The following is a 72,089-nucleotide window of genomic DNA, read 5'->3' on the forward strand; positions in this document are numbered from 1 at the left end:
GACCGACAATGATGGGGAACGCGTCCCCCCTCCTTGTTGATGTAGGAGACCACCGCTGTGTTGTCTGTGCGAAGCAGGACTCTGTGGTCTCGAACATCGGGTCGAAATCTTGAAAGTGTTAGGTGCACTCCTTTCAGCTTGAGCCAGTTGATATGGTGGTCCCAAACCCACTGCAAGGGCCATATACCTTGGGCTTGTTTGTCCAATAGATGTGCTCCCCACCCTTAGAGGAAGGCGTCTGTTACCAGAGTCATAGCTGTGACGAGTGGGTAAAAGGAGGTTGGTCAGTGACAATCACTAAGAGAGGGTTTTCTTTGCTCGGTCCGGGCCCAATACTCGCCTGTTTAGTACCCGTAGGTGAGCTTGGTGTTCCAATAACAAGTGCTGGACCGGGCGGCTGCGTAGTGCTGCCTGGGAAACTACCCTTTGAATGGAGGTCATCATTCCGATGAGCCGCATTAGTTCTCGGAGGGACACTGAAGGAATGCTGACTAGGCGTTCTGCTAGGTTGCTTAGCGCTAGGCAACGCGCTTGAGATAGGCGAACAAGGCCTACTTCTGTGTCGAACTCAGAAACACCTACTGTTGAGTCGGGTCGGGATTGGACTTTTTCTGATTGACTAGAATGCCCAACTGGTGAAGTAAATCCTGTGTAAGGCTTACATGTCTGGCTAATAACCCCTTGTCTGGGTTGTGTATCTACTAGTCGTCTAGGTATGGATTGATGTGTACCGACATTCATCACTCTGGTGAACACATAGGGTTCTGTAGATAACCTGAAGGGGAGTACCTGAAATTTGAATACTTGGCCGGGATGGGCAAATTGAAGGAGAGGGCAACTCGCTGGGTGCATCGGTATGTGCAGGTATGTGTCGCATAAGTCTAAAGAGGCTAGCCAGTCGAGCTGGTGGATGGAGAGTAGGACACTGGATGGTGTCACCATGCGGAACCAATCGAGAAGCACATACTGGTTTAGTCTGCTTAGGTCCAGAACCGGACGCCAGCTGCCTGTAGATTTTGGTACTACGAATACATTTGAGTATAAGCCCGGACGTAGTGCAGGCTGAACTATTCTGTGTATGGCGCCCTTTTTTAGCAAACTACTTCTACGTCTACTTCCTGTCTGATTGCTTCCGCCTTGCGAGGATCCCCTGGCAGTACCTCCGGGGGGGGGGCACTGACAGGGGCGGTGGTATTCTGTAACCGCTTGTGACTACCTGGAGCGTCCAGGGATCGGTTACCTGCTGCCTCCAAGCCGGATTGCACCGGCGCAATCTGCGTGCGACAGGGATCTGTGGCCATGGGTTCGGCGGTTGCAAGAGGGGGGTTCTCTACTGAGAGGTGAGCCTCTCCGGTGATCACTGGGGTTACTAAGCTGTAGCCTGATCGCTTGCTGAACGCAGGCCCACCCAAAATCCCCCCCCACACACACCCCGTCGCAGAGATAAGCATCAAACATGCTTACCCTGCTGCCGGGGTTGATGACCACCCGAGGAGAAGCCACCACCTGGTCCTCTCTTTCCCGGAGGTGCGCCACTACCCTTCCATCCCACGGATGGGTACGAGCGTTTGCCTCCTGGCTGACTCTGTTTAGCGGAGCTAGTCCTAGGGCATTTGCTTTCTGTGCTTGGGGCGCCCTCTGTTTACCCTTGGCAGCGGCCAACTGGCGAGCGGATTTGACTTGGACTATTTGTTTTTTTACACCCCAAAGCTCTGTGACTACACCCGCTATCTCCCCATCAAAGAGGGTGGAGGATGTCCAGTCTGCGTAACTGAGGCGGTGGCATACCCCCTGACTCTGTTCGCCGGCAAAAGCACACGCATTGGAAACCGCGTCCCGCTGCACAGTAGTAAGCCATATGACACTGGAGGATATCGCACATAGCCGTGCGGTGGCCTACCATTAACTGTGTCGCTTGGTCTAGGAGGCGAGTGCATTCTGCGTCTGAGGTCTCAGAGTCCTGGGCCCACACAAGAATGCGCTCCAGTGTGGCGTCCACGAATTCAAGGAAATCGATGGGTCGCAACTCTGCCCTCAAGTCATGTTGGATAGTCTCAGAATGGGTTGATGAGAATGGCCATGGAACGCGGTCGTCCCTCTTCACCCAGTTAGCAAAACAGAAGTTTGTGGTACCGGGGTACGGGAAAGGAGCCTTGGGATCCGGTCGGGGTCTTCTGGTTTTGTCCGAATCCGAGATTGCCCCGATGGGATAGCGTTTAGTCCAGTGAAAGGAGTTATGCAAAAGATTACCCCAGCCCAGGGCTTTCGCCGTTACCTCCTCCGCAGCTGACCAACGACCGCCCCTCAACATCATCTGCACGACATTCCCCACGCTCAGCGCTCGGCTGGACCAGGGGAGACGTGTGGATGGGGTCAATCTGGATCCCATCAGCGTAGAAGCGGCCGTAAGCAGCTGCTTTAGGATCGAGGGTGGGGGAATATACATAGCGTCACCTGGACTGATAATATTCCGCATCACCTCAACAGCATGGCTCACCAAGTCATTATGCAATGTGGACCGCCCGAGGTACCCACTGTATCCGACGCGAGCGAACTGCCACCTCTCAGCCTAAATATGTGAGCGAGAGCGTGTTCGAGAGTGCATCTCATGACAGGGTTGGTTCCCCCTGGGAATGCCTGTGGGTCAGCGAGAAGGGAGTCGAAACCCATAGCTGAGCTTGGACTTAAAGGTAAATTAATCAGCCCGGTACGGCGCGGTGAACCCTGGCTGGTTGAGAGCGGTGCGTGTCTGTGTGTGTGTGTGTTTACAATGTATGTCCTGACCCGAACGCTCTGCCATGAAAACAGAGTCTTGGCTACCAGCGTCCCCGTTGGTGTTGCCTGTTGCCACTAGCCTGAGCCTCCCCCTGAAGAGACATGTTTAGAATGCGAACGATGCTTTCTGTCTTGGCTATTTTGACATACTGCTGGAAAGACTCCCAGGCTTCAGAACTCAAGTGATTACAAATATTCTCTGGGCAGACACCCATACCCCGAAGGCACGTGAAACAACGGTAGCATTTTGTATGCGGGTTCCATTCCTGCAATTTCTGTGTACACTGAGTACAGATTCGCCTCATAAACTGAAGAGATAATATTGGCGGTGAGCCTCTGGCGTTGCCAGTTCATCTATCCATTTCTAAATACATTAAAAATAAACGACGACATGCATGAGGGAAACGAATTACAGTTGTAAAAGGTGCCGCCATGAAACCAACATGTGGTTAGGTAGTGGCGCCGGGTTTTAATTTCTTTGTTGTGGAAAAGCATAACACACAAAGGGGAAAACGACACAAGGGTAAAAAAACAAGAAAAACTTATCCTACAAGCTAGAATGTCGGATGCTGCGGCTGCGGCGACAATCCATGTTAGAAACCCAGACAGGAAAAAGCAACAGAGGCAAGCAGAGCCGCTAAGAATCATTCCCCGATGAGGCGGAGAAAAATGAAGAGTGATGGACGGCTACCTATGGCGCTGCCATGTGGCCTCGGTCACATAGGTTCGTGACAAAAGGAATAAAAGAATCTTGAGGTCGTGGGGCTTCCCCTGAGCTAGATTCTATCTCTCCGTCACCGGCAGAATCGCTGATTAATGCCTACAGTTCAAAATAGTCATTTTGACTGACCGGAGTCTATGGTGGGTAATTGAACGTAGTGAATTTAAACAGAAACCTTCATTGCATTCAAGATAAAGTAGCATGGATACCATGGAAAACAAGATGGGCACCAGTCGGCCATATTTGTTTGAATCACGAAAAAAAAAAAGACATGCACCTACAACCCAACATGTATGATCATCGTACCAGCTTTGATCGAAATCGGCCAATTCATCTCCGAGAAACTACTGTAAACACGTTTAGGTATCAGAAATTTTACATCCAAAATGGCCACCAGTCGGCCATTTTTTGCTCCAATCATAAAGTAACTTGATGCGCAAGACATTATGTATTGTCGTTATGTAAAGTTTGAATGAAATCCGTCAATGGGTGTCCAAGATATAGCCCCAGGCGTATGTATGGATGAACAGACGGACGGAACAAACCCAAATTAATAGTCCTCGTTTTCGGATTTCATCCGAACGGGGACTAATGAACATGCATTGTCATAATTGATTTCAAATACAAACAAGTTTTGGTTTTGAAACAACAGTGTGAAAGCAGTCTACATAATGTCCTTGATAGATGTATCTTACAAAAACATTGGTGCCTAATTTTTTTTATTATTTTAAGGAACATAATTTCCAGCTCTATTTTAGTATAAAAACAAATGCCTCATCTCAGAAAAAAAATGCTACATTTAGATGTGAATAAATTCATAAAACATGCAAGATAACAGAAAATCTTAGCTGGCTTTTGTCCAAGTATTTTGTACAGGCGTCTGTCAAAAATTTATGATCCGCTGAGACAAATATGAACTGCCTTATTATATTAATTTTTTGACTACTGTATTTTTTGAAAAGTAAAAAAAAAAAACACCCTCTAGGAGTAGCTATCATGTTGCAAGCTCTGCTTAGTTGGTGTCCAGTGGCGAGAGAAGTCAACAGTACTGTTGCCTCCTGAGAATCTACATCTTCAAACACAATCAACACAAGTGTGTTTTTAAATTAGTATTATAAAAAGCTCTATCATTCTGTTCTAATAGCTGAAACAAATTCCTGTGAACTTTCATTTGTCGAATGAACTGTTTGTCAATTACAGAATACATATTTTTGAGTACAATTTTCTTTTCAAAATGTGGATGCAACGTTTTGCTTTTTATGTATTTTTTATGTATTGTTTTTGATTAGATAACTTTAGACTAAAAAGATTTTCTATTAGCTTCTGATCTTGATCAAAATTTGGCACCCAATTCATAGGAATGCTTATATTGATTTTCTGACATCTTGTTTTTTGTAAAGATTTTATTGGTTTGCAAATGTGTATCAGACTGTGCAAAACTCTCTCCATGAGCTGGTTTTGAAACCCAGTCTAGTATTCACATGGGATTTGGGAGATACATTACCAATGATAATATTACAAGATAAATGGTTTGCTTCATTGAACACGTACAGCAATGCATATTTCCACTGAGATCAGTGCCCTTTGAATGTGTATCATCAGTAATCAGTCAAGTAGAAAGATTCAAAATATAGTATCAGATTTTCCCAATTTTTGCACAATATTTTCATACAGGACATCTGTCGCTCATACTCAGGAAAGACTTCATACTGATGAATAAGGTGATCAAGTTTGATAAAGTTTGGAATAGGATTAGTAAAGTAATTGTGCACACATTGACAATTATTAACGACAAAGACGGCAACAGCAGCGACGACAACAATGTCGGACAGACAATTTTTCTTTAATATACCTTTCCCTTCCATTTTTGATGGTACAGGCAAGGTCAAAATACTGTGGAATACTTTATTTTCGCTTGGAATTAATTTTCGCTATTTTCACTGAAGGAGTGATTCAGTGAAAATAAAATTCAGCAAATATACCTTTTGTAAATTAATTAAACTTGCCAAAAATCAGTGAAAATAAATTACATACAACACACCTAAAAAGTCTATTCAGCGAAAATTAATTCCGGTAAAAATAAAGTATTTTACAGTAGTTGGCTATTTTTGTTCAAACCACAAAAAAGTATGAGATGCACATATAACCAGAATATGCATGATCATGATACTAATAATAACATCCACGCTCATTTAGAGAAATGGTTACGGACATGGTATTAGACTTATTAGACATGGTCGTATTAAAACATATCGGTCGAAGCATGTCTGAGATATGGCTCTTGACCCATAGACACACACACAAAGATATGGAATGAGATTACCACCAAAATTACCTGTCTAAATTGTTTTTACATTATTTTTTGATTGTTTATTTATTTTGAAATTATTTGTATAATATTGAATGTTTATTTGAACTTTATTGTTACATTATTGTCACATTATTCAATCATTATTTCTTAAATATTTGATTATTTTGTTACTGTAGATACATTTAATTTCGCGTGTGTTTAACTTTGTGGTTTTGAGCTGTCCAAAGATTTCACGGTGTTTAAATTTCGCGGATTTTTGAAAAATAAAACAAAGAATCACACCACATGAAGCAGTCATTCAGTGTCTTGCTGATTTCCAACACGTACAGCTTCCAACAGAACAGTTATTTCCGGCACGCCTACCAGTATTACACAACAACTATTGCAGTCTGACACCTAATTACTGTATCCTTTATTTGGATAATTGCATTTTAATTAAGTTTAATTAAACAAGAGTTGAATATCCCGTGACTGGACATAGAAATGTTTGCAAAGCTTAGGTTTAGTATCGGGGGAAGGTATGGTACAATTATATAAATATTAATATAACCTGAACCATGCCTTCCCCTGATACTACATGTAAACCTAAGCTACGCAAAACGTATTAATAATCGAATTAACTATTAATATAAATTATGTTTTCCGAGGACTATGAAAAAGGTCCTCGGAAGGTGTGTATGTCCTCGGAAGTTGCTACCGGTATATATCGGTATTTTTGTCCTCGCAACATATAGCAATCCAAGTACACCCCCACACACACACAGACATACTAACTGCAAAGACTCCCATTAAGTGCTTCGCACATGGGAGTAAAAAATGAGTCAAAAATGTGAGAAAACTATAACACTACTCCCTTCTTTTTTTATACTCAAAATGAAAACAACATGAGCATCAGTTCATTATAATTATACATGTACTTATCTACCTGACTGATCTTGGAAAGCATATTACTAAGATTTTGTTTCTCATTATTACATATGTAGCGGTATAAATGTATTAATTCTCTCTACCTTTTTTCTACATTTAGCAAATACAGCATTAAGTCGAATTCTGCACCATATCTTGAAAATTTCACTTTTACCAAAACTGAATTTGGTTGATTGTGACGCATATACCATTCTCTAACTTGAGTATGATCATATACAAAATTGTATTGTAACCACCAATAAAAAATGTAAGTATATTTTAACCAATATCCTAAAAAAATATACATAGAACACGGACCAATCTTGAAATTGGCCGAGATTTTGTTTTGTTTAGGTTGTATGTTTCCCGTAACTCAAAGTTCGGTTAACTGTTAATTAAAGATTGAGTTGCAAAATGTGAATGTTCAACAAAAACAAAAAAAATGTATGTTACCCGTAACTCTATTTTCTGTTACCTGTTAATTTAACATAAAGTAACAATTGGGACTTAGTTCTGCAAACGTCGTGTGTGTGGTTTCTAAAATACGGGAGTGGTAATTTTTGTAACTATGTTTTTGTAACTCGATGTTCGTGAGTTGAGCAATTCATCATCTCCATTTAGAAAGCAAAAAAAAAGTCTAAAGAAATATGCCTGATACCCCTCTCTTGCATGAACAGGAATGAAAATATATTTATTGGTTACACAAGATATATTTCAAATATGCATACTAGCATACATGTACACCAATTTGTTGTTGAGCTATAACATTATACATTTACCTTGAAAACTCAAGATGTGAAAGCAAGGATGTCAACTTAAAGCGAGGGAGTCGGCAGCAAGTAGCCACAGGCACGTTGTTTTTTTTACAAAGTTCACCCCTGAGCCTCTGCGTTTTAGCCTGTGTTGTTATGTCGCTTGTGATTCAATTGCGCAGATGTCAACCCTAGACTGGCAAAGTGGGGACTTTGTTATGTTTTACAAACAAAAATATGATTTAGCTTTCTTTAACGTGATCACAAAAACTAGTGTGACTGCGAAAGAAATCCTGACTGGATGCATCTGCAAGCGACCCTTTTCTAGTTGTTGACTAGCATTGACAACGAATCAGAATGCAGCTCTATATGTCATATATTATCTATGTTAATTTACGTGACCTTTCACTTCTGAGGTCCCGGCGATTTTGAAAAAATACTTATATACATTGGACATTTAAATCTACTTGTTTTCAGTAAACATGGATGAAAGTATCGCCTTTGCACTTAGAAAGTTAAAGTATTCATCTCTGGGATCGAATCGAATCAACATTTAAAAGGTCATGTTTACTTTCACAAACCCACTCATAAATAATCAATGACATCATGAATAATTAATAGTCAAATGCTCGCAGGTGCGTCCAGTCGGAATTTCTTTAGCGGTCAGGTCAGTTTTCGCGATCACGATAAAAGGACTAAAAGAACAATTAATTTTTTCTTTTTGTAAAACAAAAAATAAGTCCCAACTTTGCCAGTCTAGTGATGACCCGTGCGCTCTAAAATATGCAAATCACGGCCCCACAACCAGACAACTCAGATTTGAAGACTTGCATTGTTTTATGACAATCTGCATTTCGTCAATGGACTGCAAAGTTCCGTCAACACGATCGAAGATGCTTCAAGTTTCGAATAATATGATACAATATGACTACTGTATAACTTAGAAATGTGGACAGTATACTAACAACTTAAAATATGAATGAAGTTGAACAATTATACTCACCCATGCAAAGAGACCCAAGCCATATTCCAGTCAGCAAGCCTCACATGAAGTAGAACAAAATGGAAGCTTTAACAACAACGCCCTCTGTAAGCCAATTATATTAATAACTTCGTTTTGTTTTAAAGTTTGCATAGACCACTTTCCCGGGCGTTGAAGATACGGCGTAGCGTAACGTTAACTTGCACGCGTGTGTTTCTACGTCTACCAATCGTCGTCATAAAACTAAAATTTCTTTTTATCGACATTGTATTTACCGTTATGACAAAGCCGGATTTTCTGTACACCAGTCTCGCTACTTCCGTGAAATTAGTCTATTTGTGTAAACTCTGACTCAAGTTTTTTTCTTACAAACCGTGCCTGGAAAATGTATGGTGACATTAAATGCCATTGGTGTATTGTATATATACGCATTGTTTATGTGAGAAACAATCATAATATTACTTTACACTCATTGTAACCATCATTGTAGGCTACGCTGAGTTGTAGTTTCGCTCCACTCATTGCCAGACAAATGTGGAAAAAACACGCGATAAAACTGACTATAGCGGGATTAGAACAAAATCGAATAATACATTTCTATGAATATTAGTGTAAATCACAATACTTTGTACCATCGTATCTCACAATTTATTATTATTACAAAGGACGGGACGTTATGTAAACAATAATGTACTCCCCGTTTGGCTCATGAGCCACCGGAGAGTACATTATTGTTATTATTTTGTTGCATTGGCAATGCCAGTAGATTTTCTCACGTTAAAACTAAGATAATTTGGAAAAAAAGACCGAAAACAATCAACAGAATCGCGTCTACATTATATAGGCCTTGTAGTCTGTATACTAGTACTGTTTATAATGTCAACGGGTTCACGCAACGATTCCCATTCACATACACAAGCACAATACAGTGTGCAGCCACAGTCAGCTGGCCCAACTGGCGCACACATGATAATAAAATAAATACGATATTTACTATATGGGGCTGCCATCTTGAATGCAGCATAAAACTAAATAAAAGACAAGTTGTGAAACGCTTTTTTCAGATTTCTACAAATCAGGACACAAATACCAATCTTTCACAAAAATCAATCTTACAAAATCAAAAATCAATGTTACATCTAGTTTCACATGGTACACTTCAGTTATACATACGCGATTTACCAATTTATTCCCAAGTTAGTCAGCTTTACCTAATTTAAAATCAAATAAGTTCTCTAATATAGTTAGTTTATACTGAATTTATTGATGCTATGTGACACAGTGTAAGCAATGAATTGGTATTGATGCAAGCACGTGACACTGATTCCGATAATATATGCTAGATCATAATCAGATAAAAATGGTTTGTTCAAAACGCAGTCCCGCAATTATTACCGGGCAGCACGAGAAATTAGTTTGAAAGCATTACCTGCTATGCAAACAAAGATGTTTAAATCCTTAGAATCCAGTTACATCATCTACTCTCAGAAACTAAATTTGATCTCACGAGCACTCCATTTGGCGACTGTGAATGTTGTATGTAAATTTAAAACCTTGTTGTCTTTTGGTCTGCAGTTTATTTTTCGACCTAAACGACTTTAGTCTAAAACAGAAATTCTAAATAATATTAACTGACCTCAAATACAAATAATTACCTATTAAGTGTCGGTGGAGTTAGCTAGTCAGTATATTACAATAATCAAAATGGGTATTTAGAAACATTGTTACTGTCCTATGTGGGAAACCACAAAACCATAACATATAAATATATATAATATACATAATTTATAAATCTCAAAACGATCGAGCATATTAATGGAAATAAAGCCTACTGTAATTGGTTTGTCAAAATTTTGTACCTTATTTATTGACGACTTTACGGATACATTCCAATACAAATGGAAATTTGCCAGTATGCCGTAATTATTAGCATCACATGCAAATATACAAATATATTTTCAATTAACAAGGCAATAAACAATATATTTTAATATTAAATGAACGATAAGTTCAGATAATATTTATCATATAACCTGTTTATATTTTGTCCTCATACAAAAATTCAAAAATATGAATTCCGGAACTTAAACAAGTTGCATATGACGTAGCTCATGTGTGTTGTAATTCGTAATAACACCTTATGTTGAAGCTATTAATATTTCATCTAAAATTGTCTGTGTGCTAAAAGCCAGAAATAATCAAGACCAATAACTGTACTGTCCTTGAAGTAAATGAGAAAGCTACTTTCAGTTGGAAATCATTATGCAGAATATCAGTCCAGGAATAATAACCTTAAGCGTATTTATTCATGCATCACTTTACATGTGGCAAGACATGTGTTTATGTTATGAGTTATCTGGTTATGTAGTATCATCACCCAAAAGTAAGAATGAAGTTACTGTCATGAATTGGTTTTTGCGTATCTGTTGACCGACTACATTAGCTGATTATTAGCTGAATGGCTGTGTTATGTCTGTCATCGTTTAGGCCTATTTGAAGTTTTGAACGGAACTTGGCTCAGTGATTTGGAACTAATTTCGAGATAACCGTCGCTATTCTGACTACGATTTCTGACAGTTAGCATCCGTAATTATTAATGTAGTGAACGATTAATCAAAAGATATGACGTATTCAGTACTTAGTGTGATTGGCTTTATGATTGAAGGTTACGCCCTAGAGTCTTTTTTCTGCTTTGTAATTGGTTAAGGTTTTGAAAATGAATAAAAAGAGTTTTAGTTGGTCTTGGCGAGTACACCAGGACAAGTGCAGTTCTGGAGAGACTTGGGGCGAGCCTTGACGCAGTCTAAAAGAGTCTTGGGTCAGCCTTGCGATAGTCCTGGGGATTTTTCCCCAGGGCGCTGTGTCTTATAGAGTGCTCGACAGATCGACTAAGACGAGAGTTAAACCGTATTTCGTTGTGTGTGTTTATTTGACTGTAAAGTATAAGAGACTTTCCCGATCCCGTACCTCAAGGGGGCGTGACAAAGAGACAAGACGAGATTCCCCCCTGGCTCGTGTGGAGAACCCCAGATAGAAGATTTTCCCCTGATATTACCAAATACACAAAGCAAATACATGAATAATTGTTTCCATTTATCTAACATATATTTGTTATTTCAGTAACCAAGAACTGTGTACTATACATTGTTTAAATATAACAACCAGGCACTGTATTTTGAGTCATTCTGATATTAATTGTTGTGTAGTGTCTTTCTGAAATACATCTGCAAGATGCAAAGGTGAACTTGAAGTTGACAGGCTTCTTAACAATTTTATTATGGATATGTTAAGAGTTGCTAGTGGGTTACAAGGGACACACAGTAAATGTTAAAGCATATATCAGCATGTAATGTACGTGTATAATAGATATATGGGAATTAGTGATGCACATAATCAATGAGCTCGCACAAGACTAATGTGTACCTAATTAGTTTTATGTATGTGCACAATATGCATATGTGCAAAACCAATTTGCATACGACCTTACTATACTAATAAATATAGAATAGCTGAGATTATATTACAGATGGAAATACACACACATATACTAATATATAATTTCATACAACCATATTTCACATTTTTTTTGAGTGATTGGCAATTTAGAGAATGAGAAGAATAAAAAATATATACTCATTTAAACAAACATATAATGACAATGATGTTTTATCTTATATTGCAATAATGTATTTTGTCAATCGATCAAAAATTTCACAACTCTCCTGGAATTACAAAAAGATAAAAATACAATACAATATACTATATTGTCATATTGTGTATATTATTTTCAATGTTGACAAAATCAGCCCGTGTAACACTGTTTCCATATTGTATAGCGTCATGAAACCTTGTATATTTATATTTAAACAAATACAACATTTGTGTTGTCTTGGGTTCTATAATACTTGAACAAATAAATATATTTGCAGAATCAGCAATAAATGTATTTAAAAGTATTGAACAATTATACATACTTACTAAATATTATTCATAGGTCTCATAACACGTTGGAACTAATGACATTGTCATATTTATGCAGTCTTGAACCCCACAGATTGAAACACTGCGTGTAAATGATATTACAAGGATACGCCCTGCTCGAGTTTCAAAAAATACATATACCTTGCTGTCAAATAATAGCTCGAGTTAACTAACCTTTTATCATAGTTTCGAATTCGTGATGGTAAAACCATGAATGAAAAGTAATTATTCCAGGTACAATACAGCATGTTTTTTTTTAATCTAGCTATCTGGTTGAAACAGGTAGTGTATCTGACACTAGAAACCTGTAATTCTGCTTTAATATTGCATACTTCTTTTTGTCAATTTAGTTCGATCTAACGGTTCCTTTTATCATAGTTGCGAATCGTGACAGTACAAATCATGAATGTAAATATTCACAAAACGAGCGCCATGATTGTCATTGTTGGAGAAAACAATGCTGAATACGATTTTGAAGTAGATGTAATTGCGAAAACAATAAATAATACAGAGAAGAACCATGCTTGTATTTACTGAAAGTGAGAGCCAACAACAGAATAAGAGGAAAAACTTAGCTGTGCTCACCTACCTGCTGGTAACAATAACATCAAATACCAATTTAATCACTGGTATTTTATTCAGTTCTTATATGTCGTACCGTTTCCTCGTCTACAAGTATGGTTTATTGAATGGATTAACTAATTTGCAGTGGTGAATTGATCATGCATATCTGTGAGTGACTGATATGTTCTTTCAGGCTTAGTAACTGATGCATTTTACTTTCACATTATTTATTGCATTTCGACAAAAATTATCAGAAAAAAAGTAATATTTGTTTCGAAGTATCGACTTATTGTTTTGCATTGTATTTACGTTAGTTTGTATATAAGTCATCTATAGACACATGTCGTGGCATGCAGGTTTGTTATAAAATCATTGTATTTTGTAAATACCGTTAAAAGGATAGTAGTAACCCACAGGGCAAATCTGTATCATAGTTTCCACGTTGGATGCATGCATGGACGATGTTACTCTCTGTGTTTTAGGGTACTTGCTCAAGGCTTTACCACATCAAAACTAACCGAAATCATTTGCTTTTGTGTACTAGTATTGATATTCGAGTACAAAATCAAGAACATGCACTACGTGGTCGTTGAATTATAACGCCTACAATGTGTAAATGTCAGGTTATGCAAATAAAAATCTACATACATAGTTACAATAAAACTAAAAAAATTGTGAAAATATTTTTATAATTATCACACAGTATCTTATCTGCATCCTTACATTGTAGTATAATCCATGAAAATGTGATTCGCGAATTGGTAAGTTACACATAGCTACCTGATGTGAACGGTTATGTTGTAGCGATTTTTTTGTGCGGGTATGTTATAATAATACTATGAAAGATTCGTTTCTATATTTAGCAAAATGATTATTCCAAATGTTTATGCATCATATAGAAACTATTTCCTCTGTTAATGTTTATGAAACCGACTATTTAATAAAGCTAAAAAAATATCACCAACCCTTTTCACAGGCTATAATCGAATAACCTATTCATGTGATAAGTAATTCATAAAATTATATTTGCCAATTAAATTCACTATCTCTCACTGTAACACCTACTACTTATTATTTTATTTATTTGCAAGATAAACATTCACTATTAATATTACACTTCACGGAATAATCCAATACTAATAACGTTGATTGTTTTAAACAGTATAATCATTGTGGATGTATTTAGTCGGCGATGAAATAACATCAAAGAAATCAAATAACATATAAATTACAAGATATTTGGGTGTGGCCGTTGTTGTCCGCTTGAGGATGTCATTTATCATCATTATTGTAAACACACTGTGCCTCCAACCTATACAAGCATCTGTTATTGTGTGCATAGGCAATAAATAATTACAGATACACCTATACCTAACGTTTGAACTAAGAACATTGTTATATTGATGCAGTTGTAAACCTACAGATTGTGTGTAACTGATATAATCAGGATACGCCCTTCTCGAGTTTTAAGAAATTTGCATATACCTTCAGTTTACCTCGAGAAAACGGTTCCCTTTATCATAGTTGCGAAATCGTTATGGTAGAAACCATGAACGTAAATGTTCCAGGTAAGTGCCATGATTGCCATTGTTATATTTAAAAACCACGACTATAATCGGCGAAGGTAATGTTTCCGACTTTGAAGGTAAGAGGAATAATAATAATTAATGCAGAGATGAGCTGCAAGTTTAATTCTTGAAATTCAAAGTCATTATTAGGATTAGAGAGATTAAGTTGTTTAAATATAATAATGTAGCTATAAGCATTGCACAAACTATGACGTGTTTTTATTTCACTAAATGCGGACAGTTGTATGTATAATGGAAGAGAATGCACTCTCTGAACTTACTTGCTTCATAACTCATTATGACTTCTATTTAAAAATAGGGTGCCAGATGGGTATACATACTGCGATAGTAATGGAACTGTTAGCTGTGCTCACCTACCTGCTGGTAACAATAACATCAAATGCCAATCCAGTCACTGGTATTTTATTCAGTTCTTATATGTCGTATCATTTCTTTGTCTACATGTATTGTTTATTGAATGTATCGACGAACACGCGCTATTTGCATTTAAATACAATTTCGCAGTGGTGGATCTATTATGTATATCTGTGAGAGACTGGTGCGTTCTATTAAACTGAATAACCGATTCGTTTGACTATCACACTAATTGATGCATTGTGAGTAAGATGCCAAGAAAACCATTTGTAACGAAATATTGTCGTATGTTTTTTTTATTGTCCTATCATATCTATGCCAGTTTGTATACAAGTCGTTTCATAAACATGCGCCGTCGAGTGAAATGTTCTTTAATTTAATTTGATTTAACGTTGGCCTGCCTTTTACCATGATATTAAGACATCATTAGTTTCTTACAATATTAAAATATACTTGATTATTTGTACAAAACTGAAATAAACCCACATAGCATATCTGTAACATAATATGAACTATCTCACTCTCATTGTATTGGGTACTTGCACAAGGCTTTACCCCTTGTGCCCACTCCCAATATCATATCTACATATCTTAACCGTGAATAAACTGATTTTAACATTCTAACTAAATAGAAATCTTTGAGAACGTTTAAGGTGGTCTGTGCGATAATTATGTTCTATGAAGTGCATTTCAGCTTCTAGAACACGGACTACACGGTCGTTAAAACTGGTGAAAGTAATAACGCTTAATGCCACCCATGCGACTGATGGGGCTGTAGTGTTTTGAAATTCGTAAATCGGCATGAATGACGATTACTACTAAAATATGTTGTATGTTTTGCATTATTTGCTTCATATATGTGCTTAAATAGTGTGGTCGGTATCACCGATAGTTCGTTGAATCATACTAGAATTTATGTCAATGCTTATCTGCTATGCATTTTGCAGTGCATTTTTGCCTGAATATTTAGATGCAAAATTAAGAACGCGCACTATACGGTCATTTAAATTTTGGATCCTGGAAATGTATAGAATTCAAGGTTTCAGAAATAAAAAAAACAAAACCACAAAATCAAATCACAATATAACTCAATATAGTGAAAATGTTTCCATAATTATCACACAGAGTTTATTTTTAGCACTTTAACTATTGAAGTCCAATTCAACAAAAGCTGTGATGGGAATTGGTAAGGTTACTGTCACGGAGCCTTCGTCTTATCAGGTCACACAGTTCTCACCTTCGAGACATATAGTTGCCATGTTTTCCAACGTGTTGCGGTTGCAAATTTATGTTCACATTATAATATGTCAGCCTGTATTTGCATCATGCACACGAATATTACCATGCATTTCAAGGTGGTCGTATGTCGTATCTGTGTTTCTTTATTGTAGGGAAATATAGTGAAACAAATTAATGAAATGAATTGATCTAATAATTTGGATTTTTAGCCCTCGTGCAACAGATATTAAAATGTCAGCTCATTCTGGGGCTGGGAAGTAAAACGTGCAATTTGACTGGATACAATCCCTCTATCCCGGTCTGGAAATGAATAGCGTTCTTTTGTCTCGAGCCGCGGTGCGGGTAAACAAACCGTTCACACCTGGGCCGAGGGAGTCAGGAAGTCAGACATATTACAATACCGTCAAAATGTTCATTAAAATCGGAAAATTTACCGTCATGCAAAGCGATACCTCATTGTATGACTTCACTTTGACTTCAAATTTGGGCAACGACAACGTAATCAAACATGTAAACAACATTATCACTATGATTTTTTTTTAAAACGGTGATGCGCATCAAAACCAGCCTACCAACTCATATACATCCAGTTCCGACAATGTAAAGATTAATAGCGGGAATTATGTTCATCTTCTAGTTTTAAATAGGGGAAAAACTTCGCGTGCCAACATGCTGACATCGCTAAACAAATTTTGTCAAAATGACGTCGTTCTTGTTAACGTGGTCAATCGAAAAACCTGTGATATTTCTGATTCTTGGGGGTTCATACCAGTTCAAGTCAACTATACAACAACTATTGACTTTATTCTATGCAAAAGTATATAACAATGCTTCAATGTTTGTATATATATGATTTTTTTAACACAGAATTGAGTACATTGTCATTTCAAAACGTCGCCATTTGCATTTACGATCTAAAAAGCATCCATAAAAGTCGCTCAATTTAACATTAATAAATTGCGGTGTGACAAATAACAAATCAGCCCATCAATTTGTAATGATATGTTTCGATCGTAAAATGTCAAAATCGAAGACAAATATTGGTTTCGCGCCGATAAGTATGGTAAATAAAATTTCAATCACCCCAAAATCAAAAACGACAAATATCTGGGTAAAGATATGAAAATTTGTTGCGGAAATGTGTCGCTGCAAGTAAAATAGATGAATTAAAGAACTACTCGCCAGCTAAATATGACCTTATGCAGATATCCTGATTAAATAAATTATGTGAAAAAGCACGAATTCTAGAATAAACAACTAAGTTGTAAAAAAATACATAACACTGACGATGTCAAAAATAGTGGCCGGCTGCGTACTGATCACGTGACAATGCATTGCCCATACCCACAACGCGCCTTTGCCAGGGAAGGAGGCCAATTCACACCTAATACAAAGACCGTTTCCAGACCGGAGATAGAGGGACTGTGGACTGGACAATGAATTGAAAAAAATATCTCAAGTATTGCCAGAGAGGGTGCACTTAAAATACGCGTTGGCTATATACCATCTGCCAGGATATAGTTGTGAGACGATGTCAGAATATATATGGCTAGAAAAGATGTGACTCGTGCACTTTGACTGTGTTTAATGCCCACATGAGTTGCTTTGCTCATATTGCAATGACGGCATTTGAAAAAGTCTGCAGCTAAATCTGCTGTTGGATTTCCCAAGTTAATAGTTGATAGATGTGGGGATCCGGTATTCGACCATCTCCAATATGACACGGGAAATGTAAGCTGACGTGAAAATTGGACACTACATGAACCGAATGAGCAAGGGAGAACTATCCCTAATTAAGCTTGTAGTAAAACATATCAGAAATAGTTATATTAATTAACAATCATAACTATTCTTTATTGTATTGGGTTTTTCTCTTCTTGTTTTATTTGTTTTTGTTTCGTGGGAGTCTGTGTATTATTGTCGGAGTATTTTTTTATGATGGATTATGTAATAATTGTGACTGATGCAAGAATTGAATTTTATCTCATTTAATGTACGGGGATTACAGGGATATAAAAAAACGAATGAAAATGTTTAGCTGGATTAGGAACGTGATAGCTAATATTCTTCTTCTTCAAGAAACGCACAGTCTAGGAACAAATTATCATTTGTGGTGCTCACAGATGAAAGGTAATGTGATATTTTCTAATGGGACGAGGGATCAAGGGGTGTCATAATAATTATTAGAAATATATAACCGAGGTGAATAGTGTTATTAGGGATTCTGAAAATTGTTTACTAATCCGTCAGATAAAAATTGGTTAATACATTTCTTAATATAAATACATATGATATGAATTACGAATTTGTTGTAATTCATTGTAATTTTTTAAACATCGTTAACAAAAATTTACACAAAATTAATATTACGCCTGATACTCAAATAATTTGGGGAGGTGACCATAATTATGCATTGGATATTGTTTTCAATCGTAAAGGTGGCAACTCAAGAGTATGGCGGCGATCATTAGATTGGTATACGAGACATTTAGCCTCGTTGATATCTGGCATATCCAAATCCATATCTTGTTGCTTTACATTGAGTCGTTACCGACCCCCGCTCACACAGAGTAGAATCGATTATTTTTTGGTTATTGCAATCTTCCATGTTATCCACTACAATAACTCTATTGGGCAATAACTCTATCCATTTTCATTACAAATCAAAACGAGGGCCCTTCATATTGGAAATTTTACTATGAAAGCGAGTATATCAAACAAATGACACACATTTTCCCAATAGGTTACAAGAATAAAACAATCTGAGAAATCCGCTTTTTATTTAGAATTCAATGAAATTTCGTATACGGGATCTTACGATTACCCATTCAAAGGAAAGAGCTGCAGAAAAAAGAAAGACGATTCAGAAACTAAATATTAAAATGCTAGCCTTGGAATTGGAATTTAATTCGAATCCATCGGAACAGCTGTTAGATAGGCTGGTAGGAAAAAGAAAATTACGAGAAGAAGAATATGACTATATAACTGAATATAACTGAAGGGTGTATAATTAGGTCGATAGCCGATTGCCACGAAATGGGGGGGGGGGGTCGAAATATGTTCTTGACCTAGAAAAGGCTAACCAGACTAAAATTCAGATAAATAATTTTATTGATATATCAGGAAATATAAAACATATGCAAAAGAATATTTTATCAGAGATCGGGAAATTTGATTCAGAATTGTTCCGATCAAAAGTTGTGACTGATAATACAAACATTGATAAATTGTTGAACCCCTATGAGGCTTCTCCATTTAAAAGAATCCGACAACAATCTTTTTGAAGGTTCAATGATGATCTTAGTACCAAAATTTGCAAACATGTTGGGCTTTGGTGGGTCCCTGTGTTGTGAACGCATTTAATTATGGGTATGGGATGGGTAAATTACCAATTACACAAATATAGGCAGTGATATCACTACTCTCTAAAACAGAAAGGACCTCCGATTTATTAAAAATTGACGCCCCGTTTTGCCCTCCCTTATTTCTGAACTCCAGTCTGCCTTTGTTAAATGTATACTGACTGTGTACGTCTGATAAACGATATTATGAACTACACAAAATACAGGAATATACCTGGAATTTTATTTTGCATTGAATTTGAAAAGGCATTTGACTCATTGGAATGGCAATATATTTTTTGTTCTAAAGAAATATAATTTTGGGGGAATCATTTACTCATTGTTTCTACTATGATATTTCAAGTTGTGTAATGAACAAAGGCTTTTCAACTGGGTACATGAATCGAGATGTAAGACAAGCTGACCCTTTATCCTCTGCTTTGTTGATTACAAGTTTAGAATTATTGCTAAATGCTATATACGTGAAAGTAATAAAATAATTGGTATTCAGATTGGTCCAAATCAAGTGAAATACACTGCTTATGAAGATGATCTCACCATATTTGTTCGAGACTTGGTGTCTGCTACTATGTAGCTCTTTTAGAACTGTATCAGGGCTGAAGGTAAAACGGAAGCAATGTGGATAGATAGCTGGAGACACCGAACGACAAACCTTTATAATTTAAATGGTGTTCAGTCTGTGTTAACATTGTCGGTATATATTTTTCATATAACGATGATCTTGCGACTTAAAAAAAAAATCTCCAACTAAATTAATTATATTTGATCCATGCTTAAAACAACTGGAAATTATACTTCCAAAAGGTGTGAATTGGTTTAAATTCAGGTTGATTTACGTCCTAGTGTAAAATCAATCTCTTGAACTAATAGCAATTGTTTCTCTATGTAATTGATCTTTTCTTAGTTTAATAAATTAATTTTACCTGCATCTATGTCTCATACGTATGATTTATCATTTTCCAATCTCCGAAATGAACAAATTTGCAAACATGGATTCATGCAAATTAGCGACTGGTCTTTTGTTCCAATTTTGGTGATTTGTTTATTTCAATATTTAGTGAGATACGAATAATAAATAAAAAGTGTGTTACAGTTTTTTCAACCGTTCAGATAGTGATAACAAAACAATGTTCTAATTTGCATGAACAAACTGGAACTGTCTTTTGACGGCTTGATCTGAAGCAAAACGTTGCCATACATCGCCCAGTATTACTGACTATTTTAACATGGCAAGCAGATCTACATTTCTAACAAATTGTAATTTGATTGGTCCGCATGAAGAGCAACCATTCCTGAAAATGGATTTTACAAACGTCCATCAATAGCCGCTGTGGCTGTAAATGAAATATCATTGCTCGTGTAGCTGTTTGGGATCTATTGACCCAGTCATACACTTAGTCAAAACTAACACATAAATATATCCACCAGCACCAACAATTACATGGCCGAATTAGGATTAGGATTAGTATTGCACGTGTACATTATTGTTTTGAGTATTTGATAGGAGAAAATCGACATTAACCAATTACAGTCAATGTTATACATTTTGTTCAGGCTACAATGTAATCAATGCTTTGTGAAACATTTTTAAGACAACAATAAAATAAGACAGAAATTATTTTTAATCTATCAAATATTAGTGTATTTTAACCCACATACATTACGAATGACTACTGTATGATCGAACATGGCTTGAGGTCTGTGAGTGTCAACATTTTCAGGAGGGAAAAAACAACAATGACTTTTAATGTTTGGGTCGATGTTAGTTCATCGACATGATCGGTCGACCCAGTAAGACGGCCACCATAACAGCAGCAGCACTCGCGGAATCTAGAAGCGCGCGTCTTAGATGGATTTTATTTGGCACAAAAAGTAAATATATATCGCAAAAATTAAAATAAACGATAAAGAAATAAACGATGAAATCGATTGTGTCGCATTATCTTGTTTGATTGACACTTGAAATTGATGGGTATTCATCAAATTATCAACAACTGTCCATTGCTGTAGAGTTATTGCAGAATATATTATTGCATAATATCAAGTTCAAATGGGTTTTTAACAGCAACATACTATTACTCATGTTTTATTCCAACCAGAAGGAGTTATAAATAATCCATGCGTTTATTTCTCAAATATTCATTATATGGTAGATTCCACTGGTGGTTCTGCAACGGCAAATGGCTTAGAATTATTGGTGATATACACTAACAATCAATTATATCAAGCCGATTTTGAATTTCAATCAATAGTTGGTCCATTAACCCCTGACGTACTCTTGATTGATGTTGATATGTCGCCAAAGGGGTGGCTAATTGGTGTAACAGATGCATATGAATTGGTACATATGAAATCGTTGGAAAGTGGAGTATGGTCAAGTCCTATTTCAGGAAGTGCTAGCGTCATAAGTGTATGTGTGGGTTCATTGGATGACGAAATATTTGGAATAACTGAAAATAACGAATTGAAAGTGCGAACAGACGTCAACTCATCATGGACAAATGTACTAGATGGATATCAAGAACAGATCATAAAAATAATATTTAGTTCCGAACTACTCGGAATTACGTCAAATACTTTACTTCACCTTACCGAATCTGGATTATGGGTGAATACTGGGGTTGAATTTGGTGACTATGTCATTACAGATTTGACTATATTTGGTAGAGATGAATTGTATGTAGTGGGAGGACATGCTGGCATAATAGCTATTTGTTATACTGGAGTACAAAGTGGCGGAAGTGAAGGTGTGTTGTTATTACATTGTTGTTTCCATACATGCTTTGTATCTTGTAGTTGTTTAATGACATTGACATTAACTCAATGTGCAATATTGTTCAATGTTGTTGGGTTGTAGAAAATGCTGACTTACGCCGACTTTGTAATATCTCTGTTATTACAATATGTATTATTGTTATTAATATGTTACTCTGTTAAGGTCTTAAATCTAGCATATGGTAATACTTTATAATTTTAAGTTTTAATCAATCCCAATGATTGGAAATGAGAGGCATAAACGTAATTGTTTTTATTATGCAATATTTCATGTTGTTCTAGAGTCTCGTCTAAATCAAGTATCAAGGATTTCAGATTTTTGAATATTGTAACTATTCTGCCAATAATAACTACATCGTGATCATTATTCATTGTGTTTACTTAGGTTCACATACACTTCTGGTTGGAATTGACAACAATTTATACATGCGTGATGAAAGTAACAATGTAATCCCTGTACAAGATTCCAGTGGGATTATAGATATTATGGTGATGACAGATGGTTCATTGCTCGCTGTGGATACAACTAACGAGCTGGTGCGGAAAGTTACAATAGATACTCAGGGATGGCCTGAGAAAATACCGAACTCTTGTTGTGTGATTAGTGTAGACTGCATAAACAATTACTTTATTGGTGTTGGGATTGATAACCAGTTGTATATAAAAGAAACATTGAATGTTGAATGGAAAGGCCCAGTTCCAGAGAGTGGTTTTGTGACAAAGGTGATTGTACATATAGATGGACAAATTCTTCTCGGAGTGAATACAAATGGTGCAGCAGTAGTAGTTACTGGTTCTACGCCTTTCTGGCAAGATGCAGGAACCGATTACGCAGTGAAAGATTTTACCCCAAAACAAGATGGTTGTAATGAGGCAATAACGGTCGACAATCCTACATTTCAAGCAATATGTCGCAGTGAAATACTGAATGCAGCTGAGGGAATTGGTCAGTATGCAGATAGATCAGTTATGTCGTCAGTTTTGATGATATAAATTATAAAACTAGAAATGTTTGCACATGATTTAGCATCATTACAACGTAAATCACATATTCGTTTTTATTATGTTATAGAAGTCTCCCACACTACTATCAACACTCCTGGTTCATCATATCAAGCAAGTCACTATGCAACAGGAGAAATAGATCAACGCAATGTTATTGCTGTTGGCGCTGATGGTTATCTTTATACGGGAATCCCATTAGGTGGTCATGTTTACCAATACAGTGAACCAATACAGGGTTCATGTTGTGTGAAAGATGTGGCTAATCTACCTGATACCACACTTATTGGTGTTCAAGAAGACGGCAGTTTGTATGTGAAACCAAGTTTAGTGGACAGCGGGTGGATTAAAAGTACCACAGATAGTTGTTGTATTGTGAGTGTAGATGTAATGCCAGGTGGAGCAATAGTTGGAGTTGGAGTAGAAGAAGTGTTGCTCATAAGATCAAGTTTAAATGCTGAATGGGATAAAACAATTCCTACTGACCTGCGCCTTGCAAAAATAACTGTATTGCCCAACAACCTTGGTATAATTGGGATTAGTGAAAATAGTTCACTCAGTATTTTTACATTTAATGATATGTGGAAGACTCTCGAAAACGACTTAACCGATTTACCTATCACTGACCTGGCTGTCGATAAGAATGGGAATTATGGCATTTTGATTCCTGGAATGTCAGAAGGGCTAGACGGGAATAAGATTCACATAATTAGTATGACTTATGCAGATTTTCCGCAAAAAGGTATGTTCTTATCATATGATTAAGATCACTCTATTTTGCCATAGAATGGATCACACTTAAGTAACAATAATTTAAATAAAATGTGACATATATGAACTATTTTGTAGAATTCGGGAGCATTTGTCTATATAAAAATAGTGAGTGCAGAAAATATCCCCTTAAAGCCTAGGGGTCGTCCCCTGGAATCGAGTCCCAAGCGTGATTGGTACGAGCTTATAAAACAAAATTACTTAATTGGGTTGTCCACTTTTAAAGTATTTTATATAAAAGAATGCATTCCTGAAAAATGTATGACAATTAAATTTTTTGGTTGGCCGATCTACGAAGGTGAATGAGGTCCACTACATCAAGGAGCATTGTCATCACAGGGCTGTAGATTTTATGAGTATAACAATAATAACAACATTAATATCCGCTATGACAATAGTAGTGTAAATTAATGTTAAAATAGCCTGTGTAGGTAAACTTTTTATCAATATACACAGGCAAATGAAATATGTGACCTATGTAACGAAGTCAGTTTGTATAGAAAGTAGTAATACCTTCTCACAGTGGTGAATGTCAAAACAATGAAGAATACACACTGATGAAAATTAACTGTGGTGATTTTAAGGCATTAAGATATGTTTTTCAATTATTCATTTACAACTTCTTTGTTTGTTTTAGAAGCTAATTTAAGTGTCACGAGTCGATTACAGTCTACCCAGACGGCACCCACTGGTAAGTTACGTTAAACAAAATCCCTTAATACTGTATATGCATTTAAGTTGGATACTTTGGATATAAATTATGTTATTATTAGTTGGATATAAATTATTTATTACTTGTTTTATTTTTATGCAGATTACAAAAAAATAACAACTGGTAGTGGTTTCGTTGGTCAAGATAATACAGGTATTGCCGGGAGCAGCGGATCAGGTATTGAATCATTAAAATATACTACACTAATGAGAATTTGTTAAAAGGCATTACGTAATTGTTGGCTAATCTCTTCCCAAGGTACAACAGCAAAGATTATAATACCACTGATTATAGCTATTATTCTGATTGGCGGGTTTGTTGGTGTTAGGTACACCAGAAAAAAACAAGAAGAAAGAAAAGAGGAAGTTACAAAAAAGAAATCTAGTGCATCAAAATCTACTCCGGGAAATCGACAAAGACCACCAGAAGGATCCAGAAACTCAAATGGAAAAAAATAAGTTGTTGGCTAATAAACTGTATATTGCAGATTGTATATAGTTACGAGCACCAATCTTGTATTATTTGATTGCCTATAATTTTAGGAAAGCACTGATGAAATAAAACTACACAATTGACATCCATCGATTAAGTTTAATATAAAAGTGTTTATTTTTTAATTTCTCAATGTAGATTAAATAACTAAATGACAACAATTACACATACCTCTTTAATATTCAATAACTTATATTACCTAGTTTTACCAAGTGCAAGTGACAACTTGTATAGAACAAAAACAAAATATTAATAAAAAATGGATGTTTGATCTAATTATGTGCTGCTTCTTCTTCTTTTTTCTTGAAAGGATAGGACATCTATTTTTTGGCTCCCGCAATATAGCAATACTACAGTTTATGGTTTGGGTTCATTTCTTCTTGTTGTACATTGATATTTATAAAGAAACCCTGATCACAGGTAACGAATTTGTACTGTATCCACGGTAGAATATGAATAGATTTTGATGGTGACTGTGGTTTGGGGCCTGGCGTTCACCACTGCAATCCAATATGGCGGTCGACGTTGATGGCATTTCCAAGATGTCAATAAAACATTTCCTTAGATTTACAGGCATTGAAGGCGATACAGTGAACGATTGCGTTGAACGTATTACTGAATCAGTTGGCGCACAAAACATTGAAGCAGCATCAAGAATGAACAGGTCGGTGTTTGTTTTCCTAAAAAAATATGGATCGCGTGAATAAGCTATGTGTTACAGGTGTTAATGTAAACAATGCCTTTATTCAACCCGAGACATTGATCAAACCTGTTTCAAAAGTTGTCTAATCCAATGTACCATTTTTCATACCAACTTTACAACTCAACAATACTTGTATGTATATGGGAAAGTTCTTACTTCTACATTCCGCTTCATACATTTTGGCTGGCTGTGTCTACCCGATTTTTATTTCAGCTAACGTAATTCAATGCTTTAATTGCAAACAACACAAACTTATCGACACATGGGCTCATCTCCATGCCGACGATACAACCCCAAAAAATACACCTGGTGAAAACGATAACAAGGCCGCTCGCATTGATCGTATTCACATTTCAAAGAACCTTGCCACAAAAATCGTTTCTGCTATTAATGAAGACTCCTTGTCAAACTAAAAATCGCACGTGACACTCACCGCTCACATAGTCCGATATAATGGCTCAATGCTCAATTATTACACGATCAGAATTATTGTGATCTCAATGAACTCTAATGGAGGCAGTTTGCGTCTATGCATAATGTGTGTGACGAAGGCAAACTGAAAATTAAATTTCTTTCACAACAGTACAGCAAAGCCCGAACCCAGAAACTAAAAGACGCTGAACAAGCTCTTGAAAAGGAGCTGCATACGCTTGAAAATAATGACGCCACTCGTAATAACGTTCAGGGCGCCATCGTGCGGTCACTATTTAAGCAGTTGCACGAAAGTGACGCAGCAACTTCCTTCTTTTTCAACCTAGAGCAATAGAAAGTTGTGAACAAGTTCATGTCACAACTGGTAATGGGTGTCTGATCGATAACTTATGACCCTGCAGAGATTAGAAAGATAAGAAAGATAAGTAAGAATTTCTATTCATAGCTGTATAGCCCCGATGACACGTACGACGCGTCATAACACGAACTGCTAAAAGACTTACCACGAATAAACAGTGATAGCAGAAACGTCTTCGATTTGTCTATCAATTATGATAAACGAACATCGGCTGTTAATAAACTAAATAACAACACATCGCCTGGCATTGACGGTCTGCCAACCGAATTTTTTAAACAAATCTTGCCAATCATCGGGCCCTACTAGTTTGACGTTTTTACTTACTCTATCAACAAAGGCACATTGCCATCGGGCTTTATTAACCCTTATAGCAAAGAAGGGTAATAACAATTTAATCAATAACTGGCATTTTGTGTCTTTACTTTGCATGGACTACATCATTCTTACCCAAACATTGTCTATTCGCTTACGCTCTGTTCTAGCCGAAATCATACATATTGATCAAAGTTATTCTAAACATTTCTGACAATATTAATTTGTTACGTGCCAATTTGTTATGCCAATCAACAAAATAATTCCGTTAGCAATAGTCTCAATTGATCAATGAAAAGCTTTTAATTGTGTTCATCACTAGTGTCTTTTCAATACAAGATACGTGCATTTGGTTTTGGAGAAACTTTCATTAATTATATAAATACAATATACACTGACTTTGTAAGTCGCATTAAAATTAACCAAAGACTTACATCTCCGCTTAATTCTAATCGTGGTATACGACAATGTTGCTCTCTCGGGACAACTTCTTGTAGTGTGTATCGAACCCCTATTTTAGAAAATACTCACTAAAAGTGGGTTGACTTTACCAGGCTGCATTGAAGGATAATGCCACCTCTCAGCATACGCCGATTACATGGATTTCATTTTAATTGAAAGACTGAAGTACTGTTTAAAATTTATCAAAACTCATCAAATGCAAAAGTTAACGTTAATAAATCTGAAGGACAGTGGTCGGATGCATGGATAAACCTGTCGGAGAATCCTCTGGGTCTGAAATGGGACAATAAAGGGCTTACAATTTTGGGTAAATTTATTTGGAGCAAGAAGTCATTCAGCCAAAAAATTGGAATGATGTACAACAAACTACAGCACTGGGGATTTGCGAAAGCACTTTCTTACTCTGGTCGGGTACTGGTCATCAATCAATGTTGTGCATCCACACTGTATCGCCCCCGCCCCAAGATCTGGTCGAATCGCTGCAAAAAACGTTCAACGACTTTATGTGGGATGGTAAACACTGGGTGGCTCTTGAAATTATCTACCAACCTCAGATAGAGGGCGGGCTCGGGCTCATTCACATTGAATCCTGGATTAAAGCAACCTCATGCACTGAGTGGAGAGGACATCAGTATACAAGGACGCAAAACATATTTCTGACCAACATGGTTAGTGTTATCAACGAAAAACATTGCTGCACCTTGGTGACAAGATGGGTTTTGTAAATTCTCGGTATTACACATTTAGGTTTCAATTTATACAAATAGTTAATCAATGTCACCATCTTGCTGTATTGTGCATGAACATAATATTGTACTTTGTATTATGCTGTGGTATCCTTTATGTACCACTGAGAAGTACTATTGCAGTGAAATCATAATTCCTTGTGCCAGTGTGCCAAGGGTTGTTATGTTTAGTAGGCGATGTGTTCTCAGTTGTATATAAAAGTCATTAAGTATATGTTTATTGTATTTGATGAACCCCGGTTGATTCATGTTATATTAGTTTTGAATTTTATATACAAAGTATTCAATTAATTAATACTGAAAACTTCAGTATTGATTAAAGAAACAAATAAAGTCAGATGATCATAATAAACTTCTATATGAAATGTTGCTAGCATTCAATATTCAATGACCATAGTTGGCTTCAATGTGAGTTTTTATTGATGATTGATGACATTAGTACATGTAAAAATCATCGCACCTTCATTTAGGTTTAAGGATATGCTGAACTAATTTTTAAGCCGATCTTCATTCCATTTTAAACAACAATGTTACATCTGGTTTCGTATGGTAACACTTTAATTACACATGCGCGATCTACCAATTTATTCTCAAGTTAGTCAGCTTTCCCTAATTGATCATGATCAGATAAAAATGGTTTGTCCAAAGTGCAGTTCCGCATTTCCGCAATTATAACAGGGCAGCATGAGAAATTAGTTTGAAAACATTACCTGCTATGTAAACAAAGATGTGTCAATCCTGAGAATCCAGTTACATCATCTACTATGAGAAACTAAATTTGAACTCACAAGCACGACTGTGGCGACTGTGAATGTTGTATGTATATTTAAAACCTTGTTGTCTTTTTGGTCTGTATTTGGTTTTTCGACCTTAAAGACTTTAGTCTAAAACAGAAATCATAAATAATTCTAACTGGCCTCACATACAAAGGTTACTTTTTAAGGGTCGTTGGAGTTATGGTCTTTGGAGATTGACAGGGCAATGAACAATTCATTTTAATATTTAATGGTCAATAAGTTCAGATAACACTTATCATATAACCTGTTTATATTTTGTTATCATACAAAAAATCTAAAATTTGAATTCCGGAACATTTCATACTTAATTAATGTTGTTATTCGTTATGAAGCTATTAACATTTCACCTAAAATTTTCTGTGTGCTAAAAGCCAGAAATAATCAAGAACAATAACTGTACTGTATTAGTCGTAAATCATTATGCAGAACATCAGTCCAGGAACAATAACCTTGGGCGTATTTATTCATGCATCACTTTACATGTGGCAAGACATGTGTTTATGTTATGAGTTATCTGGTTATGTAGTATCATCACCCAAAAGTAAGAATGAAGTTAAAAAATACACAAGCCTAACAAATGAATAATTGTTTCCATTAATCTAACATATATTTTTAGTTCAGTGACCAAGAACTGTGTACCATACATTGTTTAGAGGCTATAAACGGCACACGAGGGTACTTGGTAACGGATATAAGACCTCTCGGGGGGGAAATTAGCATATTTGGCGGGAAATAATCACAGAGCGCAGATATGTTAAGAGTTTCTAGTGGGTTACAAGGGACACACGGTAAATGTTAATTTAATCTGTTTAATTCGTTTAAAAGATTCCTCTCATTAGTAAATAGCGCCCTCACTCAACAATATTTAGAATGAGTGGTTGGTCAAAAGTTTGATGAGTCAGGTGCATCTATTGGCTAAGCTTGTTGTACATAGATGCAAATGAGTATAGGAACCATTAATGCTGTAGGGTGTACTGGGAGGGGTGGAGGATTTCATGTTTGTAATGACTGGTTGTAATGCGGTATCTTGTTGTTTTCAAGATGCAGTCTTGGTTGTTCAATTGTGGCTAAAATTTGTGTGGTGGGTGGAAGACGTGTTTATTGTTTGTTGAGTCATTGTTTAGACACCCTGCAGCTTGAAATGGTATGGTCCAAATCCAAATTCGTGGTGTTGAATATCTGTGCGATTCTGTTTATTGATTTACTGTTGTAGATCCTGAGAACTAGCCATTGAATATGGTGTCGGGAATAAATGGTTTTCTGAACAAGCTTTATTAATTATTGCTGGCAATATTCCAGTATGAATTGGGAGCAAACTGTGACACCAAATCTAGTCGTTGTATTGTTATGCTTCTAAAATATTTTTTTTATACAAAATAAATTAAATAGAAATATTATGTGTATTTTTGTATGTGGAAACATGGCTTGCCCACTAAAAAATATAAAGAAGTGTGGTCTGCAGTTCTTTTTTTTAATTTTTTTTATTTGTGAAAAAAACTAGAGTGTAAACAATAAAACACTCACAGTGCAAGGCTAGTTCACCAACATGGTACATGGTTTAGTGACTACCTCTTATATTTTAAAATCTTAAATTTTTTTTATTTGGGAAGGTTCTTCTATAAAAATAGAACAGATATATAGATATATATACTAATAAATATGGAATAGCTGAGATTATATTCAAACAATTACTTGATGAAATGTTATCATTACTTACGACCCTACGACATACTTGACTTCGGAGTACATAAACATAAAACAATTAAACAAATGACTAAATAAATGATGTCGTTATGAGCAGCAATCTACATTATCTGATTAATCAGTCGAACTTATTACAGATGGAAATACACACACATATACTAATATATAATTTCATACAACCATATTTCACAAGTTTTTATGAGTGATTGGCAATTTATAAAATGAGAAGAATAACAAATATATACTCATTTAAACAAACATATAATGACAATGACGTTTAATCTTATATTGTAATAATGTATTATTTCAATCGATCAAAAATTTCACAACTCTCCTGGAATTACAAAAAGATAAAAATACAATACAATATACTATATTGTCATATTGTGTATATTATTTTCAATGATGACAAAATAAGCCCATGCGACACTGTTTCTATATTGTATATCGTCATGAAACCGTGTATATTTATATTTAAACAAAAACAAGGTTTGTGTAGTCTTGGGTTCTATAATACTTGAACAAATATATGTTTTTAGTGACATTAGTGTTATTGCAACTTAGTAATAAATATATTTTTGTATGATTTAAAAGTATCGAACAATTATACATACTTACTGAATATTATTCATAGGTCTCATAACACGTTGGAACTAATGACATTGTTATATTGATATAGTCTTGAATTCTGATTGAAACACTGCGTGTAAATGATATTACAAGGATACGCCCTGCTCGAGTTTCACAAAATGCATATGCCTTGCTGTCAAATAATAGCTCGAGCTAACTAACCTTTTATAATCATAGTGTTGAATTCGTGATGGTAAAAACCATGAATGAAAAGTAATTATTCCAGTTACAATACAACATGTTTTTTTTTAATCTAGCTATCTGGTTGAAACAGGTAGTGTATCTGACACTAGAAATCTGTAATCCAGCCCTAATATTGCATATACCTTTTTGTCAATTTAGTTCGATCTAACGGTTCCCTTTATCATAGTTGCGAATCGTGACAGTAAAAATCGTGAATGTAAATATTCACATTGATTGTCATTGTTGGAGAAAACAATGCTGAATACGATTTTGAAGTAGATGTAATTGCGAAAACAATAAATAATACTGAGAAGAACCATGCTTGTATTTACTGAAAGTGAGAGCCAACAACAGAATAAGAGGAAAAGCTTAGCTGTGCTCACCTACCTGCTGGTAACAATAACATCAAATACCAATTTAATCACTGGTATTTTATTCAGTTCTTATATGTCGTATCGTTTCCTCGTCTACAAGTATGGTTTATTGAATGGATTAACTAATTTGCAGTGGTGAATTGGTCATGCATATCTGTGAGTGACTGATATGTTGTTTCAGGCTTAATAACTGATGCATTTTACTTTCACATTATTTATTGCATTTCGACAAAAATTCTCAGAAAAAAGTAACACTTGTTACGAAGTATTGACTTTTCGTTTTGCATTATATTTACGTTAGTTTGTATATAAGTCATTTATAGACACATGTCGTGTTATGCAGGCTTGTTATAAAAGTTATTGTATTTTTTTAAATACCGTTAATGGAATAGTAGTAACCCACAGGGCAAATCTGTATCATAGTGTACACGTTTGATGCATGCATGGACGATGCTACTCTCTGTGTTTTAGGGTACTTGCTCAAGGCTTTACCACATCAAAACTAACCGAAATCATTTGCTTTTGTGTACTAGTATTGATATTCGAGTACAAAATCAAGAACATGCACTACGTGGTCGTAAAATTATTACGCCTACAATGTGTAAATGTTAGGTTATGCAAATACAAATAAAAATCTACATAAATAGTCACAATAAAACTCAAGAAATGGTGAAAATATTTTTATAATTATCACACAGTATCTTATCTGCATCATTACATTGTAGTGTAATCCATGAAAATGTGATTCGCGAATTGCTAAGTTACACATAGCTACCTGATGTGAACGGCTATGTTGTAGCGTATTTTTTTTGTGTGCGGGTATGTTATAATAATACTATGAAAGATTCGTTTGTGTATTTAGAAAAATGATTATTCCAAATGTTTATGCATCATATAGAAACTATTTCCCCTGTTAATTTTTATGAAACCGACTATTTAATAAAGCTAAACAAATATCACCAACCCTTTTCACAGGCTATAATCGAATAACCTATTCATGTGATAAGTAATTCATAACATTATATTTGCCAATTAAATTCACTATAACTCACTGTAACACCTACTACTCATTATTTTATTTATTTGCAACGATAAACATTCATTATTAATATTACACTTCACGGAATAATCCAATACTAATAACGTTGATTTTTTTAAACAGTATAATCATTGTTGATGTATTTAGTCGGCGATGAAATAACATCAAAGAAATCAAATATCATATAAATTACAAGATATTTGGGTGTGGCCGTTGTTGTACGCTTGAGGGTGTCATTTATTATCATTATTGTAAAGACATTGTGCCACCAACCTATACAAGCATCTGTTGTTGTCCTACCAGCCCTATAGAATTGTTCATTGACCAGATATGGTTCAACAATTCAGAACATGTTTATTAGGGTTATTGTGTGCATACACAATAAATAATTACAGATACAGCTATGCAGCCGACTTTGTATAAATTAAAAGTGGTGGTGGACGTAAGAGGACGTACATTTGTATACTTATGCGTTTACATTCAATTATATTCGCGTGAGATCTAAACTGAATTAACAATTGATTCATCTGAAATGTGTATGATTTGTGATTTCAGATTATGTTATTAATCATATTCACACTGTGGCATACTGATCAAAATATGATGTGACAATGGTATATAATTACAATAATAATAATATGGTTTTTTTTTCAATATCCAATGTTTCTCTGGACAGCATAAATCATTCATTTGATATCACTATTTGCTATGTAAACAAATGTTGAGCATTCATATATCTGATCTTTTATGTAGTTATTCAAAATCCAAGTTAAAACAAATGTCCGCCATGAACCAATCAAAAATTAAATCATAGATTCACAACTCTCATACAATCACAAATGTACAAAAAACAATACAATCTTGCGATATTGCGCATATCATTTTCAATGTTGAAAAAATCGTTCATATATTTTGTTATTGTAGACCCGGATATGTGTGAATTATTGATTTTTCTTATTAATGTTCATAGATCGAACAAAACGTTTGAACTAAGAACATTGTTATATTGATGCAGTAGTAAACCTACAGATTGTATGTTACTGATATAATCAGGATACGCCCTTCTCGAGTTTTAGGAAATTTGCATATACCTTCAATTTACCTCGAGCAAACGGTTCTCTTTATCATAGTTGCGAAATCGTTATGGTAGAAACCATGAATGTAATTATTCCAGGTAAGTGCCATGATTGCCATTGTTACATTTAAAAACCTCGACTATAATCGGTAATATTTCCGATTTCGAAGTAGAGGTAAGAGGACAAATAATAATTAATGCAGAGATGAGCTGTAATTTTAATTCTTGAAATTTAAAGTCATTATTAGAATTAGAGAGGTTAAGTTGTTTAATTATAATAATGTAGCTATAAGCATTGCAAAAACTATGACGTGTTTTTATTTCACTAAATGCGGACAGTTGTATGTATAATGCAAGAGAATGTACTCTCCGAACTTACTTGCTTAATAACTGTCTTCTATTTAAAAATAAGGTGCCAGATGGGTATACATTCTGCGATAGTCATGGAACTGTTAGCTGTGCTCACCTACCTGCTGGTAACAATAACATCAAATTCCAATCCAATAACTGGTATTTTATTCAGTTCTTATATGTCGTATCGTTTCTCCGTCTACGTGTATTGTTTATTGAATGTATCAATGAACACGCACTACGTATTTACATTTGAATATAATTTCGCAGTGGTGAATGCATATCTGTGAGTGACTTGGCGTTCTTTTGACCTGAATAATCGAACCGTTCGACTATCACAATAATTGATGCATTTTGAGTAAAATGCCAAGACAACATTTGTTATTGTCTTATATTTTGTATTATATTTATGCCAGTTTGTATACAAGTCATTTCATAAACATACGTATGTCAATACGTATCTTCTATGTATGCTTTGCTCATATTGTAATGCCGGCATTTGAAAAAGTCTGCAGCTTCATCTGCTGTTGAATTTCCCAAGTTAATATAAGCATACTCGACCATCTCCAATATGACACGGGAAATGTAAGCTGACGTGAAAATTGGACACTACATGAACCGAATGAGCAAGAGAGAACTATCCCTACCTAATCTTGTAGTAAAACATATCAGAAATAATTTACAATGAATATAATTAACAATCATAACTATTCTTTAATGTATTGGGTTTTTCTCTTCTTCTTTTATTTGTTTTTGTTTCGGAGTATTTTTTTATGATGAAATATGTAATAATTGTGACTGATGCCAGAATTGAATTTCATCTCATTTAATGTACGGGGATTACAGGGACATAAAAAACGAATGAAAATGTTTAGCTGGATTAGGAACTTGAAAGCTGATATTCTTCTTCTTCAAGAAACGCATAGTCTGGGAACAAATTATCAATTGTGGTGTTCACAGATCAGAGGTAATGTGATATTTTCTAACTGGACGGGGGTTCAATGGGTGTCATAATAATTATTGGAAACATAGAATACGAGGTGAATAGTTTTATTAGGGATTCTGAGAATCGTTTACTAATTATTCAGATAACCATTGAAGTTAATAATTTTCTTATTATAAATACATATGTTATGAATTACGAATTTTACACGAAATGAATATTACGCCTGATACTCAAATAATTTGGGGAGGTGACCATAATTATGCATTGAATATTGTTTTCAATCGTAAAGGTGGCAACCCAAGAGTATGGCGGCGATCATTAGATTGGTATAAGGAACAATTGGAGACATTTCTCCCCGTTGATATCTGATATATCCAAAATCCAAATCTGATTATGTTTTGGTTATTGCAATCCTCTGTGTTATCCTCTACAATGAAACCAGGACTGGGGTCAGATCATTTGGCAATAACTCTCTCCATAGAAAAATCTAAACGAGGGCCCCTATATTGGAAATTTAATTCTATGATAGCGAGTATATCAAACAAATCACATACACTTTCCCATTATGGTCACAAGAATACAACAATCTGAGAAATCCGCTTTTAATTTGGAATTCAATGAAATTTCGTATAAGGGATCTTACGATTACCCATTCAAAGAAAAAAGCTGCAGAAAAAAGAAGAAGATTCAGAAACTAAGTATTGAAATACTAGTCTTGGAATTGTAATTTAATTCGAATCCATCGAAACAGCTGTTAAATAGGCTGGAAAGAAAAAGAAAATCACGAGAAGAAGAACATGACTATATAACTGAAGGATGTATAATTAGGTCGAGAGTCGATTGCCACGAAATGAGGGGAAAACTAAAATATTTTCTTGGCCTAGAAAAGGCTAATTAGACTAAAATTCAGATAAATAATTTAATTGATAAAACAGGGAATATAATACACGGGGAAAAGAATATTTTATCAAAAGTCGAGAAATTTTATTCAGAAATGTTCCGATCAAAAGTTGTGACTAATAATACAAACCTGGATAAAATGTGGAACCCTGAGTCTTTCCCATTTAAAAGAATCCGACAAAAATCTTTGTGAGGGTCCAATCACATTGAATGAATCTTACAAGGCTCTGCAAAAAATTCAAAATAATAAAACACCGGGGAATGAGGTCTTAGTGCAAAATTTTATAAAACATTTTGGGCTTTGGTGGGTCCCTGTTTGGTGAAAGCATTTAATTATGGTTATGGGATGGGTAAAATATCAAATACACAAAGACAAGCAGTGATATCACTACTCCCTAAAGAACCTCAGATTTATTAAAAAAATACGCCCCATATCTCTGTTAAATTTGGATTATAAGATTGCGACTAAATGTGTTGCCTTGAAAGTGGAGAAAGTTTTGCCTTATTTCTGAACTATTTGGTGACTGTGCACGTCTTATAAACAATCTTATGAACTACATAAAAGACAGGAATGAATCTGGAATTTTATTTTGCATTGATTTTGAAAAGGCATTTGACTCTTCGGAATGGCAAAATATTGTTGCTGTTCTAAAGAAATATAATTTTGGGGAATTATTTATTCATTGTTTCTAAGGCTTTTTAAATGGGTATTTTGACATGAATCGAGGTGTAAGACAAGGTGACCCTTTATCCCCTGCGACTACAAGTTTAGAATCATTGCTAAATGCTATATACGTGAAAGTAATAAAATAATTGGTATTCAGATTGGTCCAAATTAAGTGAAATACACTGCTTATACAGGTGATCTCACCATATTTGTTCGAGACTTGGCCGCTGCTACGGAACTATTTAGCAAATTGGATTCTTTTAGAACTGTATCTGGGCTGAAGGTAAATGCGCATAAAACGGAAGCAATGTGGATAGGTAGCGACGAACATTTAAAATTAAAATGGTGTTCAGACTGTGTTAAAATTGTTGGTATATATTTTTCACATAACGATGATCTTGCGACTTCCATGAATTGTGAAAATTGTGTCATTTGGAAAGCTTTTAATTTTTTGTGTTCGTCGTGGCATGTCTTTACTCAGTAAAATACAAGTTAATAGTTCTTTAACTATTTCTAAACTCCTGTATACTTTTAACCTTATTTCCGTGCCTAAATCAGTATTAATTAAACTTAAATCGATGTTTTATAATTCCCTCTGGAACGGTCCTAATAGGATCGCCAGAAACACTGTGATTGGTAATATGTTAATAGGGGTGGCTATGCCGGATTTACTGAGCATGTATTTTGGAGCAGAAGCAAGTTGGGTTAAAAAGTTTTTTGATAAAAATTACCACCCATAGAAACAGGTTTTCGATTGGTATCTTAGTTCAGTAGGTGGAGCAAATTTGTTGTTCCAGTGTAATTTCAATAGTCGGTTCTTCATGCATGGTCGTCAGGAAATTTACATAAACCCCTAGAAAATCTTCAAGAAATCGCAAGCGAGATTATTTGGAGAATCGAAATATTACTATTCAAGGAAAATCTATCTTTTTAGAGAATTACATGACATAGGTATAGTTTATATTATAGATTTATGTGATAAAAATGATAAAATTCCTTCTTGGGATCTATTGGTTAATCGTTTGGAAGGCATGGCAATTTTTTTTTAAATGGTTTGGACTTGGCATATTAAATGTTCTTATGTTGTTAGGCCCACTCTTCCATTAAGTGTTCCTAGTGATGGTAAAATTATAGTATTAGCAAAATGTCTACGAGAATATTTACCCAAATACAAGTTACAAGGAAATCCCCCCCCCCCCCCGCGAAAAGCGAACTATACTACCAAAATTTGTTTCCTATATTATAACCTTTGACTGGAAAAATGTGTATTCCCTTCCTTACAAGGTTACAATAAAAACCAAGGCACGTGCGTTTTATTGTGAAGTTTTGAGAAATACTGTATATATTAATTCAATTTTTATTTAAAATGTCTTCAACTAGATGCCAAGCTACCTTACACGGTTTCATAGTATTACAACATTTAGTGTTGAATATTTCGAAAACTGAAAAATACATTGTAACTCGTAAAAATACGTTAATATGTTAAATATGTTAATAAATGGGGTGATTTTACAGTTGAATAAGTACAATTTTATGTTCTTTACTTTACTTTACTCTGATAATGTGTTGTTTTTGTAATTGTATTTCTTTTTCTTATGTTATTTTAATAAATAAATAACAAAATAATATATATATACTATAAACCTTTAAACTAAATCTTGATATGCACAAATTATTAACGAAAATACAACAATTAAATTTTGTCTTATTGGATTGGTTTATAAAACCAATGGGAAAGCTGCCTACAGTCACAAGTCGTCAATAAAAGTAATATTTTTCATTGGTCAATTAGCAATTGGCAATATAATGGGCATGTAATATGAAGAATATGTGCGTATCAAACATTTATACACGTGTAATGGACAGATTGTACAATATTCAACGATATTTGCATATTGAAATTGAATGCTGTAAATGTTTTGGAAAGTGCGTACATTTTTAAAAAAATCTCCAACTAAATACTTAAAATTATATTTGATCCATGCTTAAGACATTGTTCTAATTTGCTTGATCTAAAGCAAAACGTTGCCATACATCGCCCAGTATTACTGACTATTTTAACATGACAAGCTGATCTACAATTCTAACAAATTGTAATTTGATTGGTCCGCATGAAGAGAAACCATTCCTGAAAATGGATTTTACAAACGTTCATCAATAGCCGTTGTGGCTGTAAATGAAATATCATTGCTCGTGTAGCTTGTTTGGGATCTATTAACCCAGTCATACACTTGGTCAAAACTAACACATAAATATATCCACCAGCACCAACAATTACATGGCCGAATTAGGATTAGGATTAGTATTGCACGTGTACATTATTGTTTTGAGTATTTGATAGGAGAAGATCGACATTAACCAATTACAGTCAATGTTATACATTTTGTTCAGGCTACAATGTAATCAATGCTTTGTGAAACATTTTTAAGACAACAATAAAATAAGACAGAAATTATTTTTAATCTATCAAATATTTGTGTATTTTAACCCACATACATTACGAATGACTGCTGTGTGATCGAACATGGCTTGAGGTCTGTGAGTGTCAACCTTTCCAGGAGGGAAAACAACAACAGTGACTTTTAATGTTCGGGTTGACATTAGTTCATCGACATGATCAGTCGACCCAGTAAGACGGCCACCATTACAGCAGCAGCATTCGCGGAATCTAGAAGCGCGCGTATTAGATGGAACGCCGCGAATGAACACACTGTAGCGTACAAATTGTCTAATTTCAATATTGAAATCTATTGGATCATTTTATTTGGCACAAAGAGTAAATAATTATCGCAAAAATAAAATAAAGAAATAAACGATGAAATCGATTGTGTCGCATTATCTTGTTTGATTAACACTTGACATTTATGGGTATTCATCAAATTATCAACAATTGTCCATTGTTGTAGCGTTATTGCAGGGTATATTATTGCATAATATCAAGTTCAAATGGGTTTATTAACTACAACATACTGCTACTCATGTTTTATTCATGTTTTAAGGAGTTATAAATAATCTATGCGTTTGTTTCTCAAATATTCATTATATGGTAGGTTCCACTGGCGGTTCTGCAACGGCAAATGGCTTAGAATTATTGGTGATAAACATTGACAATCAATTATATCAAGCCGATCTTGAATTTCAATCAATGGTTGGTCCATTAACCCCTGATGTACCCTTGATTGATGTTGATATGTCGCCAAAGGGGTGGCTAATTGGTGTAACAGATGCATATGAATTGGTACATATGAAATCGTTGGAAAGTGGAGTATGGTCAAGTCCTATTTCAGGAAGTGCAAGCGTCATAAGTGTATGTGTGGGTTCATCGGATGACGAAATATTTGGAATAACTGAAAATAACGAATTGAAAGTGCGAACAGACGTCATCTCATCATGGGCAAATGTACTAGATGGATATCAAGAACAGATCATAAAAATAATATTTACTTCCGAACTACTCGGAATTACGTCAAATACTTTACTTCACCTTACCGAATCTGGATTGTGGGTGAATACTGGGGTTGATTTTGGTGACCATGTCATTACAGATTTGACTGTGATTGGCAGAGGTGAATTGTATCCAGTGGAAGTGCATTCAGGCATAATAGCTATTTGTTATACTGGAGTACAAAGTGAATATAGTGGCGGAAGTGAAGGTGTGTTGTTATTACATTGTTGTTTCTATACATGCTTTGTATCTTGTAGTAGTTGTTTAATGATATTGGCATAACTCAATGTGCAATATTGTTCAATGTTGTTGGGTAGTAGAGAATGCTGACTTACGCTGACTTTTTAATATCTCTGTTTTTACAATATGTATTATTGTCATTAATATGTTACTCTGTTAGAGTCTTAAATCTAGCATATGGTAATACTTTATAATTTTGGGCAAAACCATTTCCAAATGTTTGAGATGTTTGCACAACGAAATTGGGATAATGACATGACAGGATTGCCATCTTGTGTTTGAAACACCGTCACGACATCACCGACAAAAATCGTATTGTTCACCAGAAAAATGTTTGTAATGGTCAAAACAAGATAAAAACAAAAAAGCCATGTAATAATTAGTTGGCGGATAGACTTTACAAATTCTCTATATATCCTACGAGGTGCGCTGAGCATATAAAATAAATGTAATCAAAATTAGTTTTAATTAATACCAATGATTGGACTTGAGAGGCATAAACGTAATTGTTTTTATTATGCAATAGTTCATGTTGTTCTAGAATCTCGTCTAAATCGAGTTTTAAGGATTTCAGATTTTTTAATATTGTAACTATTTTGCCTATAATTACTACATCGTGATCATTATTCATTTTGTTTACTTAGGTTCATATACACTTCTGGTTGGAATTGACAACAATTTATACATGCGTGATGAAAGTAACAATGAAATCCCTGTACAAGGTTCCAGTGGGATTATAGATATTATGGTGATGACAGATGGTTCATTGCTCGCTGTGGATACAACTAACGAGCTGGTGCGAAAAGTTACAATGAATACTCAGGGATGGTCTGAGAAAATACCAAACTCTTGCTGTGTGATTAGTGTAGACTGCACAAACACTTTCATTATTGGTGTTGGGACTGATTACCAGTTGTATATAAAAGAAACATTGAATGTTGCATGGAATGGCCCAGTTCCAGAGAGTGGTTTTGTGACAAAGGTGATTGTATATATAGATGGGAAAACTATTCTCGGAGTGAATACAAATGGTGCAGCAGTACGATTTACTGGTTCTATGCCTTTCTGGAAAGATTTAGGAACCGATTCCGTATTGAAAGATTTTACCCCAATGCAAGATGGGTTTCTTGATGTAATAATGGTTGATGACCCAACATTTCAAGCAATATGTCGGAGTGGAATTAGTCAGTATGCAGGTAGATCAGTTTTGTCGTCAGTTTTGATGATATAAATTATAAAACTAGAAATTTTGCACATGATTTAGCATCATTACAACGTAAATCACATATTCGTTTTTATTATGTTATAGAAGTCTCCCACACTACTATCAACACTCCTGGTTCATCATATCAAGCAAGTCACTATGCAACAGGAGATTTAGATCAACGCAATGTTATTGCTGTTGGCGCTGATGGTTATCTTTATACGGGAATCCCACTAGGGGGTCATGTTTACCAATACAGTGAACCAATACAGGGTTCATGTTGTGTGAAAGATGTGGCTAACCTACCTGATACCACACTTATTGGTGTTCAAGAAGACGGCAGTTTGTATGTGAAACCAAGTTTAGTGGACAGCGGGTGGATTAAAAGTACCACATATAGTTGTTGTATTGTGAGTGTAGATGTAATGCCAGGTGGGGCAATAGTTGGAGTTGGAGTTGAAGAAGTGTTGCTCATGAGATCAAGTTTAAATGCTGAATGGGATGTTACAATTCCTACTGGCATGCGCCTTGTAAAAATAACTGTATTGCCCAACAACCTTGGTATAATTTGGATTAGTGAAAATAGTTCACTCAGTATTTTTACATTTAATGATATGTGGACTCTCGAAAACGACTTAACCGATTTACCTATCACTGACCTGGCTGTCGATAAGAATGGAAATTATGGCATTTTGATTCCTGGAATGTCAGAAGGGCCAGACGGGAATAAGATTCACATAATTAGTATGACTTATGCAGATTTTCCACAAAAAGGTATGTTCTTATCATATGATTAAGATCACTCTATTTTGCCATAGAATGGATCAAACCTAAGTAAAAATAATTTAAATAAAATGTGACATATATGAACTATTTTTTAGAATTCGGGAGCATTTGTTTATATAAAAATAGTGAGTGCAGAAAATATCCCCTTAAAGCGTAGGGTCGTCCCCAGGAATCGAGTCCCAAGCGTGATTGGTACGAACTTATAAACAAAATTACTTAATTGGGTTGTCCACTTTTAAAGTATTTTATATAAAAGAATGCATTCCTGAAAATGTATGACAATTACATTTTTGGGTTGGCCGATCTACAAAGGAGATTGAGGTTGACTACATCAAGGAGCATTGTCATCACAGGGCTGTAGAGTTTATGAGTATAACAATAATAACAACATTAATATCCGCTATGACAATAGTAGTGTAAATTAATGTTAAAATAGCCTGTGTAGGTAAACTTTTTATCAACATACACAGGCAAATGAAATATGTGACCTATGTAACGAAGTCAGTTTGTATAGAAAGTAGTAATACCTTCTCACAGTGAAGAATGTCAAAACAATGAGGAATACACAGTGATGAAAATTAACAGTGGTGATTTTAAGGCATTAAGATATGTTTTCAATTATTCGTTTACAACTTCTTTGTTTGTTTTAGAAGCTACTTTGAATTTCACGAGTCGATTACAGTCTACCCAGACGGCACCCACAGGTAAGTTACTTTAACAAAAATTCCTTAATTCTGTATATGCATTTAAGTTGGATACTTGATAAATTATTTGTTTTATTTTTATGCAGATTACAAAAAAATAACAACTGGTAGTGGTTTCATTGGTCAAGATAATTCAGGTATTGCCGGGAGCAGCGGATCAGGTATTGAATCATTAAAATATACTACACTAATGAAAATTTATTAAAAGGCATTACGTAATTGTTGGATAATCTCTTCTCAAGGTACAACAGCAAAGATTATCATACCACTGATTATAGCTACTATTCTGATTGGCGGGTTTGTTGGTGTTAGGTACACCAGGAAAAAACAAGAAGAAAGAAAAGAGGAAGTTACAAAAAAGAAATCTAGTGCACCAAAATCTACTCCGGGAGATCGACGAAGACCACCAGAAGGATCCAGAAACTCAAATGGGAAAAAATAAGTTGTTAGCTAATAAACTTTATATTGCAGATTGTATATAGTTACGAGCACCAATCTTGTATTATTTGATTGCCTATAATTTTAGGAAAGCACTGATGAAATAAAACTACACAATTAACATCCATCGATTAAGATTAATATAAAAGTGTTTATTTTTTAATTTCTCAATGTAGATTAAATAACTAAATGACAACAATTAAACATATCTCTTTAATATTCAATAACTTATATTACCTAGTTTTACCAAGTGCAAGTGACAACTTGTATAGAACAAAAACAATATATTAATAAAAAATGAATGTTTGATCTAATTATGTGCTGTTTCTTCTTCTTTTTTCTTGAAGGGATAGAACGTCTATTTTTGGCTCCCGCAATATAGCAATACTACAGTTTATGATTTGGGTTCATTTATTATTGTTGTACATTGATATTTATAAAGAAACCCTGATCACAGGTAACGAATTTGTACTGTATCCACGGTAGAATATGAATAGCTTTTGATGGTGACTGTGGTTTGGGGCCTGGCGTTCACCACTGCAATCCAATATGGCGGTCGACGTTGATGGCATTTCCAAGATGTCAGTAAAACATTTCTTTAGATTTACAGGCATTGAAGGCACTACAGTGAACGATTACGTTGAACGTATTACTGAATCAGTTGGCGCACAAAACATTGAAGCAGCATCAAGAATGAACAGGTCGGTGTTTGTTTTCCTGAAAAATACGGGTCTCGTGAATAAGCTATGTGTTACAGGTGTTAATGTATTGTAATGTAAACAATGCCTTTATTCAACCCGAGCCGTTGATCAAACCTGCTTCAAAAGTTGTCTAATCCAATGTACCATTTTTCATACCATACTCTACAACTCAACAATACTTGTTTGTATATGGGAAAGTTCTTACTTCTACATTCCGCTTCATACATTTTGGCTGCAAGAAAGCAAGTTTAAAGCATGTAAAATCATGGTTTTGTCTCGAAAATTCTTTAATGGCGTGATCCATATGTCTTACGAGGGCCGTGTCTACCCGATTTATATTTCAGCTAACGAAATTCAATGCTTTAATTGCAAAAGTACAGTCCACGTTCGGTGAAATTATCCCGCTCTATAGATTAATGATCAACCCCCAAACAAGTAAGTGGTAACTGCCTCTGACACCCCGGTTGCCTTGGACACTAATGTAATGATCATATAAACAAAGGTAATACTGATGACGCAACAGATATCACGGCAAACACACTGAATTCCATTGAAACCAACCAATCGTCAATAGTCCCGAGTACTGGTCTAACAGATAATTTAATTGATAGCACTCCAAATACAGTTGTAGTCTTTTTACAACCCACACCCACAGAGCAACAGTACACCTTTTAACCTATCAACGAATACTGCTTCAGTTGTTGAAGGCAGGGTACGACCCATTTCTTCACCAACAACATTAACACAAGCTTCCTACGAGTTGGATACCGGGCAGTCATCAGCACAAAATCAACCGAGCACAAGCCGATATTCTGCTTCGCTACTCGATAATCTACCCACAAGTAACAGATTTGAAGTTCTGGCTAATAGTCCAGATGATGAAAATGGTGTTGGTGATGACGACGATAATGATACTCAATCGATGGGCACTTGTGTCTCTAAAATGTCGCAGTTCAGCAAACAACCGTCCAGGGTAAATCCGTTTCTTTTCGCATGAGAAGTTGATTGCCTTTTTAGACGAAGTTAAATATTCTAATTAATAATAGAAACATGTGCACATATAGAAGCGTTACCGCATCTACGCTAATCGGAAGACCTTTCCTCTAAATAGAAAACCATGTATCAAAACTGGCAACGAAACTGTTTAAACACTTAATAAACGGCTATATTCGTAGCCCAAATTTGCTTTAATTTTTGTCGATTTTGGAGGCTTATCGAGTGCAGTTTGCCATTTAACTTGGACTGTATTAATGAGTCTCGGTGGACTGTGGTAGTAAATATTCATTGTTTTTGGCTCTTCCCCACTTAAGGACTCAATGGATTGAAAGACTGTTGTTTTCTTTTGGCGGGCCATTGGTGTAAAACAAATGACCGCCGTACTCGTGGTCCTCGCCGTTACGTAACATCGACCTAATTTACATTGGAACACAGTCCCTCTATCACTAATAGAGGGACTGTGATTGGAAAGATTTCGCCAGGGTTGAGCGATACAGTATACCAGTACCATATATCCGGAGAATGTGTTTGCTTATTTCTACACAAAGACGATTTATTCACTTGTCCAAGTATTCTTGTAGCAGCAACATATGACCCATCTATGCGAGACATGTTTGTCACAATGATTCTAACTTACGACTGTAATAAGACAGTATTGGCCTCTGATTTTTAAAACAAACGATCACCTCATCCTCTATTATTCCCAGCCCAAACTATTTAACATGATAATCGACGACATCATCTGCTTATATAAATGATTTTGACCATAAACTGATAATTTTGGCGCTGATCGATTAATTGTTTAATGACGTATAATGTTCAGGAAATACTGATAAAATTATAAATAATTTCACTGGTCGCTTTCAAAGTTGACTTTTTATCCCGAATATGATGGCTGCAACTTTAATTATTTGATCACGCAATTTTTAATTTTTAGTTTCTCAATCTTGATTGTATCGTGAAAATACAGCAGTCGAAACTTGCACAAACTATACAGCTAGACAATGTAGGAAGCAAAGCTACAATTTGATTTTAAAGGTATTGTAATGTTTGTATGGTAACTGTAAGGAATAGACGAGACATGGTGTTGTTCAGTTGACTATTAAACCGGAAGTAACGTTATTACTTAAAATTACAGATATTGATTACATAGGAAGTGTGGGTGGTTCATTGATATGTGACGCATCACAGATGATATTCAAGGGTAACGATGTATACGTATTTGTTTATAAAGCAAGATACTTAACTACATTACATTCCTCCTTTAATTAAAATAAACGAACGACCCCAACATTGGTGATATCATCACATCAGGAACAGAATAGAAGTTCATAAAGATATGTGATTCGAAAAATGAATATAATAATATAATTGTTAAAGAGTTATGGTGGTACATAAAGTATATATATAATTCTAAGCTAATTCAGGTATGGGTTCAGAATATACTATTCTGTCCCGGCAATACTTCAAGCCCAGAAATTATTATGTTCTGCCACACGACTGAAGTATTTCTAACTGTCTAACTAAGTATGATAATCCTCAAGGTATTTTAGAGGATGACGATCTCTTGTAGGGTATCGTTTCACAGATTCCTTTTGAACCGGGGATGCAGGATTATTGATATCCAAGGGTAAGTCCTCCTCATCTGTCAAATCGGTGGTGTTGATTTCATGGTCAATTTTATGGCGGGGAATTCTCTTAAAATGCGAAGAATTGCGAGTTATAGTACGCGTGCCTCTTTTGGCGGATATCATGCTGCCCTTCCTTTGAATGACTTGGATCAGCAATGAATGGAGTCTCGAGTTTTCCTTATACCGCATTGTTAACGAATATTGTGTCGCCTTCCTGAATTTCAGATGTAACCGTATTGCATCGATTGTCAGCATACTCTTTTATTTTCTGTTTGGCCTTTCTGTCTTGGTGTCTGATTTTATGACTAAGACTTGAGTTATAATACGTTGGTAATTTTATTCTCATTGGTCGTTGAAATATTTCAGTGGCGGGACTTTGACCTGTCGTGCAGAGAGGTGTGGATCGATAATTACGTAGAAATGTGTATATTTCTTGTTTCCACGATTTTCCTTCTGCGTGTGCCGTGCGTAGCGCTTTCTCCAGGGTTCTCATGAAGCGTTCGGATTCGCCATTCACTTTGGGCCAATGCGGTGTGATTCGGCGATGATGAAACCCTAGGTGATCCGCGAATTGTCTAAACTCGTGGCTTTTAAATGGAGGTCCGTTGTCGGACGTCAAGTTTTTTGGAATTACATATTCGGAAAATATTTTGTCGAGTTTGGGTATAACTGCTCTGGCGGATGTAGACTTAATTATTTCCACCATTGGGTAACGCGAGTAGTTGTTAATAGCTACTAATACATAGTCCCCTGATGGAAACGGTTCATTGCTAATTCCTCCCATGCGTTATTTGGAAGTGGTGTCATTTGTAAGGGTTCCCTGCTGTTTGAGTGTGTTGCCGATTGACAAGTCACACAGCTGTAGATTTTCTCTTCTACTAGTTTATCGATGTTGGAAAACCAGACTTTTTTCCTTAATTCCTCAGCTCCTGAGAGCGAGGTTATTTGTAGTTATGTTGACGATCACTGCTGTGTCTGCGGAAGTACTATGGGATATTGCATGATGGGAGTGAAAAGTCTTTTGATCAGCAAGATAATTATAGAAAAGTGAAAACTAAAGTGACTGTGAAATAAAGGTTGGTTTTAAATATTAAATATCATGGATTCTGGATGAAATAATGAAAAGAAACTGCATGAACGGGTATAAAAGGGCAGTAAATGTGGCAAGAATGCAAGGTCAGAATCCGGGGGTCAAAATACGTCACAATACATCCATCATCATCATCCATCGGCTATCAACAACTATGGATTCGGTAAAAGTCTTAATTTGCAGTTTGTGTGTATGGCGGGGGACACATCTCATGCCAATTCTGTGCTGCAGTAACAGTATATGCTGTTTTTTTGTGCAATGGAAATTAATACAATGCTGCCAAAGGACATTTCCTTCTATTAAACAAAACAACCTTGGCACGTTTATATTGAGAAACTGAGAAGACGAAACTCCCTTGGGACAGTCGTTGTTGTGAAACAATGGACATACTTCTCCTGGATATCAAGGGTAGTTTTGATTATTAGAAGATGGTAAACTGTTGCTGTATGGAAAAGCAAAGTTCAATGTCATTGGCGACAGTAATTCTAAATCGATGTTGGTTTTAATTGGTGTACGCCTGGTATTGAAGTAATAACATTACGATGTTTTAGAGTTTCTCGCTTTACGTCTTTTCTAGCCGAAACCAAAATTTGTTACCAAAGACACAATTCATAGTATGGCTAAACAACAGTGGTCTGACACTCCCTGTAGCAAGGAACCTAAAGATGTGTTTTGAAATAAGACAGCAACCCCAGAGACAATTTTCTTTCCCAGTTAAGTTTTGCATCTTTTTGTTGTATAATAATTTAGTCTTAATATTTTCTTTCTCTGGTACAGTAATGTATTAGCTTAGTTTATTTTTTGTATTTCTTTATTTTATTTTATTATTTAATTGTTTTAACCTTTTATTCTTTCTTAAACATTTGTAACCATTGCCGTGGAATGTGTAAGTGTTAATAAACTTAATATTATTCAATTAATGACCCCGCACATCAGAGATTGGCCTAGGCTAGTTGAAGAGGGTTTTAAATGGGCGACTCAATAGAAGTATTCGCCATGACTCCGGACTTTTCTTTCGGGTTTATACAACACTTACATGTTACTGCCAGGAATGTTTATTGTCCTGTTTGTATTTGCACAATGTGAAAGAGGGGTTTATAGTCAAAATATATTAGTATATGGGTGGTTGTATGCGTAATGAAACTATACCAAATTTGACTTATGGTATGGTTTGGTTAATTATTTTCTTAAAACTGTACAGAAAATCACAGACTTTCATTATTTATTGTTCATAGTTTTTCTAAATTTCAGTTTGTATTGTTCATAATTATTTACAGCAATAACATTTTTGCCGTTGTGAAACTATTTCCAGTTATTATGATTGTGTGCATGACAGCTTTATAAGACACAATAAGACAGGATGATATGTACGGATATGTGCGAGTATGTTTCATGGGTTAATAGGCCACTTCTTTGCTTTAATTCTCTGGAAATATCACTTGCTGTTTATCATCTATATTTCGATATCCAACAATGTCAGGTAATTCTAACTAACTACTTTTTCGCAAAATTTGCCCAGCCTTGCTTCTACTCCCATATTGTCCTTAATAGTAAAGGGTAATGCAGATATATGTAAATTACACAGAGGTAACACTACAATACATTTTCCTTTACATTCCCCTAGTATTACACAACAGTCTTTGTGCTGAGGCAGTTATGGTTCACATCCATCACTAGTTCCCTTGTAATCTCTTTGATTTTACCACTCCCTGGTGTCCTTCATGTGCGAGATCTATCACGGGGTCTTGTAGTGATTTAGGAATTACAATTTGCATTCCACGCAGAATTACGTCTTATGTAGATGTTAATGTTAACGTATCTCGCACTTTGTGTCGCGAACGAATTATCACTGAATCAATTTCGTTTTGTTCGGTTTGGATTGTGCATCATTGTGCCTTGACATATAGTCAGCGGGGTTATCTTTCCTGGATCGATATTTAACTGTATAATCATACTGTTGCATGTTTAGTGTCCATCGCTCAATTCTCGCCGTCGGCTTTGAACCTGGGTTGTTATATTTGCCCACGTGACTACTAGCGATTCCCTCTCTGTTTGCGAATATCGTTGTTCCACAGGAGTAAGCGATCGACTTGCATAACTGACCACTCGGGTCGGTGTCACACCATGTTATCCACATTGTGTTAGCATTGCCCCTAATCCTACAGGGCTTGCTTCAACATCAATTTCGGTCTCTTAGTTAGGGTCGAAATAAGCCATTACGGTATCACTAGTTAGCCGCTCCTCAATTGATTTCAGCGCGTTGTCGTGAATCTCCGTCCATTACACGGTGTCCCGTCTTTTGGTAATTGACGTAGCAGGGGTGTAATCGTTGCTAGATCAGGTATGAATCGGCTGAAATATGTCACCATCCCCAATAAACTTCTAACTTCGCTGGCACTTTTCGGAGATTCAGCATTGTGTATAGCTGTCACCTTTTCTGGATCTGATGATATTCCATCGGCAGAGAACATATTGCCATAGAATACCAGATTGGACTTATTAAATTGACATATTTTCTTAATGAGAGTCAGATTCCTGTCTCTAAGGTATTGAAACACAGCTCGTAGATTTTTGGAGTGATCTTCCTCGGATGTACCATGTATGAGTATATCGTCGCTGACATTTATTGCGCCAGGTAATCCATCAATAACTTGGCTAATAGCGTTCTGAAATATCTCGGACGCGGATGAAATTCCAAAACTTAGTCGTTTATAGCGACGTAACCCAACATGAGTGCTAAATGTTGTAATGTGACCGCGACGCGGGTGAAAGTTCGAGTTGATGGTATCCTTGATTTAGATCAAGCTTAGAGAATACCGTAGCTTTGTTTAAATCTTGTATTATATCATCGGTGGTAGGCATTATGTGTCTTTCGCGTTTTACGGCCTTGTTTAGTTGCCGCATGTCCACGCAGATTCGGATATCATCAGGACTCTTTGGTTTAGGTACCACTAGAATTGGTGATACCCAATGAGTCGCTTCATCATTTTTTTCGATGATGCCGTCTTTCTCCATTTCATCTAGTTTCTTTTCCACACGTTTACGAATGTGAAAATCAATTCGTCAGTGAGGTTGAGCTACTGCCTGTATCGATTCGTCGATGTGCAATTTGACTTGGAAATCTGAAAATTGTCCAACACCCGTACACAAGTCGGCGTATTCTTGTACCAAACTATCGATATTAGTCTGGCCTTTCACTTATTTGACTATTTGTATCAGTCCGAGATCTTCCGCTGTTTGAAATATTGATCCGTAGACTCTCCGGGATTTTGCTTTGTTTGACGAAATATATGTCTGTCATACGATTTCGTTCGTCTTGGATTAAATCGTTGATTCAATGCTTTGATGAGCTTGTCAATGTCGTCGTTTTCGCCTCTCTTTTCTTTCGGTTTCCCTTCTGACCTCTAGTCCGGCGTAGCGGACTAGTAGAGCACATTGTCTCTTCCTACTGTCGATACCACACGCAACCATTAGATTCTGAAAACCTTCCAGTCACTCTTCCCATCTTTTCCCACAGGAACTTGGGTTCTCGTGAACTTGGAATGATTCATAATGTGAAATAGAATCTCCTGCCATTATAATTCTAAATACACATTCATCTAATGGTTACTGTATTAACCCACTGTGATAGGCAAGTTATCGAATGGATGACGGTACTTAAAACCAAGTTTAAAGTGTTATAAGTCCAGATATGTACAAATACATTTCCTAATACCAAATAACTATAATTTTTTGGCGAATTTAAAACCTGGGATAATCTTATCCGCTTAGTTTTACATTATATCACCTACTTTTGTGGCAGGGAATTATCTTTGCTCTCCCAGTTTGAAGTTTAGCACGTCATAAATGTTTCCAGGGTTACTATCTGAACAATGACACACTAAAATATTTCAAATATTTCAAAAAGATAATCTCTACTTTCAAAACCTTGCGGTAAAGATGTGGATTTTTTGATCTGATGTCTTTTCTAGCTACAGTTGAAAGCAATGGAAATTATGTCACAATATTTTGTATACAAATTACACTCATCGTCGATGAAACCTCCTAGGGCTCAAAGTAATCTGTGCATTTTTTTGTAAGAATGAGTAAACAATTTGTATATTGTAAATGCACACAGTCAATTTGGAACACTATTCAATATATATGGAATACAGTACTCAATTATCGAAACAAATTGACATAATGAATCATAATTATTGTGATAATTATTGTGAAGAATACTATTTACGAGTGTGAAGGGTATAGTACGTAATAGCATTACAATAATAAAACAAACGGCATATGTTATATCAAAGAAAAAGAAAATTTATAATGTTGTTACTGCTCACGTGAAAACAAAGTCTATATGCGTTTTCGTTTCTCTTGTCAGTGTAAGAACATTATTATGTATTGTATTAGGTAAAGGAAGATTTGATTTTCAAAGTAAAAATATTAGACAACTAGTATAGTACAACTATGAGCTATGTTGGGTAAGTGGTTATTTTTTGGTTTTGTTATTATACATATTTGTCTACTATCAATATTAAAACCCCAAATATAACTTTTTTTGCCAAGTTATTGTATTGCAATACCAAAAGTAGTGACACAAAATAAAATGTTGTACTATACTAGGTATACTAAGGAAGACACGTTGTACTATACTAGGTATACTAAGGAAGACACGTGGTGCTATACTAGGTATACTAAGGAAGACACGTGGTACTATACTAGATATACTAAGAACGACACGTGGTGCTATACTAGGTATACTAAGGAAGACACGTGGTACTATACTAGGTATACTAAGGAAGACACGTGGTACTATACTAGGTATACTAAGGAAGACACGTGGTACTATACTAGGTACACTAAGAACGACACGTGGTGCTATACTAGGTATACTAAGGAAGACACGTGGTACAATACTAGGTATACTAAGGAAGACACGTGGTACTATACTAGGTATACTATGGAAGACACGTGGTACTATACTAGGTATACTAAGGAAGACACGTGGTACTATACTAGGTATACTAAGAACGACACGTGGTGCTATACCAGGTATACTAAGGAAGACACGTGGTACTATACGAGGTATACTAAGAACGACACGTGGTGCTATACTAGGTATACTAAGGAAGACACGTGGTACTATACTAGGTATACTAAGGAAGACACGTGGTACTATACTAGGTATACTAAGGAAGACACGTGGTACTATACTAGGTACACTAAGAACGACACGTGGTGCTATACTAGGTATACTAAGGAAGACACGTGGTACTATACGAGGTAAACTAAGGAAGACACGTGGTACTATACTAGGTATACTAAGGAAGACACGTGGTACTATACTAGGTATACTAAGGAAGACACGTGGTACTATACTAGGTACACTAAGAACGACACGTGGTGCTATACTAGGTATACTAAGGAAGACACGTGGTACTATAATAGGTAAACTAAGGAAGACACGTGGTACTATACTAGGTATACTATGGAAGACACGTGGTACTATACTAGGTATACTAAGGAAGGCACGTGGTACTATACTAGGTATACTCAGGAAAACACGTTGTACTATACTAGGCATACTAAAGAAGACAGTACTATACTAGGTATACTGAGGAAGACACGTGGCACTTTACTAGGCATACTAAAGAAGACATGTTGTACTATACTAGGTATACTAAGGAAGAAACGTTGCACTATACTAGGTATACTATGGAAGACACGTGATACTACACTAGGTATACTAAGGAAGACACGTGGTACTATAATAGGTATACTAAGAACGACACGAGACACTATTCCACGTCTACTAAGGAAGGCACGTGGTACTATACTAGGCATACTAAAGAAGACACGTGGTACTATACTTGGCATACTAAGGAAGACACGTGGTACTATGCTAGGTATAATAAGGAAGACACGTGGTACTATACTAGGTATACTAAGAACGACACGTGATACTATTCCAGGTATACTAAGGAAGGCACGTGGTACTATACTAGGTATACTCAGGAAAACACGTTGTACTATACTAGGCATACTAAAGAAGACACGTGGTACTATACTTGGTATACTGAAGAAGACACGTGGTACTTTACTAGGCATACTAAAGAAGACATGTTGTACTATACTAGGTATACAAAGGATGGCATGTGGTACTACACTTGGTATACTAAGGAAGAAACTTTGCACTATACTAGGTATACTATCGAAGACACGTGATACTATACTAGGTATACTAAGCAAGACCCGCGGTACTATACTAGGTATACTATGGAAGACACGTGTTACTATACTAGGTATACTAAGGAAGACACGTGGTACTATACTAGGTATACTAAGAACGACACGTGGTGCTATACTAGGTATACTAAGGAAGACACGAGGTACTATACTAGGTATACTAAGGAAGACACGTGGTACTATACAAGGTATACTAAGGAAGACACGTGGTACTATACTAGGTACACTAAGAACGACACGTGGTGCTATACTAGGTATACTAAGGAAGACACGTGGTACTATACTAGGTATACTATGGAAGACACGTGGTACTATACTAGGTATACTAAGGAAGGCACGTGGTACTATACTAGGTATACTCAGGAAAACACGTTGTACTATACTAGGCATACTAAAGAAGACAGTACTATACTAGGTATACTGAGGAAGACACGTGGCACTTTACTAGGCATACTAAAGAAGACATGTTGTACTATACTAGGTATACTAAGGAAGAAGCTTTGCACTATACTAGGTATACTATGGAAGACACGTGATACTACACTAGGTATACTAAGGAAGACACGTGGTACTATAATAGGTATACTAAGAATGACACGAGACACTATTCCAGGTCTACTAAGGAAGGCACGTGGTAATATACGAGGTATACTCAGGAAGACAGTACTATACTAGGTATACTGAGGAAGACACGTGGTACTATACTAGGTATGCTAAGGAAGACACGTTGTACTATACTTGGCATACTAAGGAAGACACGTGGTACTATACTAGGTATACTAAGGAAGACACGTGGTACTATACTAGGTATACTAAGAACGACACGTGGTGCTATACTAGGTATACTAAGGAAGACACGTGGTACTATACTAGGTATGCTAAGGAAGACACGTTGTACTATACTTGGCATACTAAGGAAGACACGTGGTACTATACTAGGTATACTAAGGAAGACACGTGGTACTATACTAGGTATACTAAGAACGACACGTGATACTATTCCAGGTATACTAAGGAAGGCACGTGGTACTATACTAGGTGTACTCAGGAAAACACGTTGTACTATACTAGGCATACTAAAGAAGACAGTACTATACTAGGTATACTGAGGAAGACACGTGGCACTTTACTAGGCATACTGAAGAAGACATGTTGTACTATACTAGGTATACTAAGGAAGACACGTGGTGCTATAATAGGTATACTAAGAACGACACGTGACACTATTCCAGGTCTACTAAGGAAGGCACGTGGTACTATACTAGGTATACTCAGGAAAACACGTTGTACTATACTATGCATACTAAAGAAGACACGTGGTACTATACTAGGTATACTGAGGAAGACACGTGGCACTTTACTAGGCATACTAAAGAAGACATGTTGTACTATACTAGGTATACAAAGGATGGCATGTGGTACTACACTTGGTATACTAAGGAAGAAACTTTGCACTATACTAGGTATACTATGGAAGACACGTGATACTATACTGGGTATACTAAGGAAGACCCGTGGTACTATACTAGGTATACTATGGAAGACACGTGATACTATACTAGGTATACTAAGGAAGACCCGTGGTACTATACTAGGTATACTATTGAAGAAACTTTGTACTATACTAGGCATACTAAGGAAGACACGTTGTACTATACTAGGTATACTAAGGAAGACACGTGGTACTATACTAGGTATACTAAGAACGACACGTGGTGCTATACTAGGTATACTAAGGAAGACACGTGGTACTATACTAGGTATACTAAGAACGACACGTGGTACTATACTAGGTATACTAAGGAAGACACGTGGTACTATACTAGGTATACTAAGGAAGACACGTGGTACTTTACTAGGTACACTAAGAACGACACGTGGTACTATACTAGGTACACTAAGAACGACACGTGGTGCTATACTAGGTATACTAAGGAAGAAACGTGGTACTATACTAGGTATACTAGGGAAGACACGTGGTACTATACTAGGTATACTAAGGAAGACACGTGGTACTATACTAGGTACACTAAGGAAGACACGTGGTACTATCTAGGTATACAAAGGAAGACACGTGGTACTATACTAGGTATACTAAGAACGACACGTGATACTATTCCAGGTATACTAAGGAAGGCACGTGGTACTATACTAGGTGTACTAAGGAAGACACGTGGTAATATACTAGGTATACTAAGAACGACACGTGGTGCTATACTAGGTATACTAAGGAAGACACGTGGTACTATACTAGGTATGCTAAGGAAGACACGTTGTACTATACTTGGCATACTAAGGAAGACACGTGGTACTATACTAGGTATACTAAGGAAGACACGTGGTACTATACTAGGTATACTAAGAACGACACGTGATACTATTCCAGGTATACTAAGGAAGGCACGTGGTACTATACTAGGTGTACTCAGGAAAACACGTTGTACTATACTAGGCATACTAAAGAAGACAGTACTATACTAGGTATACTGAGGAAGACACGTGGCTCTTTACTAGGCATACTAAAGAAGACATGTTGTACTATACTAAGGAAGAAACTTTGCACTATACTAGGTATACTATGGAAGACAAATGATACTATACTAGGTATACTAAGGAAGACACGTGGTACTATACTAGGTATACTAAGAACGACACGTGATACTATTCCAGGTATACTAAGGAAGGCACGTGGTACTATACTAGGTATACTCAGGAAAACACATTGTACTATACTAGGCATACTAAAGAAGACACGTGGTACTATACTAGGTATACTGAGGAAGACACGTGGCACTTTACTAGGCATACTAAAGAAGACATGTTGTACTATACTAGGTATACAAAGGATGGCATGTGGTACTACACTAGGTATACTAAGGAAGAAACTTTGCACTATACTAGGTATACTATGGAAGACACGTGATACTATACTAGGTATACTAAGGAAGACCCATGGTACTATACTAGGTATACTATGGAAGACACGTGATACTATACTAGGTATACTAAGGAAGACCCATGGTACTATACTAGGTATACTATTGAAGAAACTTTGTACTATACTAGGCATACTAAGGAAGACACGCTGTACTATACTAGGTATACTAAGGAAGACACGTGGTACTATACTAGGTATACTAAGGAAGACACGTTGTACTATACTAGGTATACTAAGGAAGACACGTGGTACTATACTAGGTATACTAACTTAAAGGAAGACACGTTGTACTATACTAGGCACACTAAGGAAGACACGTGGTACTATACTAGGTATACTAAGGATGACACGTGATACTATACTAGGTATATTAAGGAAGACACGTTGTACTATACTAGGTATACTAAGGAAGACACGTGGTGCTATACGAGGTATACTAAGGAAGACACGTGGTACTATACTAGGTATACTAAGGAAGACACGTGGTACTATACTTGCCATACTAAGGAAGACACGTCTGACTATACTAGGTATACTAAGGAAGACACGTTGTACTATACTAGGTATACTGAGGAAGACAAGTGGTACTATACTAGGTATACTAAGGAAGACACGTGGTATTATATTGGCATACTAAGGAAGACACGTGGCACTATACTAGGTATACTAAGGAAGACACGTTGTACTATACTAGGCATACTAAGGAAGACACGTGGTACTATACTATGTATACTAAGGAAGACACGTGATACTATACTAGGTATACTAAGGAAGACACGTTGTACTATACTCGGCATACTAAGGAAGACACGTGGTACTATACTTGGTATACTAAGGAAAACACGTGGTACTATACTAGGTATACTAAGGAAGACACGTTGTACTATACTATGTATACTAAGGAAAACACGTGGCACTGTACTAGGTATACTAAGGAAGACACGTGGTACTATACTAGGTATACTAAGGTAGACACGTAGCACTATACTAGGTATACTAAGGAAGACACGTGGTGCTATACTAGGTATACTAAGGAAGACACGTGGTACTATACTCGGTATACTAAGGAAGATACGTGGTGCTATACTAGGTATACTAAGGCACGTGGTACTATACTAGGTATACTCAGGAAGACACGTTGTACTATACTAGGCATACTAAAGAAGACACGTGGTACTATACTAGGTATACTGAGGAAGACACGTGGCACTTTACTAGGCATACTAAGGAAGACATGTTGTACTATACTAGGTATACTTAGGAAGACACGTTGTACTATTCCAGGTACAGCAGGCGGCTGTCGTCGTGCCGCCTCCTGTTTGATATGGGACTCATAGCGACGTATACAACGCGTGTAAAATGCATTGTATACCACGCCTTAAGCGATAAATTGATGCATACAAACTACAATGAGTCTTTCAACTATGAGGGCAGCATACACAATATCGACATAATTTTATACAGTACAATGAAACAATTAGATGCAGACTGGACTTTGTACAGCTCGTGATATCACGCAGTGTGGACTTTAGAATGGACGACGTAACAATGGCAGGTGAGACTTCGTTCACTATTTTTTTACATTTAATTGTTAAAATTAACACACAATTCTGCATTATTATAGTGAACCGCCAATAATGAACAGTATTGCCGAGATTCGACTATAATCTCCTTTTGTCAGCTTACAACTGTGTGTCAATATTTAAAATAATTGCTCGCTATTGCTAAAGCAACATCAATATCGAACCCGCCCACTGTTTTGAAGAGGGAACTGACGTGGCAGCCAGCATTTAACATATGAGACGGCCACATTCATTTTAGGGTGTAAATATAAGTTAATTTTAATGTAATTTTAAATAATGTCGTTATTGATTCATGTAATTCGTAATTAATTAAACATTTGAAATGATGATATGGTCGACAGTTGCTAATTAAACGAAGGATTATGGATTTGACCGGATAAGTTGGAACTTACTTCTTCATTTTTATACATTGCAATTCATAGCGGCGCTTTAGTCGACAGCTATCATTAATTATATATCACGAATTATTTACTGCAATATCTTTGCTGACAGAAAACAGCTGCCGTATCTTAGATAAGATAAGATAGATTTTCATTTGGAATGTACCAAAGAAACCTCAAGTAATGTCCAATAACAATAACAACAACAACAACAACAACAACAATCTTTATTTTAGAAAACATACATAAGCCGGCGCACTTTGACGTCTGAGAGGTTTGTTTGCTACCATCAAACACAAGTCTGACTGTTGTGATAACATTTCGTGTTAGTTGTTTTACAACACTTTGTCATTTGAACTATGTTCTGGGGATACTAACTGTACGATTGCAACGAATTCAGCAGCATGAAACCAAGCCATTATATTTCGTAAAGCGTAGAGAAATATGTCCTCCTCGCAGCCGCAGTTTTGTTGTTGTTTTTCAGTCAAGTTTACTGACGGCCAAGCAACTAGTACTCTTATTGAGTATTAATTCTGCGGCTCCAACTGAAATACTTTGATGGTATTTTTTGTGTGATTTTTGACACGATATTTCTGAGTAAAGATTAACTGTCAAAAATGTTCATGGGAACGAGGCTAACCGTCTGAATATAAATGTTGATATCAATCACAATCAAGTGTGTGGTTTAATACGAAATTCAAAGACAAGTACAAGTAAGTTTTGATTTAGCGATAATAACAAATTGGTCAGTTTATACCTTAATTACATTTCTTAACAAGGGTATGTATCAATAACAATGCAATGCTATATCTGGAAGTAATAAAATAAATGGTATTCAGATTGGTCAAAATCAAGTGAAATACACTGCTTATGCAGATGATCTCACCACTTTTGTCCGAGACTTGGCCTCAGCTACGGAACTATTTTGCTAATTGGACTGTTTTAGTGCTGTATCTGGGCTGAAGGTAAATGCGGATAAAACGGAAGCAATGTGGATAGGTAGCTGGAGACACCGAAAAGACAAACTTTTATAATTAAAATGATGTTCAGACTGTGTTAAAATTGTATATATTTTTCATATAACGATGATCTTGCGACTTCCATGAATTGTGAAGAATATCTTGTGTTAGTTGGAAAGCTTTTAAATTTTTGGGTTTGTCGTAATTTATCTTTACGCGGTAAAATACAAGTTATTCGATCTATAGCTATTTCCAAACTCTTGTATACTTTTACCCTTATTTCCTAATTTCCTCTGGAACGATCCTGATAAGATCACCAGAAACACTGTGATTGGTAATATGTTAATAGGGGTGGCTATGCCGGATTTACTGAGCATGTATTTTGGAGCAGAAGCAAATTGGATTAAAACAGTTTTTTGATAAAGATTACCACCCATAGAAACAAGTTTTTGATTGGTATCTTAATTCGGGAGGTGGAGCAATTTTTTTGTTCCAGTGTAATTTTAATAGGGAAATGTTACCGATAAATTTGCCACCCTTTTACGAGTCTGATCTTCATGCATGGTCGTCAGGAAATTTACATAAACTCCCGAGAAATCTTCAAGAAATCGCAAGTGAGATTATTTGGAACAATCAAAATATTATTATTCAAGGAAAATCTATCTTTTATAGGGAATTGTATAACATGGGTATAGTTTATATTACAGATTTATATGATAAGAATGGTAAAATTCTGTCTTGGGATCTATTGGTTAATCGTTTGGAAGCCACGGCAATTTTCATAAGAAGATGCTTTGTTCATACATGCAAAATTACTGCAGAAGTAAGCTTGTCTGTATAACATGCAACATGCAAAATGGCAAATTGATCGGTTAAAGAATTTACAATGCAAAAATTACATTTTCATTTTATTTTCCTTTAACCTTTACTGTTCATTTCTAGTTTTATTGTGTTTCTCCTTAACCTTTATACTTGTATCTAATTAAGCCTGTGTGCTTTTGTGCTATTTTTGCTGTTCACTAATAAAGCACCACCTTTTCTGCCAAGATGTTGTAGTGCACTTTGTTTCAGTAACTAATGGGTCACCAATAGAGGGCGTTCGTTCCACAAAGTATTTAGGCGTGACAATTGACAGTAATTTAACATGGAAACCTCATATAGATTTATTAACTAAATTAATCTCCAGGAAAGTGGATATTTTCTCACAGATTCGGCATTATGTTCCAACATCAATTCGTTTAGAGATTTGTGGAAACACACACTCGTCTTTCCGAGAACCAATCTTGCGCCTCCAGAAAAAAAGTCGCACATTCTCCGACATTCATGCTCACTGTCACAGCGTAAGGCCTTCTTATCGCAATTGAGAGGGCCACGCACAGAACTCACACTGTACAGGGTGTTCTTTCACTTCTAGTATGGGGTAGACAAGACAATAGTACTGGAAATGAAATACACATACACCAAAATATCGAGTTAAAGCTCCTGGCTTTAATACCTCTGAAAATAATTACAAGAAATAAGGCACAGAAAAATACAATAAATAAAGTCACTATAAAGTCAATAAAGTCAATAAAGTCAATGGCTTCTGCAACACAACAACGGAGAAATAGTCTTGCTTGCAGAGGAACGCTGGTATTCTGGATATAATAACAGCACACCTGGTATATTCAAATTCTTCTTTCAAAGTTGTAAAGACCCTTTGTTATGTAAATTACAAGCACACCTGGTAGAACCCAACTGTCCTTCCAGAGTTGAAAACAAGTATGACTTGTCAATCACCTTTATGACAGTTATCACAATACACACCGTTTCTTTCCATGATTCCATGCACACTTCCATTTGAGGGGTTTGAGGTAACATGACAAAAACATGAAATAAAGGATGCTGACACTCACTCTGCCCTTTGTTTAAAAACAACTTGGAATATTAGATGTTTACAAGTTATGTAAGCATGTCCATTTGTTTTTGATCTAAAAAATAGTTGTTTTGCACATACAATAAATCATTATCTGGACCCAATACCCCACAATTATGCAACACGCTTAGTAATGGCTGATAGTTTTTATATTCCCAAAATTAATCTAACTTTATGCCAAAAAACAATTAAATTTACTGCAACACACCATTGGAATTCCCTTCCCTTCCTTCCAGTCAAAAATGAAATGAACAGACACACATTCAAATGCAAATCAAAAAATGCTCTTCTAAGTCAGTGAAACGACGAAATGTCAACTACAATTTCATTTCATATGTTGTTTTTTTGGATATATATATATATATATGTAAATTTATTGTTACTATTCTGATTTAGTATGATTAAGTTTTTTTTTCAAGTAATTGCCAAAAATGCTTCAATCAGTTTATTTTCTTTCATCTTTTTGTCAATTTAAGATTTTGAATCTATTCAATTATTTAAATGTACAACTATGTACCTGTATATAACTTATTCATATTATTATTTATAGTTTATTTTATTCATTCTTTTCAAAGGGTCATGACTAGATTAGTTCTAGGGAACTATTTTCGTGATCCGCAATTGTGGTAAACAATTTAGATAAATATCTATATCTATCTATCTATCTATATATATATATATATATATATATATATATATATATATATATATATATATTTAAAATTCAAATTACACACTTATTAACATAATTGTATTTACTCATTTGTTTATATATCACATTTATTTGTATAGTATTGTATGTATATATGTTTATAGTCAAATAAACGTCATTCATTCATTCATTCAATCAACCACCAACATTAAATAATATACCAGTAACTTCATAAATATATGCAGATGACATGGCTCTTATTTACACTACATCAGATGGACTTCAACAAGCTTTGAATGAACTTGAAAAATATTGCTCAAATTGGCAACTTATCTAAAACTGAAAACTGTTTTTTCTTTAAATCACCACTGCAAAAAAGATTTTACTATAGGCAACCAATGCATTAAATGTAATAAACAGTATATTTATTTAGGGATTATTTTCAATTCAAATGGTAATTTCAATGAGGCAGCAGCCAATATAGCAGAGAAAGCAGGAAAAGCACTTTTTGCTATGAACAAAATACTATGGGATAATAAAAATATTAAACTTTCTTTACACTTATTTAACGTTTTTATAAAACCCATCCTTCTATATGGATCAGTGGTATGGGGACAAAGTTTCATCAACAACAACAAATGGAAAAAAACACGATTTGATGTTTTGTAAGCAAATCTTGCAGATTAACAGGACCTCATGTAACAGGCTTGGGGCAATATCCTCAATATACCCTTTTAATTGACATCAAAAAACAAATAATAAAATATTGGCTGCATATCGTAGAATTACCAGATGATAACTAAACAGTCATTCTATGAACAGAAAAAGTCATCTATATCAAATAGTTGGTTCATTAATCTTAAAACCATATTACAGGAAGCATAATTAGATTTTCTTCTGAAAAGAAAAATCATCAAAACACAAATAGCGAGAATTAGTAAAATTTTACAATCAAATTTACAAAGCAGATATGTGAACAAGTGGAGAACTGCTATATCAAATGAAAATTCTGAACTCGGAACATATCCAAAATTTAAAAAAAAGTACAATTTGGAGCTTTATTTACTTAATTTGAATGGTGAAAATAGCAAAATGTTCACTAAATTCAGGCCATAGTTAGCGACCATAGTTTGGCTATTGAAAAAGGCAGACATGCTATCCCAAAATTACCAATACATAGCAGATTTTGCCAATTTTGTAATAATTGCATTGAAGATGAGATCCATTTCCTTTTAGATTGTCAAAACTATGAACAGCAGAGATCTCAACTGTTACATAAAATTAAAGTTCCGGCTGACAATAACATTTCTTGTTTCACATATTTACTTAAACATCAAGATAAATTAGTTCAACGAGAGATATCAAACTTTATCTTAGCTGCGACCAAAATTAGAGATTAAATTTCTTTAATAATTTTGTTGTGTATTTATTTTTATACATATTTATTTATTTGTAAATTTTAAGTAAATTCATTCTAGTTATTTAAAAAAAAATGTCTTGTTAACAAAAATTCTTTATTGTTGCAAACACCCTATGTAACCTACTCTTTTTTTTACACGGGAACAATAAAGTTCATTCATTCATTATGGAATGATTACGCGCATAAGCGTCCTTTAATAATAAAACAACCATGGCTGCCACCCGGGTTTGACCGGACTCCACACAAAGAAGTTCGCTGATTCTGTTCTAAACTTTTTGGATTTCGGCATTCTAATGATGTATCCTTGGAAAGAAAGATATATAATAATAAGGTTATTACGAGAATACCTCAAAGTTTGCAGTACGCCGCGCATCGACCTCCGCTGCGCGTCATTCGATACTCCAGCTGTACTGTCTTCGTGCATACTTTGAGGTATTCTCGTAATGACCTCATAACATTATTTCATTAATTATATAAATAATCAATGAATATTTACATAGAAAAAGCAAACTTCTATTGTAAAACATGCAGCGCAAAAGAATATGAAACAGTCTGAAAACAATAGTTGCAAGTACATGGTAAGTGATAACAATTTTATTTATTCATAAAACTAAAAAGTCACTATGAACAGCTTTCCATTGCTACTGTAAGAACTTTGTAAAGAGAATGTGTACAATATTCACAATAAAATGTATGTTTTAAAAATGTGAATGTGACATAGTGAAAGTAATATTAGAAGGTTATTACGAGAATACCTCAAATGCAGAGATAAGACTGTTTCACTTCCAGGCAAATTGAACATATTGTATTGTTTGCAAGAACCGTGTTGCCTTTCTACACAAGATATGCAAGCACTTTCTGCCGTTCAAAGATTCCAACGCATTTGTTCAATCCATGTTGTCTTCCGTCGACGAGCCTAAAATTAAGCCATGTGTTACGTGCGTCGAAAAGGTTGACTTTTGAATTTTGGTAATTTTGTGACTCTAGGCGATGGTAAATGTATTTTTTGCGTGTCCTAATTTCAAGCGTCTTGACACATTATAATTATATATATATATATCTGTTTAATTCGTTTAAAAGATTCCTCTCATTAGTAAATAGCGCCCTCACGCAACAATATTTAGAATGAGTGGTTGGTCAAAAGTTTGATGAGTCAGGTGCATCTATTGGCTAAGCTTGTTCTACATAGATGCAAATTAGTATAGGAACCATTAATGCTGTAGGGTGTACTGGGAGGGGTGGAGGATTTCATGTTTGTAATGACTGGTAGTAAAGCGGTATCTCGTTGTTTTCAAGATGCAGCCTGATATTTGTTGCTTTCTTGGTTGTTCAATTGTGGCTAAAATTTGTGTGGTGGGTGGAAGATGTGTTTATTGCTTGTTGATTCATTGGTTAGACACCCTGCAGCTTGAAATGGTATGGTCCAAATCCAAATTCGATAGTGTGGTGTTGAATATCTGTGCGATATGGCAGTGTCATCTAAAAACCACGCATCAAAATGATTTCTGTTTATTTATTTACTGTTGTAGATCCTGAGAACTAGCCATTGAATATGATGTCGGGAATAAATGGTTTTCTGAACAAGCTTTATTAATTATTGCTGGCAATATTCCAGTATGAATTGGGAGCAAACTGTGACACCAAATCTATTCGTTGTATTGTTATGCTTCTAAAATATTGTTTTTTTTCAAATGTCTTGAAACAGATACAAATATAAGGATATGGATTGTAAAATATTAAGATTATATAGTGCCCAACACATTAATTTGTAAATGGTAAATTTATTTTAAAGAATTCAGTGGCAATATTATATTATAAAATAAAATAAATTAAATAGAGATATTATGTGTATTTTTGTATGTGGAAACTTGGCTGGCCCACTCAAAAATATAAAGAATTGAGGTCTGCAGTTTTGTTTTTTTAATTCTTTTATTCGTGAAAAAACTGGTATTTTACAGAGTGTAAACAATAAAACACTCACGTCTATTCTTTTGCTTGAGTTTGAAAGTACATGGTTTAGTGACTACCTCTTATGTTTTTAAATTTTAGAATTTCTTTTATTTTGGAAGGTACTTCTATAAAAGTATATTGTTAATTTGGTGTAAATTATATGTATGCCATAACCAGTTAGTGTATATATTGAGTCTCAACCAATTTGATGTTTGCTATTTGCTTTGACCATACCAGACCCGACACTAACCCTAATGCCAAGACACGTTCATGCTTATAATTGTAGCTCAATAATGATACTCACTTGTGTACTGTTTGTGGACAAGTTGGAATGATGCCAAATGATTAAACAAGTCACGTTTAATTAATTTCCACCATTACAAGTTGTTAAATTGAGAGAACAAATCTCTCAACATATATTTAAGGCTTATTTTGGTGTAGACGAGTCGTGTTTAATTATTTTCCATTATTACAAATAGTTACATTGTGAAAGTAAATGTGTGGACAAATATTTAATACTTATTTTCATGTAAAGAACTCGCGTTTATTATTTTCTATCATTAAACTTGTTAAATTAAGAGAATAAATATGTGGAAAAATATTGGCCGTGTATTTGTTAGTAAATACCTGCCGTTTAATTAATTTCCACCTCTAGAAGGTTGTTAAATTGAGAGAATAAATGTGTTTCACAATATTTAATACCTATTTAGGTGTAAAGAACTCGTGTTTGACCAACTTCCACCATTGCAAAGTGATACAACAATGAAATAAATAAACTGGAATCATCGGATATTTGATTTAATTGTGAAACTTTCTAACAAATGAATTCGCACCCTCAATCAACAAATCCACAGACATAGTATAAATACCACAACACCATTGAATTGTTTTCGTAATATAGGGAACGCCATCGTGACACTTTAATATCTAGCAAAACTTACCTTGACTTGGGTCTTCTGTTCATCTTTCGTCACGATCTGGTAACTCATGAACAAATAAGCCCACTTTCGAGATAAACGGCCGCTGGCGGCGCCATCCTATCACGTGACCATTTTTCCCCACGGTGGGGCCATATTGAAGTCAGCCGAGCCTGTGTATGTATTTACGTGACGACCTCGTCAATCTATCCAACGCTAAAGGTATCGTTTTAATCGGAAAACAGAACAAGACAACGCAACATGCACTGGCACCACTTCATAAGTTCAAAATGTCACCTCAGTCTGTGACAGTAAATATTGAACAGAAAATTGCCGAAAACAGAAAAAAAACATCGTCACCAGAGTTAATATAAAACAATATGAATATTAAAGATGACATGAAGAAATAAGTACCCACTTAAAATAATAACGATGATGAAAACCATCTGCTTTTACCGTTTTTTAATCGCTTTTTTGAAAACACCGACCGCTCGACCAAACACTGATCGCTGACAATGGTCGAAATGGTGGTTTTGACAGTAAAGTGTGAACATAAAACCAGTATTAACAATTACCATAGACCCTCTGTTAGAGGGTCTATGCAATTACTATTAGGGGATTTTCCGTATAGTTGCGAGATCTCGCGAGATGTATGAAAACCGCGCGTCGATTGTCTGCCGCAAAAATCGAACGACTTGATTTTGAACTAGAATTTCTTTATTTCGTAACTCACATCGACCGGCCGATCTTCGACAGAGGAATATTGCTTCCGAATACCCTTGCTTAATCAAAATTGCCTATCATCAAATGTGAACAGCACACTATTAAGCATGGAAATGTCCCCCAAAATACTTCGCGTTTGTCGAATCTCACGCGATGTTTGACGCCACTACGACGCAATGACCTTTTGTTTGTCCTGTTTTTACGTTCGATTTCACGCATAAAGCGTGATTCTCGCAGTGAACGGAAAATGGTCTATTTCTGAACGACACTTCACATCTATAGTTGTATTTGTATCGTTCGCGAAAGCAACTGAACTGGGACCTCTTGTTACGTGATGTAGATGCTTGTTCTAAATGTAATATTTTATTTTAATGTGACAGTTACGTAAAAAAAAAAAAAAAAAAAAAAAACGTGTCAAATTTATAGTCATAAATATTTGGTGACCAGTTAATGAATAATTCGAAAATCAGGATTCGCACGGAAGTCCTTTGGTATTGAAAATCATCGACCCTACTCTGGTTTACCTTATTTTACAACTTCAAGTTGGCAAGCAAAGAAAACTGATTCGCCGTGGACACTAATGTATCTCAGCCTATTTTTTTTCTTCGAAATTATTAACGAAAGAATTTTCTAGATATTTACAAACATACTGTCATGACAAACATATGTAAAATTAACAAATACACAAAGAGGTGTAATATTAGGTTTTATTTTAGGCTTATACATATTTTCTTTCACTCAGTCCATGCATGGAACTGCCATTTAGCTTCATGGTCCTTCAGGTTGTTTTCTCCTTGGGGGGCAGGAACAACAATAATTATACAAATCCTAAACACACTACGAAGACTCAACAATAAGGAAAGAAAACCCAGACAACCATGTCGTACTTGTGTTGAAATATACATTTTGTATTTCACGTCAGAAAATTGTTTAAAATAAAATATTCAATCCCAGCAAAATCGAGGTCAAAGGGTCAGATTGCGTGCATATAATTATAGATAGATAAAACAAGAAGTATTTGAACTTTTGTCGGTTGTTCAACATCTATGAAAACCAGAAAGACAATTATAAGACAATGTGAACCTCGGACATTTTTTGTTAGTCCGAATTTTAAATGCGAGTGAGCGAGCGGGCGGTGGTATTTCCGGGTTTGCGCGATCGAAAATAAAGCGGAAATTGTCTGGCCGAATGCACTAAGCGGTCGCAAAAGCGAGCGAAAAAAGGGTCGGGGAAATGAGTACTGTACGTTGGATAGATTGATGAGGTTGTAACGTTAGTATATACACAGGCGAGGCTGACTTCAAAACTTCCCCACCGTTGGAAAATGTTTGGTCACGTGAAAGGGTGACGCCGCCAGCGGCCGTTTATCTCGAAAGTGGGCTATTGCGCGTCGCTCAGTCTAAGACGTAATGTGAAATACTTTATTTCCGCTTTCACATTCAACTCATTAAAAATATTTGAAAATATATTCCATACAAAACACCCAGAAGCCTTTTCAGCGAAAATTAATTCCAGCGAAAATAAAGTATTTTACAGTAAGCTATTTTATTATTTATGCACTCAGTTTTGCGTGGTAGAGTTTTGCGGGGTTTATATTTTTTTCGCGACTTTCTTTGTTTACTTGTTATGGTTGGATAGATTTCAGTTTACTCTATTTTATTTAGGGTTTTTTTACGGTAGCTCTGAGCGGGACTCGAACCCACTGCCATTTAAAGCTAATTGTGACCTCTTTACAAATGTTCGTATGCATTGAATTATTCATGAACAGCGACAAAGCGTACCATTGTCCTTTTGTTAAATTAACCACACTTCAGTGCTGTGAAAGGAGTAGGTCATATGAACCCTCCATTTTATCGTTTTCTTCGTAGTGTAAGTTGGATATCGCTACTTCTTATCGTGTATTCATGGCTGTAAATTCCACAGTTGTGCGACCGGGAATAAGACCACATTATTGTTATGAACACTCTCGCAGTTTGCCGTCGTGCGATCACATGATTCCGACCTCAAGAAGTGTATTTAACTCGTGCGATTACCAATATGGCGTCGTATGGTTGTATTTGTGCGACTTATAATCTAAGTAACTAGGTGCAGTAGCAAAAGGTAAAACGGTCACCGATCTCATTTTGACGACCAGATGTGAATTATCAACTATATCAAGGTAGGTGACAGTGTTTTCGTGCAAGTTCAATGTATAATCCCAGGGGTATAGTCTGTCTGATTCCACTGCTATATACATATGCGCATGTGTCCATTTATACCTGACTAGTGCTCAAGGTCAGGTGGGCATATTGCCGACTGGACCCATGCCAGGTAGACACATTACCGAATGGGCCCGTCCGTGTCTGCTGGTCGTGTGAGCAACTGTCCTAAACACTGTTAGCGATGTATGCTGTACTTTTCATCAGTGTATATTGTATATTTCATCACACTGTTAGCAGTGTAGATTTCATTACACTGTTATCGGGATGGTTATCGGGGAGGTGCTGTACATTTCATTACACTGTCATTTTGAATTGTTTACGTTTGTGAATCCGCCTTGGCAGCTCTTAGCTCTCTAGAGCACTGCATGCGATTTTTGTTTATCAAGTATTCACAGGCAATATACTGTCGTAAGTTTTAAATATCATTCACCCAGAAAATGATTGCTCATACACATGTTACCACGGCAACTGGGAAGCTGTGACTCCTAGAAAGTGCACCAATAAAGCTTGGAACAACTTTGTTTATGTTATTTGCGCAATCCAATCTGTCTCTTGTTTAATATTGTTACTTTAATTTTCATTTGTTTAGACTTAACTAACGCTTCCTCCCTCAGATGATTTTTTTAATTAAAATTCAAACAGCTATCATAATTGACCTGACCCCGTTATTTAAAAGTATTGTAATCAGCTGCTAAAAATGCTGGTATCCATATCGTGTAAAACATCTTGTTATTGAAAGGTCAAATATGTATTGCAATATTTGATCAAAGATCTGTTATCTCTAAAATTGATTGTTAGTATAAATTCGTAGTGTCATTCTTTTTTATTTTTTTGGTACATAATTCCTACATTATTTTGTTATTATTCAGTAATTCAGTCGTTGTTTAGGTATCATTCAATTGTTTTATATTTTTATTATTATGATCTAATATGTCATTAGTCGTTCTCATTGTTTCAAATTGTTTACCTATTTGATCTATATTTGGTTATTCGATTGTCTTGATAATTTATTATCTCATTATTAAGCTGAACTACATATTAGCTGAACTCTCGTCGTACCCAGATGTCACTGCATTAACTGGCGCTTGCTATAGTTGCCAGAAATGGCAAATTATAGACCCTCTATCATCGACGACAGTACTCTCAAAGCTGATAATACCCACCACCGACCTACAAATATTAGATGAAAATATGGTATTACTACTGCAGTTTTGCCCAGGTCGAATATTTTATACAATATTTGAAAATCTAGGCCAGTACACATCACACTCTCTTATCACTGTGGAACAGTGTGTTTTTACCGGCGGATTTTGTGAGGAATATTGATCAGATCAATATTTTTGCTGGATGACAGGTTAGTATGCTTATCGTCACTTGTGTGTTATTATTGTCGTAACTAATTTCTGACAAATCAGTAAATCTGATGATGAAAATTGGATGTTTGCATCAACAATGTCAACTTTAATTACGCGCTGCACCATTAACACAGAAGGTGATGTTTTTCAAAATTATTAATATGACAAATAGTTGTTCGAAATATTCTCAAAGTTTCAGCATTGTTCTGGACCTGTAGAATTTTTATTGATTTTTTGAAAGAAGGCTTCATTCACAATATGGCTACCAGTCAGTGACCTCAATACGCCCCCATTAGACACAAATACGGTGAACTGTAGTTTATTTTCACATTACAACAGTTTACTTGTAAAACATTTAAATTGGTAAGAAACATTGAAAGGTAGCAAGTTTGTTTGAAATCAGTAGGCATCGGGACGGGAGTGGGGTTTAGACGGGGTTTACGTTGAATAAAAAAATTGTATAGCTGTATTCTATTTAGCAAGTATATCCCAACTTTGCCAGTCTTGATTCATGCATTTATTTCATCTAAACATTTCGTTTACTGGGTAAACTGGATCAAAAACTTGGGCTCATTCACACAGCAAAATATGTGTCCAAGAATTGTCTTACCTAAATGTGAAAACTGTCTCACTCCTCCCACGGCTCAAATCTCTTAGTCA

The 72,089-nt window shown here is 35.6% G+C and overlaps 2 protein-coding genes across 2 annotated transcripts in view; both read left to right on the forward strand.

The window, feature by feature from the left end:
• Positions 1–23,319: 23,319 nt before the first annotated feature.
• On the forward strand, positions 23,320–25,537 carry LOC146745809 (uncharacterized). Its single transcript, XM_085498745.1, has 4 exons — positions 23,320–24,055; positions 24,722–24,775; positions 24,899–24,973; positions 25,055–25,537. Exons 1-4 carry the CDS (start codon positions 23,320–23,322, stop codon positions 25,252–25,254), a joined length of 1,065 nt encoding a protein of 354 aa, XP_085354871.1. The 3' UTR covers positions 25,255–25,537.
• Positions 25,538–69,749: 44,212 nt separating this feature from the next.
• Positions 69,750–72,089, forward strand: part of LOC146745810 (carbohydrate sulfotransferase 3-like) — a 5,739-nt gene continuing 3,399 nt past the window's right edge. The window contains exon 1 of the mRNA XM_085499150.1: positions 69,750–70,031. The gene's annotated coding sequence lies outside the window, so the exon portion shown is untranslated. The remainder of the gene's footprint in view (positions 70,032–72,089) is intronic.

Source organism: Saccoglossus kowalevskii, chromosome 5 (genome assembly GCF_978046115.1).
Source record: "Saccoglossus kowalevskii chromosome 5, keSacKowa6.1, whole genome shotgun sequence".
Lineage (NCBI taxonomy): Eukaryota > Metazoa > Hemichordata > Enteropneusta > Harrimaniidae > Saccoglossus > Saccoglossus kowalevskii.

Bases quoted from the DNA above. Each gene is read 5' to 3' on its own strand.
- LOC146745809 (XM_085498745.1), top strand. From the start codon at position 23,320: ATGTTTGCACATGATTTAGCATCATTACAACGTAAATCACATATTCGT. The intron at 24,056-24,721 runs GTATGTTCTTAT...TGTTTGTTTTAG, and splicing joins TGCAGATTTTCCGCAAAAAG to AAGCTAATTTAAGTGTCACG. The intron at 24,974-25,054 runs GTATTGAATCAT...TCTCTTCCCAAG, and splicing joins TGCCGGGAGCAGCGGATCAG to GTACAACAGCAAAGATTATA.